The sequence below is a fragment of the Rutidosis leptorrhynchoides genome, chromosome 11 (genome assembly GCF_046630445.1).
Source record: "Rutidosis leptorrhynchoides isolate AG116_Rl617_1_P2 chromosome 11, CSIRO_AGI_Rlap_v1, whole genome shotgun sequence".
Classification (NCBI taxonomy): domain Eukaryota; kingdom Viridiplantae; phylum Streptophyta; class Magnoliopsida; order Asterales; family Asteraceae; genus Rutidosis; species Rutidosis leptorrhynchoides.
The window spans coordinates 293,339,796-293,411,884 of record NC_092343.1 but is presented as its reverse complement, the minus strand read 5'-3'; the positions used below and the strand labels follow the sequence as shown (position 1 = coordinate 293,411,884).

Genomic DNA, 72,089 nt, shown 5'->3' with positions numbered 1-72,089 from the left:
GAACTAAGACTACCCAGAAAACATGGAATTGTGAAACTTCCTGGATCAGATAGTTTTTCTGGTATCTTATTCAACAGCACTGCTGAACAATTGGCATTCATAGTAACAGCCGAGAGTTCTTCCATTTTCTTTCTATTCGTGATTAGATCTTTCAAGAATTTAGCATATCTTGGCATTCCTGAAATCACATCAATGAAAGGAAGATTTACATTTATCTGTTTAAACATATCCAAGAATTTGGATTGCTCGGCTTCAAGTTTTTCTTTCTTCATTTTACTCGGGTAAGGAAGTGGTGGTTGGTATGGTTTAACATAAGGTTTATCCTTAACTGTGTTATCTTCATTAACCTTTTCAACTACCGGTTCTTTTTCCTTATCTTGATCGGGTTGTGGTTCTTGTGGAGTAGGAATAGTTTCATCAGAAGTTACAGGTATTTCAGGTGGTTTAAGTGTTGTACCACTTCTTGTGGTAATAGCTTTAGCTGTTTCATTCCGGGGGTTAGCATTTGTATCACTAGGTAAACTTCCTGGTTTTCTTTCACCTATTAACCTTGCTAGGTTACTCACTTCTTGTTCCAGATTTTGAATAGAAGCTTGTTGATTTCTAAATGCTTGAGCATTTTGTTCATTGGTTTGTTTTTGAGATGTGAAAAACTGCGTTTGAGTTTCAACTAGCTTCGTCATCATTTCTTCTAAATTCGGCTTTTTATCATCGGTTTGTTGTGGTGGTTTGTTTTGAAAATTTGGTCTTTGCTGATTGTAAGTATTATTGGATACTTGTTGATTGCTAGGACCTTGTTGGTTGTTGTATGGAATATTTCGGTTATAATTCTGGTTTTGATTGTAAATCGGTCTTGGCGGTTGATAATTATTCTGATAATTATTTCCAGGCCTTTGGTTTATGTATGAAATATTCTCTCTTTGTTCCATTGTTAATTCAATACTGAGACAATCTTTTGTCAAATGTGGTCCTCCACACTGCTCACAACTAATTCGTATTGAGTGAATATCCTTAGTCATCTTTTCCATTCGTCTCTCGAAAGCATCTATCTTTGCTGAAATGGAATCTAAGTCATGGCTAGAATCGGCTCTAGCTGCTTTAGATGATCTAATGATATCTTTTTCTTGGTGCCACTCATGTGAGTGGGAAGCAGTGTTATCAATAATTTTGTAAGCATCAGTTTCGGTTTTCTTCATAATAGAACCACCAGCTGCTATATCTATGTCTTTCCTTGTAGTGATGTCGCATCCTCGGTAGAATATTTGTACTATTTGACAGGTGTCTAAACCATGTTGCGGACATCCTCTTAACAACTTTCCATATCTTGTCCACGCCTCATATAGAGTTTCATTTGGCTTCTGTGTGAACGTAACAATTTCTGCTTGAAGTCTTACGGCTTTAGATGCAGGAAAGAATTGTTTAAGAAATTTATCAATTAAAACGTCCCATGTATCGATCGCCCCTTCAGGTAACGATTCCAACTAATCTTTGGCTTCTCCCTTCAAAGTCCAGGGAAATAACATGAGATATATCTGTTCATCCTCCACTTCTCGGATTTTAAATAGTGTGCAGATCCTATTAAAGGTACGTAGATGTTCATTTGGATCTTCCTTCGGCGCACCACTAAATTGGCATTGATTAGTCACCATGTGTAGAATTTGTCCCTTGATTTCATAATCTGGCGCATTAATGTCTGGATGAGTAATTGTGTGACCTTGGCCAGTGCGTTTAGCTCTCATTCGGTCTTCCATACTTAAAGGTTCCAGATTCTCCATAATTGAATTTGTTGAATCGGTATCACTAGATGATTCTGATTTAATAGTTCGTTCCTCAACAATCTCTGTTTGAATGATTGGTGGTTCCGGAGGAAAGTTTAATGGTTCAGGATCTATGAACCGTTCCTGAATATTTTCTGGATTCTCAATTGTGAGGTTGGGTTCAAAAAATGGATTATCGGAAATTTGAACTGAAGTACTTGGTCGACTGGATGACGATTCTAAAGAAAAATCAACGGCGGTTATATTTGTTAAACGATGTCTTGATCGAGTTACAGGTGGTGAACGTACAAAAGGTGATGAACGTCTTGCTCGGTGCATTCACTGAATATCCTATTAGTTTTTAAAAGGAAAGAAAAATTATAATAAGTTATCCAATCAATAGACTTTTCTGATTTTGCCCACGTTTCGAATAGCCAAAAGATGCAGCAGAGGGGCAGGATTCGTTTGGTCTCAATATAATTGAGGACTGTTTGGCTCCAATAACCCGGTCCACGTACAAATCCAACTATTACTACGAACCAGAAAATTTTGATGTCTATCAATTTAACCACTTAAAATAAATTTTCGTAATTTTAAGAAATTTAGATAAGAAGTAGAAAAAATTCTAAGTCCTAAAAACTAGAATGGCGAGAAATAAGAGAGAAAAAGAGTTCGTCGAAAAAGGTTGAAAAAGAAAAAAAATGGTTGAAAAATAAAAGGTGACGGAAAAATAAAAGAAACTTATAAAAACTTAAAAATACTTTACTAACCTAACCTTATTACTACAACTAACTTAAAATTATAATCACAAATTGAAATTACTAATTGGAATGATAATTGATACATAGTAAAAGGTCTAAAAATATTAAAGCTTACAAGGAAAAACTAAATCCCAAATGAAAATAACTTAAAAAGAAACTAAAACTTAAAAAGGCGTCGCAAAATTCTAAAGCACCTAAATCTTAGTCTAAAGAAAAAGCACTTAAGGAATTTTACGGCAAAGCCTAAAAATCTAGGAGTAAAAATAACTATAGCAAAAACTAAGTTTAAAATTAAATTTGAGCTAAAAATATAAATATTACGCTACAACGATTAAAAAGGGACAAAATATTAAAAGAAATAAAAAGTGATAAAAAAATACAATTTTTATTAAAATATTATTTTTATATTAATTATATTAAAGTATTAAGTTTTAAATATAATAAAACTAATTAAAAGTAATTAATTAAACTAAAAACTTAATTAATAATAATAAATCAAATTAGGGTTTAATAATAATAATATTATATTAACCGTAATAAGTGCGAAATTAGGGTTTGGATGTGGCCCTGTCAGACCCCTCATGCGACTCGCATGGGGTTTAGTAGAAATATCATGCGACTCGCATGGTGTTCGGATCCAGGCCAAAAGTTGGGCTGCTACAGTACCTTGGCCCGATTACTTTTTTTTTTTTTTTTTTTTTTTGTTTTAAATTTAAATAAAATATATATATATAATTAAAATAAAAACTTAAAAATAACTTAAAATACTTTATAATTTTGTAAAAATAAAAGAAAAACTTAAAAATATACTTAAAATATTTTTTTTTTTTGATTTTAAAAGCTTTTTTTTTTTTTTTTTTTTATATTTAAACAAAAATATAAATTTTACAAAAACTAATTATAACTTAAAAATTAAAAATATGGCGTTTCGCTTCGGCATTCGATCCCCGGCAGCGGCGCCAAAAACTTGATGTTGTAGCGTGAGGGTACGAAATAGTATTATTTTTAATACAAAATACTACAAAATATGACACAAGTTTTATTAATTTACGGATGGGATATACCTAAACCTTGCTACAACACTTATAGGCAGTGTACCTAATCGTACAGTAGTGTAGTTTTTAGTAAGTCCGGTTCGTTCCACAGGGAAATCTTTAAACAAAGCTCAACGCTATATTAGTTTACTTTCATAAAAATACAAATATATATATAAGTGATATTATTATTATAAAGGGGGGTTTTTACCGTTTAATGACCGGTTTGTCGATTTTAAAACTTTAGTCGCAGTTAAAACCTAATGTAAAATATAAAATAAATACAAGACTTTAAATTAAAGCGTAAAGTAAATAACGATAATGAAATTGCGAATAATAAAAATGCGATAAAATTAAATTGCGATAATTAAAAGTACGATAATTAAAAGTGCGATTAAATAAAATAACAATAAATAAAAGTGCGATAATTAGAAGTGCAATTAAATATAAAATAAAGGAAATTAAATATGAAATAAAAGAATTATGCTTATTTAAACTTCCGTAATCATGATGTTTGACGTGTTGATTTTAGTTTTATGCCCATGGGTTAATTGTCCTTTGTCCTGAATTATTCAATATGTCCGTCTGGTTTTTGTCCATAACAGTCCATCAGTCATAAATATAAATTGCAAGTGTCCTTGACAAATTATTATTATACCCGAAGTTAAATATTCCAACTAATTGGGGATTCGAATTGTAACAAGGTTTTAATACTTTGTTTAATGAATACACCAGGTTATCGACTGCGTGTAAACCAAGGTTTTACTACTTTGTTAACAATTACACCAATTACCCTTGAATGTAATTTCACCCCTGTTTTAATTATTCTAGTGGCTATTAATCCATTCCCGTGTCCAGTTAAATGAACGATTATTCGTACATATAAATACCCCGCCCATCGTGTCCGATCGAGTGTATATGGTAAATTATAGGGACGCCCAATTGTAAATCTTTATATTAACATTAACAAACTTTCATTTAGTTAAACAAATATAAAGCCCATTAATAGCCCATAGTCTAGTTTCCACAAGTGTCGTTCTTTTATCCAAACCCCAATTATGGTACAAGCCCAATTACCCAATTTTAGTAATTAGCCCAACATCATGATTACTTCGTTTTAAATAAGCATAATATTAACTTAGCTACGAGACATTAATGTAAAAAGGTTGAACATAACTTACAATGATTAAAAATAGCGTAGCGTTACACGGACAGAATTTCGACTTACACCCTTACAACATTCGCTAACATACCCTTATTATTAGAATTATAATTAAAATTAAAATATAAATTATAAATATAATTATATTTACGTATGAAGAGGAAGAGAAAAAGGATGATTAAAACTCGGCAGAAAACTGGCTTTTTATAGGACCTGACCAGCAATCTCACACCATGCGACTCGCATGGATTTGTGCTTCTGGCCATGCGAGTCGCATGGCCACCCTGGATCCAGCCAACTACTTTGTTTTCTTCTTGCCGACGTAATATAATAATAATAATATATATAATATATAATTATATATAATTATATATATATTATATTATATTCTTGTGCATAGTAGACTAGATATTTTTGGTCCGTTGCGTCGGGCGTTTCTTCTTGGCTCAGGTCCCGGTTCCGGATTTTCGGACGTCCTCGCGTATTATTTTAAATCGCGTACTTTGCGTCTTGTAACTTGTACTCTTGTCATTTTGAGACGTTCCTCATCAATATTTTGAACCTTTTTAATTGTATCTTGTACTTTTTAGCTCTTTGGACCTTTTTGTCTTCAATTTGTCGAATCTGCTTTTTATCTTCTCTTTTTAAATTTAAACGAATATCGCTTGTAAATCGAACAATACCAACTAAAATCTTGTCTTTCTTGAGGAATAATGCTATGAAATATATGTTCATTTTTAGCATTATCACCAAGTAAGTCTACAAGGTGAGTTTACTCTATTAGAATGTATACCAGTTTCTATTTACCTTTATTGCTTGGGCCGAAAGCATTAGTAGGTCATTCAGGTATCCAAAGGGGGTGTTATGAGTTTGACGGGTTGAAAAGTGCAGTTCTGTATCACATATATTTATCGATTTGAGAATGTGTCAACAATCAAAGTAGACTACTTCAACACCAAAGGTTATGGTTGCAGTGTGATTCATCTTCAATAAATAAGTGGTGCATCATCATCAAAGTTGTAATTTTTATTTTATTTTGTGTTTATCTTCATTTATGTTTGCAAAAAGCTAAAGTGTAACATCAGAAAATCTAAAAAAAATAAAAATAAAAAAAAGGATTCTGTTCTATTTTATTCATGTATATATGTAATTGTGTATTTCAATAAAGATGATGTGCCACATCAATAACAAAGAATAAAGGGTATCAGTTATGGTTCAAATGTCTATTCATCCAATGTATTCTATATTTGAATGAGAAAGGTGATCAAACAATGTTCTGATCAGAACGATTTAAGTTATCTACATCCGAGGGGGAGAAGTGTCAGAGTTTCAGATCTAGAAAACTAAAATCATTTCGTCCTTGAAGTCATCATTTAGCAGAACTTTGCTTCTATTGTCTGTGATATGGGTTGTGCCGATTGATCTAGATAGTTGGGGACATCTTCTGGAGGGTATTCTGACTTACCATCACCCCCAAATATATCATATCATTCCATCATTATTATAAGCTTTTCGCTCAAGCATGGCGTTTATAGCGACTGGTATTTGAGTTCTTTCGGAGTATGCAATAAAATTGAGACAAACAAAGCCTTTTGAATCGAAAGGTATAAGTCTAAGGTAGAAGCTCATGCCTTCCAGGGTTGCTATAAACATCGTGAGAACCTTCCTGTTCGATTAAATCGAAAGTACATTGAGGTGATAGCGGACAGCTTCAATACTTTGTGCTCAATTGACTACCTAAAAAATTCGTGCGATGTCAAGTGATAACTGAGTCTAAGATTTAAGCAGACATAGAAATATGTTCAAGTAATTAAATGCTAAAGTGATCTTCAAAAATTCTGGAAGGAAAATCTGATAGGTTTATTGATTTTCAAAGACTAAAAGTGTAGGTACTTGAAATTCAAATCAAAATTATTGTTCTTAATAAAAGGAATTAACGATGTGAAATGTCCGCAACTAATCCATCCAGACGAAGTCTTCAACAGTTGGTCCCATTGCGATGGTCGACTCCAAATAATATCTTTAATATGAGCTAATGCACAGCGGAAGACTTACTTCGTACCTGAGAATAACATGCTTTAAAACGTCAACATAAAGTTGGTGAGATAAAGGTTTGATGCTAGCGGCGTTATGACTATGGACCACAAGATTTCATATATTTAAACATAGTACACTCGCAAGTGTATGAAAGACATTCTAAGTTTGTTGAGCACCTGGTAACCAAACTTTACAAGAATTAATACAGCACATATTCCCTTTATATATAATCGCACTACACCGTACCAAGTGTAGCCACCTAAACGAAGTACTGTGCAACCGTTGAAAACTGGTCGTCCAGCCCGGTTGGGGATGTCAGCCCGATAGATCTATCAACAAGATTCGCGTTTACACTGGCCCATGCAATTAATAGTTACCAAGTTATAGGGAGATATGCAGTGGTACAACTCAACGTAGAACGTAATTTTTGTCACTTGTGTCCATAACGTAAATCATTTATAAAAGTAGCGCATGTATTCTCAGCCCAAAAAAATTTAGAGTTTAAAAGGGGACTATATACTCACCATACTGTATTTTGTAGTAAAAATACATATAACATCATTTAACACGTATAAGGTTGGCCTCGGATTCACGAACCTATATCATTCATATATGTATTAAAACATATTCTTGTACTCGAATAAATTTATATATTGTTATTAGTGATGTAATTGCTATATTTATTAATTTTATAAATTCCATTATTTATTTATATATTTTCATTTTGTACATAACAATATTAATTTAGTTAAGTTGTGTATATTAAATATATCTTTATATAAAATCTTCCATTTGTATACTTATAATCTTAACTATGTCTTTTAAACTTGTATTTTTTATAATTACAATTATTTTAATAATAATAATAATATAAATTTTACTGATAATAATAGAAATGATAATTTTTAAGGATTACTAAAAAAATAATTTTAGTAAAAATAATATTATTGATAATAACTTTTAATAGTAACAATATAATAGTGAAAATTCATATTATGATAATATTTATTATATTAATACTTATTTTAGTAATAAAACGATAAGGATGATAATTCTAATAATGATGCTTAGTAATATTAATAATAATGATGATACTTATATTAATACTTATAATGATGATACTAATACTAATATTAATGAAATAATAATAATTTTATTATTTTATGAATAGTGATAATAGTAATAATAATAATAATAATAATAATAATAATAATAATAATAATAATAATAATAATAATAATAATAATAATAATAATAATAATAATAATAATAATAGGATAAAGAAGTATACCCCTTGTAAAGGCTGCTCAAAAAAATATATACCCCAACAGGTCTCGAACCCGAGACCCCTCGCTACATCATCACTTCCCTTAACCATTGATCTGACACTGCTTTTCTGTTATTAAACGGATTCCCTTTATAATTAAACTGTATCTTTCTGTTTCCCATTTATCCCTTTTCTTCTTCAATTTATACCCGATTATTAGCTTTTGTGATTTGTAACATCATTAAAATTATGAAGAACACGATATAACTCATTCATCAATTTCAAAATTTTGGACGTTTTAGATCATGATTATTACATGAAAGAGGTGTTAAATCTTTATTAGAAACTCTCTGTAACCTTAATTGAACTTTAAACATAACACTGATTTCGAATTTTGGAATGAACACATTGTTTGACTTTTAGAAACAAAACTTTGACTCATAAATTCACACTTGATAAGAAAAATTGAGATTCGAAACTTTACAGAGAGTTTGAGTGAAATATTTCTAGCAACCTTGCATTTCCAGTTTTTGAAATTCGATAATAAATTGAGCTATTTGAAAATAGGAGTAAAAACAGAGGTAGTCGCCATTTTTCTTGAGTTTCTTTGTTAAATTCAATTTGATTAGAAGCTGTAAATGATTCTTGTGAGTTTTAATGGATATTTTGCAATCGTATGATACCCAATAACAGCTGGAAAAGAATTACTTATAGCAAAACTAAATTCGGAAATTTTGTCAATCAGAAACAGGAACTTAATAGTTGATAGTGAAATCGAACCGATTTTGTCTGGCTCTTGGAATCGAATATTGATGGTACAATTTTTCAACACAAAACAAAATTAATTAAAGGTGGATTGTGATGTAAAACTGAACCTCTTTGGCGTCGAGAGAAAAAAAATAAATAAAAGATAATGATACAGATATGATACGGATTCGATTATATCTGTTTTCTTTTTATTTATTTATTTTTTTTTAAATAGACATTAATATATATTAATAATAATAATACTAATTAATAATAATTATTATTACTAAGATACTTATAATAATAAACTAAATAATAGTGTGATGACATTATTAATAACCAAAAATGATAACTTTAATAAGTTTATTAATAATAATTAATAAGAATAATAATAATAATTTTATTAATGATATACATAATAAATTGTATTATTTTCTAAGAATGTTTATAAAAATGATGATTTTAATGATAATGGTAGTTACAAAAAATAATAATCTTAAATCAAAATCTTACTCCTCATCATAATATAATAGTGGTATTAACAATGATAACAATAATAATCATAAAATTTATAGTTCTTAATAATAATTACACTAACAATAATTATAATACTAGTACTTAATAATATCAATTATAATAACTGATATTACTTAAATTACAATTATAATATATTCAATAAACTAATATTAGTATTGACATTAGTATTGTATTAGTAATTAATATTGAAAGTTATTAGGATAACTATATTCTTATCTTGTATTTACTTTTATATTCACATATTTATTTACACACAATTGTTCGTGAATCGTCGGGAATGGTCAAAAGGTAACTGATTATCCAAATATAGATTTCAAACTTTCTAGACTCAACATTACAGATTTTGCTTATCGTGTCGGAAACATATAAAGATTAAGGTTTAAATTTGGTCAGAAATTTCTGGGTCATTACACGATGTTAAAACTGCAAATGATAGTTCACTTCTGATCCCAAGAAAAATTTGATTAATTCATCTTCTCACAAAAATATATGTTTATGCTTCTCACAAAAATATATGTTTATGCTTCGATAGCTGTAGTATATGTTCTTGATTGTGTAAGATAAATAGAGAGTTAATTAGTTCTCAAATTCATGGTTGTGATGTTTGCTATGCGGTTAGTTTAGTGTGTTAACTCACCATGTTGTATATGTTTGCATTTACTTTTAATAGATTGCATCTTAAAGTGAAAAAGACAAAAAGATTTAGTATGTTTTTAGCATTTTTGCATGTTTCATATTGTACAGTATTGCATAACATTTGGTGGTTACTTCATAAACCCCGTATGTGTGGACCAGGGGGAGTAAGCAAGTGTGAAAGATCTATATAAGTGAAAAGGATAATAAGTCGGGTATTAGGTTATTAGACTTATTCTAAATTGAAATGGGATCTTGAGAAATTGATAAGTTTGAGAGTACTTGTATTTAAGTTGGTTTGATTTTGTCTGAAAAGTTGAATTTGACAAGAAACGAAAGCTAGAAATGGCGGGACTTAAAAGTTAAATTTTTATTTCTGGATTATGCACCCGGACGGTTACATAATGCAACCGCACGGTTACACCATGTAACCGCCCGGATACAAGTAAATAAAGGGTTGTTGGACTTTAAGTGCATCCGTACGGGTACACCTTGCACCCGCACAGTTGCATAAAAAGTGGCCGGTTACACTCCTGCAACCGCACGGTTGCAGGATGGGTATAAATACCCAAACTCAGAACCGTGAAACACTTGTGCTTTCAAAATACATCAAGTAAAATTCGTCAAAAATTAACAAGTGTAGAAACGAGTTTTGGCTGTTATCTTGCTAATCCCATTTGAGTTTCTGATCATTTTCATAACTACATGTAACAGATTCATGCTCGATTTATCAAGTTTTGATTAGTTTATTTGTTTTAAATAAGTGAGATCAATAGAAGTTGATTCAGGTTGTTTTGATTGAAATTGTTTGTTAGTTTATGTTAGTCGGAGGTCTATAGGGCTAATAGAACAGGTTTTTCGATGATCAAAACATATTTAAGTGAATTTTGGGTGATGAAAACCCTAATAGAAACGATGAATACAACCGTACAGTTGCACCCTGCAACCGCACGGTTGGACATGCAACCGGGTTAATTTCAGTGCAACCGCATGGTTACACTGCAGATTCAAATTTTGAATCTGCAATTGTGCATCCGTGTGGATTGACCCTGCACCTGTACGGTTACACTTGCAACCGGGTTACATCATCATGCAACCGTACGGATGCACATCAGAAACCCTAATTTTGAATTTTGATTATTAACAATTATGTTTGTGATATTTTGCATGTTTTTCTCAGATTAGCTATGTCTGGAACTCCAGTTTCTAATGCTCCTACTGGTGAGGGTGCCAGCTCTGGTTCTGGTCTCCTCGTGCTGATAAGAAGTCAAAGCCAAGGCGTGTTACCAATTGTAGGTCAAAGAAGGCCACTGAGCACAACAATGAGCTTTAGGTGGGCCCTAACAACAACATGCTAGCTAATCTAAACAAGATAGAGTATTTGATTGACTACCATGGTATTTTGGAGTTTCTGGAGAGATCTCGCATCTTCAAGGCAATCTCTCATGATGTGCCTACTTATATCTCACATCAACGTGAGTTCTGGAAGAACGTTACTTTGTCTAAGACGATGGATGGTGATTGTCGGGTTGATGTTTTAAACAGCACAGTTTAAGGGAGGCCAATTGTAGTTACTGAGGGGCATATCAGAAGGCCGTGGAACTTCAGTGACTCAGCTGAGATGGAAACTAGATTGAATGTGGGACTGGTCAAAGGCTGTCTTCAGAGGTGCAAATATACTGGAGATTTGACTAAGTCGAAGGTGATTAAATCGGGTTTCTGTCCGACTTTTCGCTATTTGGCTCACGTTATCGTTTACCGTTTGAGTTCAAGGAGGGAATGACATGATGAATTAAACTCTGCTATGCAATCAATGATGGTTACTTTGATTCTGAATTTACCGTTCAACTTTTCTGGAGTGTTCTTCAACTACATGATTTAGAACAACAAATTCAAGTCAGATATCTGTTATATCCACGATTTCTTCAGCTCATTATTGATTCTCAGCATAATGAGCTTGTCAAGGAGGATTCGGATCCTATTAAGCTGAACATCATGACCGATGAGGTTGTGAGACGAATGATCTTCTATCGGGGTAAGCCGGCTCCACCGAACCGTCCGTTATTTGGACATTTAAAGAAAGTTGATTATGTGGCTCATAATTCGAGAATGTGGAGATACGAGGATAGTGATTCGGGCAAAGATGATATTGCTCATGTTCTTACTGAGTCGGAAGATGAGGAGAAGTTCTAGAGGCTGGTTCTCAGTCAGCCCGAACTGGTAAAAATTTGGGTAACTATAGTTTGGAGGAAGAGGAAGATGTAACTAAAGGTGGCGATATTTTGTTATCTTTGAAACAGAAAGAGGTTCCGGAGAATGAACCTTTAAGGAGGCCGAAGAGGAAGAGGGTGCGTTGAAGGAATATTGCTTTTTCGTCTAGTGCTGCTGCTGCTTCTCAAACCGCAACACCAAGACCTTAGGTCCCTCCAACTCAACAATCTCAGGCACCTCCTGTGCCACCAACTTAACCAGATCAACAAGTTCCACCAACACCAGTTGGTTCAATACAGGCTGGAAGCTCGTTGGCTCTTTCGACTACCGATCCTACTTTTGTGAGCGTTCAGGCTACTGTGCTTGGCCTGGTGAATAAGTTTGATTAGATGAAGGCTAAAAACAAGGAGAAGAAAAAGGCGGTTGGTGAGTTAGAAGCTAAAGTGGCTTCGTTGACCACTGAACTTGAGAAATCTAAGAAAGAGGCTGCTGAACTTAGAAAGCTTACTGAAAAACAGGCTAAGAGGATCAGACGGCTGGATCGTCGAGATCGCAGATTTAAGGAGAAGTTAGAAGCTGATTCCCAAGATGGGACTATTTGTTTGAAGATGGAACATATTGATGATGATCTTTTGTTTACCGATGGTGAATTCTCCCCGGAGTCGTCATCTGAGGGAACTGAGAATGTAAGTCAAATTCAGGAGGTACATTTCCCTAAATCTCAGTTTGTTGATATTCATAAGTTAACATATTTTTTGGACAATCAAGGTACAATGATTAGCTCGCTAAACTATGATGTGGAGGAGGGGGGAAATTGTACATACAATGACTGATGAGGAGGTAGCTAGGATGTTTGGTATAGAAGTTGAACCGTTGATTGCCGCAGAGAAAACACCAAATACGGCTGGTACACGTGAAAACAGACATGCTGGTGATGACAGTGCTGAAGAAGTTATCATTGAAGATGCTTCTGATGATGAAGATACTTTCGATAGTGTTGATGAAGAAGACTTACCAGAGTTTGCTAATATATTTAGACAACAAAATGATGAGGTTTTGAATCGAAAGGTTGATGAGAAGCGAACTGCTAAAGAGGGTGAGTCTTCTGAGGTGAATAAAGATGGTGAGAATATTGAGATGGTAAATAAACAGTAAAATCAGGAATGGAGAGAATATCAGAAATCCTGTACAAAGACTTGGTTTAGAAAGATACCGTTGGAACCGAAATACAAGTTGTATTATGATAGAACGGGCAAGGTTACAAGTGGAAAGATTCTCGGTTCAGCATATTTTAAAGATCTGAATTGTTTTGCTGTGAGAAGAGAGAATAGAGTGGATTATTTTAAACATGTTGTTCGGACATGAAAACACTCCCTTATTTTGAGATGATGGAACTGGCTAGACTGCCGCTGCTCTATCATGAGTCTGATAGATGGGGTCAGTGGATGCAGTTCAAGATTAGAAAAGAGTTTAAGTATGGTTGGTCTGTGTTAGAACCTCAGTTCCCGAAAAAGCCGTATTGTATTGATCAAGAAACGGGGAACATGGTTAGAGTTGTTAAGTACAAGCGTGTGAAGACGATGAAGTTGGCTCTTGTTCGTAAATTGTCACAGAACTTCGGTAAGCGTTTTAAGTGGTGGTATTATGATGGACGAACAGAAGAAGCGGTGATTCTGTTGGAGTCTGGTGATACGTTGGACCAGATTAGGATAATTGATCCGAGGTGGATCAGGAATCTGTGCAAGGAAGATATCAAGGTGTTGCGACGACACCCGATTTTCCACGAGTTGCAAAACACGGAACACGCCATTCAGTTCAACAGGGTTGTTCGCACGTGTTATGCATATGATCTTCATACTTAATGTCTATTTTTAGATCATAATCTATTGAACTTTGAACTTGAACGTTTATTTTTATTTTTGTTTCGATATGGTTGTAATAACGTGACTTGAACGTATTAACTATTTGTTATATGAATCGTTTGGTTGTGTGTTTGTTTGTCTAAATTGCAGGTGAAAGTCTATTTTATTGGTTTTAAATTAATGAACTGGGTCCTAGGGGGAGTTTGTTGGTGCATTATAGTCCTCGAGTTCATTACGACCAAGTATATGTGCTTTAATGTTTAACTTTCACTGTTGGAATGCAACCGCACGGTTGCAGGTATGCAACCGTACGGGTACACTGGGCAACCGCACGGTTGCAAGATGCAACCGCACGGTTGCACGAGCTGTGAGTATATTATGGGAATTTCGGGTTCATTGTTAGGGTTACATATCCTAAACATCCCTAAGTGTCTAATCCGATTCTCTGGTTCTCTAGCATTGGTTTTGGTCGATCTTATTCGTTCTAAAGTCGTTTAACAAGTTAAGATCAAAGGTTTATTGATTGTTTTGGATATAAAACCCAATATCGAGTTTTTCCGCACTCGATATTAAAGATTAGATCGTATAATCCTGTTTACACGATCCTACACCATACTTAAGAAGATGCTAGTTACATATTTCTAGCACACCAAAGTACATTTGCATTTATGAAACATGCTAAACATGCTAAACATACAACATATGTTACTTGTATAAATCGTTTATTTGATCTTTATATAATTCCATAAGTTGGTTCCTTCTGATCTTCATGGTTGCTGTCATCAAACCACTCTCAATCTGAAAGGGTTAACATGATTTGGAAGTAATTAGTTGAGATTTAAAGCAATTGGTAGAAGTCACTTCTAAAACTATATAAACAAAATATGATGTAACAGTTTTGACTCATTTTACGAATCGACAAGGTTGGGACTTAAAACGACCTCGGAAGAATTTTTATAGGGATGAAGTGGGTTGACCCGAAACACGTTGTCCAAGATTTATAGATTATCTAATAGATAGTTAGTGTGTCGAATATGATAAAAGATTATGCTATTTCGGTACAGAGTAGTACTAAACAAACTTTTTTTTTTTTTAAGTACTAAACAAACTTTATGAGTAAACTAAGCAAGTTTTGGCATAAAGATTACACTTTGAGGTATTGGTTTAAAATTTTCTTTATTTACCCATTTGACTGGCTAAAGATTTGACATACCCCAAGTCGTGCCACTTTTAAGTAAACGGGTCACATTTGCTACCCGCACTAAAGAGCTTAGATGTGCTAGGCTAGGCTAAATGAAAAATTAAGGGAAAAAGGGGAATTAAATCATAAACAAAAGAGAACGGTTTATGTACATTACCGTAAAAGGCTCTTCAATTACAAGAATAGGTCCAATTTGGAACGAGCATTCAGAAGTCCTGTATAGAGAAAATGACATAACGATATACACTTGCAACAAAAATTATCACTAATATTTAGGCAATGTTAGACCAAACCAATTTTTAAAATCCTATTATCCTATTTATAAGTTGACGAAGGAAGATCTAATCGTAGGCTCCTATTTACCTAAGAATAGAAATGGATAGGACCCCGTTACCGTTACGTAGACGATAAGTAAAGACACAAAAAATGTGAAGAAAAAAGATAAAAGGATTTTTCTGACGACAAACCTATGCATACAACCCTATGCATAAACTACCTGTAAAGAGCAGTAAATTAAGTGTTGACTTTAATGAGTTGTTTTAATTTGTACAAGCAATTGATGCATGTTAACGACAGACTTAAGTGTCGTCGTTAGAAGAATCCAAGATAAAAGTAAGTAGTTTGATATACTACTTCAACAAGAGTCCTCAAGAGCTAGATATCATGCTCAAAATATCTAACTATTTGAAACTCTACAATATTTTGAGATGAAGTTTATGTTACCATTTCTGTAGCTCTTTGGATAACAAACCAGCTATTTTCTCCTTGTTAAGTTGAGCAGCACCAGAAACCGAAGTAGATAGATTTTTTGATGCCGACATAATTTCTTCCTTGTTTGGAACAATGATAGCTCCAAGACGACGTTGATCCTAGTTTTCATTTTTGTTATAATGTATGAAAATTACTATCACCAAAATCATGCAATATCTATAGTAGACGTGACAACGTTGACCTATTTTCTAATGAATGTGTCAAATTGGGTAATCAATTAAAAAGTAGCTAAAACTTTTAAAATGAAATCGGTCAAAACTCTGTCAAAGTGTAACGTTGAGTCGTGAATCATACTTTTTCTTAATACATATCATTATATGAATCTAGTTTAAAACTTTTAAAAAACATTTCGGTAATTATCAATATTAAATCCATTTTGTTATAAAAGCGTAAAAAATAAAAAATAAAAATGTGTTAGTGGGTCGGAATTACCCGACCCAACCCGAATTGTTATGGCCCGTATTCGACCCGCCTGATTAATCCATGTTCCCACTTGTATTTAAGATTGATGAAAAAATCTGATGATGAAAGGAGATGATGAATTAGGTTTTTTTTTTTGTAACACCTGGCCAATAACAACTATTTGCTGAATTAAACTACTTCTCATGGCAGCTTCTTCTAGTTGTTCCGGTTCAACGTTTTCCCCTAGTAACCATTAAAAAAATGTTATCAAGTCATATATTATATATATATTCTAATTCTAATTATAATAGATAAAATGTAAAGTTACTGTTCGTACAACTTTGGCCCAATTTCGGCCCAATTTTTTTTTTTTTCGGGCAAACAAAACAAATATATTATTTCTTGGAAAAAAGGACTAGGACATACCCAAAGCCCAAATACAAAAGGAAAAAGCCCAAAAACAACAGAAAAATAAAACGAAATACAACACAATTATTCAAGCCTATAACCCTGGTCTGTATAAACTAAGTTCCATAGATGAGCCACTTTTAAAAATGCAGCAGACTTCCTTACCTTCAATGTAACCAGCTTGAATCTAACATGATCAAAAATAGCATCATACAAATCACTTGCAGCTCTCTTTTTATGCTTAAAAATCCTGCCATTTCTTTCATTCCATATATAGTACACACAAGCAGCAAATACAACTCGATTTACAACACTCCAGATATTATTAGAGAATGGATATCTTGCCAAATCATTATCAGGCCTCTAAACAGAATTTTAGCCTTAAATTTCTTCGAGATACCATCACTATAATCACATTTGAAGAACAAGTGATTGATAGAATCATGAACCTTGCCACGAAAACAACAAGACAGAAACTGGTTTTGCATCCATTTATAAATCCTATCTTGAGTGTTCAACCTATTTAAAACAGCAAGCCAAAGGATAAATGCATGCTTAGGATTAAAACCCTTAAACCAAATAACATGGCTCCACGAAACTTTGCTTTTATTAACCCTCAAATCACTCCAAACCTGGGATGTTGAATACACCACTTTCCTACCATCATTAGTAATCCAAGAGTAACTGCCATTCTCTTCAAAAGTGTGAGGATGAATTCTGTCCCTTAACTCCAAAAGACACTTTCACCCCCAACTATCATTATAATTCAATTTGATATCCCAAATACTAACTCCTTTTAATTTAATCAGGTTAACCCATTTGCTCCACAGTGATTCCTTTTGGGTAAAACACCTCCACAAATTCTTAATCATTAAAATATCATTCCATTCCCTCAAAGGTTTGATCCCTAAACCACCTTGATCCTTTGGAAAACAAATATCTTTCCAAGCTACTTTGGCTTTACCATTTGACTTATCTCTTTGACTCCATAAAAACCCCTTTAAGATTTTATCTATCTCATCAGTTACACCACATGGAAGTTTATAAACAGAATCCCAATATAAATGTAAAGCAGAAAGCACATAAGTGATTAATTGCAGTCTACCTGCATATGAAAGTTTTTTATTTCTCTAATTGTTAACCTTGTTCCTGACCTTGTCAATTAAACTCTTGCAATCATTGAAACTAATCTTCTTTGCCAACAAAGGAACACCCAAATATTTTAAAGGAAAGCTACCAATGGGGAAGGGTAGAACCTGATCTTGCATTGATCTTCAATAGGAACACTGCCAAAAAACACAATACTCTTGTTTAGGTTAGGCAGAAGGCCAGAAACCTTTGCGAAATCATCTAACCCTTTCTTAATCACACCTATGGACTTTTCATCACCATGACTGAACACTAACAAATCATCTGCAAAACAAATATGGGATGGCTTCATAGGTTTACACTTGTAGTGATATTTGAACTCAGGTTCCTTTTGAATGTTGTGCTTCAATATGAGAGAGAACACTTCCATAACCAAAGTGAAAAGGTATAGAGATATTGGATCTCCTTGTCTTAAACCTCTACTACCTTTAAAGTACCCCTTAATTTCACCATTGATGCAGATTGAAAAGTGAGTATGAGTAACACAAGCCATAATCCAATTAATCATCTTGTCATGGAAACCAAAGCAATGCAAAATCTCTCCTAGGAACTTCCAATTGACAGTATCATATGCTTTTTGGATATCAATTTTCATAATACACTTCTTTGCTCCTTTAACCCTATTATAACCTTTTAAAACTTCTTGAGCCACCAAAATGTTATCATGAATGGATCTACTAGGAATGAATGCAACTCTGGCTACAATCAACAATCTTGCTTAAGCCACTTTTAATTCTGTTGGTCAACACCTTGCTTATGCACTTGTAAATTACATTGCAGCAAGCTATTGGTCTATATTCAGAGACCTTCTGAGGAGAATCCACTGTAGGAATCAAAGCAATAAGAGTAGCATTAATTTCTCCCAACAATTTACCATTATGAAAGAACTCCTTTATAGCAGAACATATGTCATCACCTATGATTCCCCATGCTTTTTTGAAAAATAAAGATGAGTATCCATCTGGCCCTGAAGCCTTGTTGTCATTAATATCAAACATGGCTGCTTTTATTTCATCACTAGTAACAGGATCAATCATTTTAACAGCATCCTCCCTTGACAACTTAGTTTTAAAAATGTCACCTAGAGTAGTAACACTGTTGCATGTAGTATCTACCCCAAGAAAATTTTTAAAGTGATTAACAAACTGGTCAGCTACTTGATCACCTTCATATCTAACACCATGGTCATCACAGATACTATCAATTCTACACCTTATCTTTCTACTTTTCAGAATACTATGGAAGAATTTAGTATTTTTGTCTCCCTCAGTTAACCATTGGATCTTAGCTTTTTGTTGTAAGAGAATGACTTCATCCTTTTTTGCTAACTCATAGTCAAAAGATGCCTGTGTAGCTAGCTTCTTGATTAGAGGATCATGAGGATGTTGATCAACTGCAGCTTGACAGTTTCTCAGATTCTTCCTCATCATGTCAACCTTTTTAAACACATTGCCATTCTCCCAATTAAGCTTATTAAGATCCTTTTTAAGGTTCTTTAACTTTGAGACAATTTGGAACATTTTATAGCCCTCAACTTGCAGCTTCCATCCATTCTCAACAACACTTAAAAACTTATCTTTATGAGCAATATGATTCATAAACCTAAAAGCCCTTTTCTTTTTCACTAAACCATTTGGAATATGAAGGACAGTAGGACTGTGGTCTGACACCAAATAAGGAAGGAAATTACCATAAGCTAGAGGGTAAGTAGCTTCAAACTCTTCATTGCACATGATCCTATCTAGCTTCTTTAAAGTACCACATAATGGATTCTTAAGGGATTTAGTCCAAGTAAAATGGAAACCACTACTCCTTATATCCTCAACCTCAATATCATTGATACAGTTACAAAACTCCTTCATATCTTCAGTCAAATGAGAACCACCTGCACTGTGCTCACTGATATATCTAGTGGTGTTAAAATCCCCCATTAATATCCATGGATGCCCAGTAACAACAGAGGCATGAGCTTTTAAATCTTTCCAGAATGCTTGTCTGATTTTACCATTATTACCATCATAGACCAAACTACAAAAATATTTTATCTTTTTATCCAAGGATTCAACTAAACACAGTATAGTCTGCCTTGCCATATGCAAAATCATTACATTAACAAGGCTACTATTCCATCCCACAGTAATTCTACAACTATTGGTACTTAAGCTACTATTAGTCTGCCATAACCAATTACCATAAATCTTTGAACATACAACATCAATATTGGAAGGCTTAAGATGAGTTTCTATTATTGAACATAAACACACCTTTTCCTCTCTTATAAACTTTATAACCTCATTCTGCTTATCAATGTTACACATACCCTAATGTTCCAAATGGCTGCTTTAAAATCCATTGGAAATCAATACTTTTCATCCAGAATGCCTGGACACAATCCATTGGACGGCCCAATTTCAGACTAATTTCGTCTCAACTTTTTATATAATCAATTCAAATGAAAAAAAAATGTAAAGTTACTTGGCCCAGTTTCGGCCCAATTCAGCCTAATTTCGTCACCTTTTAATAGAATCAAATATGAAGAAAGTGTTTTCAAATTTTGATGCTTGTTTACCTGTTGAAAGGACGATAGTGTCCTTGGCACGTCCTTCAAGAACAATAACACCACCAGCATTACGATTTCGACCTATCGGATATGAAGGTGAAATCCATCCGATATCTCCTGTATATAACCACCCGTCCTTATCCAACGCTTGCTTTGTTGCTATTGGATTCTAATTATAAATAGATAAATGTCATTAGCAATCTAATAAACTGCATCAGTTTCGTTTTCAGTTTTCTCGGTTTATTTGGTTCAATTATAAAAAATTTGGAGATTAAACTGAAACCATATTCCACTTCAAAATGGAAACCAGGCCGAAATTATTGATGTACCTTATAATAACCTTTCATGACCTGTGGGCCCTTGACTTTGATAATTCCTTTTGAACCAGGAGGAAGATCTTCACCTGTTTCTTCATTTACAACCTTTATTTCTGTATATGGTATCGGACGCCCAACTGAGCCAAGAACCTTCAAATGTCACATATATGAACTTGATATAAAGCTCTACAATAAGTAAGCAATTATGTCACATATATGAACTTGATATAAAGCTCTACAATAAGTAAGCAATTATGAGAGATGATATATTCAATATTCAAATTACTACATCCACCATCATTTGATGTTACTTTTCCAATATATCTCTCAAAAACTTTAACAAGAAAGTTGTGTAAGGCATCATTTAAAGATAGTATAGGAAATTTAGGTGGAACTATCAAAACCAGTGTTGGATATATCACTGGAAAAATGCGCGAGTTGGGATTTGAGAAACAAGTCAAAATATGTATAGTACTTGTTTAGAATGGGTTGTAACAATACTTATTCTTATTTTCTATATTGAAAAACATTGTTTATAACTTTGCCTTTAAGATAAAGGGTTAATTATAATCCAATTTCTAAAATAATACTCACTCAGACCCAATTTAATAATCCACAGATAAAAGGGTACAGAGTTTAATAGATGTTTTTATCACAATACTTTAATTTTATTCACTTTACATTATTAGCTCATGCTTTTTACATACATTTTTCTTTTAAATGCATAAAGTGAGGGTACAAAAGAACTTTACCTCATTATTCTTATTCACTTATAAAAGTGGATTATTAATTTGAAACGTAAAAAGGAAAACAAGATTATTGAATTGAGACGGATGGAGTTATGTTCAAATAGTTTTATGCATTATGAATACACTTTGTGACTTTCGACCCATTTCTCCGGTTTTAATTTTATAAAATTTTCCACATATTAGAAAATATGACCAACTATAATTGTGAAAAGTCAGATCGAGATTGGTATGTTACGTTACAATCTAATCCTCGACCAGCTAGTGTTGGAGATGACTCTGTTAGTCCATAACCAGCTAGAATTTTGATGCCAATTGCCTGTGAATACAAAAACTTTAGCGTCCTATTTACTTTTTTCTTTTGATGAAAACATTATAAATCATACAAATATAATCAACTTTGTATTAAATATAATACAGTTACTCCAACCTCAAAGAATTTGTCAACATGCAAAGGCAAGCTACCACCTCCACACATTCCTGCCTGTGTATGTTTGGTTGCTTAATATAATCTTTATTTTGCCAAAAAAAAAAAAAAAAAAAAAAAAAAAAAAAAAAAAAAAAAAAAAAAATACACAACCCACATAACAAATATTTGTATTAGATGTGGCAAAATGTGAGAGGTGAGAGGGTTGGATAACGGGTCAAGCTGTGGAATCTGACGGGTCGAATTGGCTCATCTCAATTTTTGTGCATATTTTGTACAGTTTTTATATATATAACGAGTGCGTAAAATATATTTTTATAAAAACGTAAGTAGTAACAAAATAAAATGATTTAAAAGGTTTTATCCATTAACAGAAAATTAATACACTTTGTTGTATTTTTAGAGCCTAAACCCAAGGGGTGGGGCCGTTGGACTTTCTTATTACTCCCGAAAGGAAAAAAATAATATTTTTTTTGTGACTTTCCTGCCCGACTTGTTTGGCCCATTTCCGTTTATAGTCATTTTTAATTTTTGATTTGTCCTGGTTGACCGTTATAGATAAAACATAACCTTGCGTCACATTCATAAGTATATGGGTCGAAAGTATAGGTTGTTTATAAATCATACCCTAGAGATCCCAATTGACGAGTGGATTTTATTATACATAACTTTTTTTGCTAATAAATGCAATGGAAGCAAGATTGCAGCAACAACCCGTGCGTATAACCATTCCAACATCGCAACAACGTAAGACGGTTGCTTCTGGTTTTTTGGTAAAATATTACCCTACAAGGAAAGAACAACAACAATATCAAATTATCAAATTCAAATTTTATCATCATACAAAAAATAGAAGTTAAGAAGAGCGATAAAGGTTGAACCTCGTATATGTTTTTGAAATGCATGTATGACATACTGATCTTTAAGAATGATAGTGAAATCAACTTACGAATAGAAGAACTCGAATATATCTGTTTCATTATCCCACTGCATAACATGATACACACTACTCACAAATCCGCAATCAGATCTATAATAATTTCAAACAAAGAGAGTCTGCAATTAACCTCGTCAAACGTTTCGGATCTTCTAACTCAGTTTCACACAAATCCGCAACAAAGAACAAGCCAACACCGATTGATTCATCTAGAATTACATCCTATCTCTTCCATAACTTTCCTGAAAATTGGTGTTCTATTGACTTCTGGGATGTTTTCAAAAAGTACGGTAATATTCACGAGGTTTACATACCCAAGAAGACACTAAAAAGCGGAAGAAAATTCGGTTTCGTTAGGTTCTTAGATGTACCGGAATTTCATAAGGAGTCCCTTGCTAGGAGACTTAGCCTCATCGTAGCAGGAGACAACCTTCTTAAAGTCTACAAAGCACATGATATAGTAGAGAAGAAGCAAGCTGCACAAAATAACAACTCGACTTCTAGCCATACAAACAAGGTTAATGCAGCCTTCTCTTCACATGTGGATGAAAGGAAATTCAAAGACGTGATCCTCAACAAACCGGCATCAAACAACTCTACCCCTACGATCAAGGTAAATTCTAACGATGAACTTATTCAAATCCTCGGTCAAGCGGTAATTGCTAAGGTCAAAGACCTTGAATACCTCGAATATTTTAGTGAAATTTGCGAAAGTGAAAATCTTAGTGGGTTCACTATCAAATATTTAGGCGGACATGATTTAATGCTTATTTTTGAGGAATCCGATCCGGCCCTTGATTTGATTAACAACTCGGACCACCCACTATGGAAATGGCTTGAGGACATTAACCCCTGGGACCCCGAAGTCTATAAAACCTCTGGTAGACTCGCTTATGTTAACATACTTGGGGTTCCTATTACGTGTTGGCTTGAGTCTACTTTCATAGACATTGCAAAAAATTGGGGTGAGGTGATTGAAACATTTAATTGCTCTATAACTAATGAAAACAATCAAGACCTCTCTCATGGCTCGGTTATTATCAAAACTAATAATTTTGCACCTATAAACGGCCAAGCATCTGTTAATCCGGGTGACATCAATCAAGCTAGAGTTTATATCTACGAAGTCCAAAACTTTTCCATGTTTAACCCTTTTGGTGATATCGATAACACTTCTAATTGGGATGACGAAAGTCTCTCGGATGGTCATATCTCGGATGAAGAATCTCACTTAGATTGTGAAAATCGGGTTGAAGGTAACGATGAAAAGATCACTGATAGCAATTGTCACATACCCGTCCAACCAAATGTGACTAATTCACCCATAAAACAAACTGCAACCAATTCCTCCAAACGTTTGGATACTTTACTTTTCGATAATAACTCTTGTAATCGAACTCATCAACCATCCAATACTTCGGGTTATAACAACTGCAACGATACCTCCTGTACTCCTACACCTAACCTATCCAGTTCCAACATCGAAGCCACAAATTGTAACTCAGAAAAAATACCTGACTCACCACAGAATAGTTCACCACCCCCCATACCCGATTTTAACACTCCTAAAATTAATACCAAAAGTCCAACTCCCTCCAACGATGACTCAGCGCAAAAACCCATTGAGAATAATACACCAAAAACACAAAGTAATGATTCTGTGGTATCGACATCCCATAAGAATTCCCAGCCCACCACCGATGACCCTAGCCCAATGGATTCAAGGCCCAACTCAGACACAATTGAACCGAATACCCCTTACTGTAATTCAACAAACCTTGAACTTAATTCACCAATTTGTGAAACCTTGGAAAATGACAAAGTCCTCGGCTCTGATCAGCAAAATAATATCGATACCTCACCTCAAAACTTCCAATCTAAATCACCATTACACTTTATGCCCGCCCCAAACGTCACGCGTCAATCAAACTCCGATCCTTTCAACCTTGAACCTTTAATTGTTAAAGAAAATACAATCAATAAAAAGAGGAAAATCAACAATACCACCGCCTACCCTATCCCTATCCCAAAAAACACACCGCACATTCCCGATATAAAAAGGCCTAGATCTAATATGCTCTATTTCAAACACCTTGCAAGAAGTGGCCAAAAACTCAGAATTACACAATTAGCTAAACGATGCAAACCCTCATCTAATGGTGGTGGTAACACATCCGGTTATTCGAAGGGGTCTCACATGGACATGGTACGTAACAAAAAGAATAACAAGACATGCTCCACCACTAGCAACAGTATGGACACAAACGAAGTAGGGAAGCGTATCGGGATCCGTCGTAATAAGCAATAAATCCAATTTCCGCCGCATCGTTATTTGTAAGTTTTTTATCATGTGTACGATTTCTCTAAATATTCGGGGTATTGGGCAAACGGGTAAAATAAGCTGGCTTAAACGTATTTGTAATAAAGAAAAACCAACAATATTAGGTTTACAAGAAACTAAATGTGGACAAACGCATGATAACACCATTGAATCATTCTGGGGTAATTCCGATTTTAAATTCGTCCAAAAGGACTCGGTTGGTGCTTCCGGAGGTATCTTAACTATTTGGGATACCAATATCCTCTCTGTTAACTATGCTATCGAAGGCGAATTCTTTTTAGCAATAAGAGGGTCATGGGCGGGATATGACTCTGAAATTGCTTTCATTAATGTTTATGGCCCTCATATCAACTCGAAAAAACAAAGACTCTGGAAAGAACTCTCATCCCTCACAAACTCTCTTACGATACCATACATTGTCTTCGGTGACTTCAACGAAGTAAGAAACAAAACGGAACGTATGAATACTGAATATAATCAACTTTGGGCGGATAACTTTAATAATTTCATTAACAACTCAGGACTAATTGATCTCCCCTTAGGCGGTAAAAGATTCACACGAATATGCGAAAAAACAATGAAATTTAGTAAGCTAGACCGATTTCTTGTCTCTGACGGTATCTTTACTATCTGGCCCAACACATCATCCAAAACCCTTGATCGTGACCTCTCTGACCATTGCCCTATCATCCTAAGAAATAATCACATCGATTCTGGTCCGAAGCCCATACGTGTGTTTGACACATGGCTCGACCTAAAAGATGCAGACACTGTTATAGAAAGAGCTTGGTCGATCCCAACTAACGGAAATAGACCTGATTGCATTTTCCGTAATAAACTTAAGAACGTCAAAATGGAACTTAAAAAACATAGTAACCAACTCGATAACATAGATACACAAATCCGAGATCACTTAACCGAATGTAATAACTGGGAACATACCGCCGAAACCAGACCATTATCCGAAACAGAAAAGCAAAAATGGCTTGATGAAAAAATGCAACATATCGTAAAAGAAAAGAAGAAAATTAATATGCTTAAACAAAAATCCAGAATTAAATGGGCATTAGAGGGTGATGAAAATTCAAAGTATTTTCACAATTATATTAAAAGAAGAACGAGCAAAAATAATATCCATGGTTTGTCAATTAACGGTAGATGGTCCGAAGATCCTAATCAAATAAAACAAGAAGCATACTCATACTTCAATAACGTTTTCCAATCCAAACACCTCTGTCACGAATGCCCTTTTGACAATGTTTCACATCTCGACCACATCACCACGATGGATAACCAACTCTTAGAAGCCAAATTTAACGAAAATGAAGTATGGGAAGCCATATGCAACTGCGACAGCTCCAAAGCCCCTGGCCCGGATGGTTTTAATATGAAATTCTTTAAAAAACACTGGAAATTGATAAAACAAGACCTCATGAATGCCCTTGATTGGTTCTGGGTCAACTCAGAAATCTCCAATGGCTGCAATGCATCTTTCTTCACTTTAATCCCGAAAAAACCTAATCCAATCGGTTTAAACGAATATCGCCCAATCTGCCTAATAGGTAGCTACTATAAAATCCTCACCAAAATACTTTCCAACCGCCTTGCCAAGGTCATCCAAAAAGTTATTGGTACTGAACAAACCGCATTCCTCAAAGGAAGAAATATTCTTGATAGTGTCTTAATTGCAAATGAATTAATCGACGAATTAAAGCGTAAAAAACGTAAGGGACTAATCTTTAAAGTAGACTTTGAAAAGGCATTCGATTGCATTGAATGGGACTTTCTATTTAAAACCATGCAATCCATGGGCTTCGGTTTAAAATGGATTAGCTTCATTCGTGCATGTCTTTCTTCTTCATCTATCTCCGTACTAATCAATGGTTCGCCCACTAAAGAATTCACGCCCGGAAGGGGAATTCGACAAGGTGACCCCATATCACCGTTTCTATTCATTATTGTCGCTGAAGGTCTTAACATACTTGTAAAAAGAGCATTAGCTAATGATCTTCTACAAGGAGTAAAAATTGGGCATGATAACCTCATCATTACACATCTCCAATATGCGGACGACACAATCTTCTTCGGCGAATGGAATAAAAGAAGCGCCAAATTTATCTCCAAAATCCTAAAATGTTTTGAAAATATATCGGGACTCAAAGTTAATTTCCGCAAAAGCAAGCTCTATGGTATCGGCACATCTACGGCCGAAACAGAGCAAATGGCTAGTTACATTAACTGCTCAGCGGGTTCTACTCCATTTACTTATCTTGGCCTACCTATTGGGGTCCCCACTTCCCACGCCTCCTCTTGGCAACCAATCATCGAAAAATTTGACAGAAGACTAACGGATTGGGCTGCCAAATCAATTTCTTTCGGGGGCCGCCTTACGATCATCAAATCCATTCTAAGTAGTATCCCATTATATTACTTCTCCCTATTTCATGCACCTTCCGCTACCCTTAAGGTCCTCGAATCTAAAAGACGGAAATTCTTTTGGGGTGGTTCTTCAAATGATAATAAAATTAACTGGATTAAATGGGATCAAATAATTTTACCATATGAAAGTGGAGGTTTAAACGTGGGTTCTTTGTTTGCTAAAAACATAGCACTTTTGTGTAAATGGTGGTGGCGCTTTAAAAATGAAGATAATGCACTATGGGTAAAAATAATCAAAAGTATATATGGGCCGGGGGGGGGGTTAGATTCTAACATTTTATGCAGGAACATTTCAGGTCGTACCATTTGGAAAGAGATTATTAAAGCAGGAAAAGTCGCAGACAACTTAGGAACATCTTTCACTTCCTCAATCTCAAAACGCATTGGCAATGGTACATCGATTAGCTTTTGGCATGACATATGGATCGGATCAGAGAATTTAAAATCAGTATTCCATAGACTCTACATGTTAGAATCTCATAAAGAAGCAACTGCTGCCGATAGAATTCTAAACGTTCATTCCAATTCGATTGGAAATTGGGATTGGTCTCGGGCTCCTAGTGGTCGTGCAACGAACGAACTTACGGAACTCAATAATCTATTATCTACAGTAAGCACCTCAGATCGCCCTGATTCATGGAAATTTTCCCTTGACGCATCCGGCATTTTCACTACATCAACGATGTCAAACCTAATCAATACACTAAAATATGGCATCAATTCAAGAAATCTTTCATTACCCCGCAACAAATACGTCCCACAAAAGGTCTTCATATTCTCATGGAGGGTCATCCAATTAAAAATCCCGGTCAGGTATGAACTAGATAAGAAAGGGACTGACCTTCACACCATCTTATGTCCACTATGCGACCAACATATCGAAACCGTTGACCATGCGTTGATAAATTGTCAAAAAGTGGCTTCAATTTGGATGCAATTACTCGGCTGGTGGAATCAAAATAGCTATACAATTTCTAATATCAATGAGGCCATCATCTCCGACCAGGGCTTCTCGCATAACTCCACTGGGCAATCCTTATGGCAAGCTACTAAATGGATTACGTGCTACATCTTATGGAAACATAGAAATTTAAAAGTTTTTTCAGGAAAAATCTGGAATCCTGCAATGATAATTTCCGAGATCCAAACTCAAAGTTTTAGTTGGATCTCAAACCGTTCGAGAAAAAAAACATCAATCGCATGGCATCAATGGCTCCTCAACCCATCTTTCTACGTGGCACCTCCTCCAAATCGATCGGGTGTCGGTTAATACGGCATTTTAATAATCAGATAGTGATCGTTTGTCTTATTTGGCCTATGTGGGTTAGATTAAATGGGCAGGTTGTTCGTCATCTTTGTCGCCGCTTGATCGGCACGGCTGTCTCTTCCTGCCCCGCTTGTGTTTCACAAGTTCATCCCTCATCAGGTTATTTAGCCTACGGCACTTCCGATTAACTTTTTATGTTTTAAATCCAATCTTTTTCCGATTGTTTCGACTGTTAACATCATTGTATAGAAGAGTATAGGGACATGTATTGTATTGTTATAATCTGGTTAATAATAATAATACTTTTGCTTTTCAAAAAAAAAAAAACACTACTCACATATACTGTACTAATTATGGTTGAATAGTTATTGTTCAGAGGGTAAACTAGTAATTTTCTATTTTCCAGTTTTTCCTTTATACCCATTGTTGATGTCATCATGATAACATTCCAACGAATTGGGCTATTCAATTTTTAGCACCATAAAGTCCACAAATAAATCGGGTCAAAAGGTAAAACTTTTAAACATGGAAATGTACCTGTATAAATTTTGGTATACAAGAGGCACCGAAAGGATATAATGCGGCTGATAGTGCCTCAAATCATCCTACAACAAATTAATTAAATACTTATTACTTATCAAGGTGAAAAAGTGTGTAATAAGAAAATATATTATTATATTTATATAGAACAGACCTTCAAGTGTTTGATCGTTGTGTACATTTGCTCAACTCCATGAAAAAGAGCATGATACCCAGAAGAACGTTCATACGCATGCCAAGGTGGAAGCATACTTAGATATCTATCTTCGGGCCCAACAGAGAACAACTCCCACAAATTTCTAACCTGGAAAAATATGAACATAAACCCAATCATTACAACATAATATACTAGCATTAAGCTAACTTTTCTCGTACATAATATACTCTCGTGCGACAGACCTTACTATCGCATGACACTCTGATACGACATGACAGACTATTACATCGCACGACACTCACCTACGACCAGTGTTGTAAATCTCGTTATTTCTTCCCGAGATCTCATTTTTGGATGGCAATCGAGACGAGATGTCCATCTCCTGAGATTTCTCGGTTAACAGGGTCAAACTTGGTCAAAGCCACGAAAATCCTACAAATATTTAATGATCAAATTAATCAAGTAGGTCACGTGAACCAATTCGGGTGTTCAAGCGTGAAATGGTGCTTGCATTGCATGGTTAGAAACGAAACAATGTATCAGACCAAAAACTTTAGGGCTTTCCTGCACTATTTCTCCTAACAAGAATGGTGTATGCGCGCGCCCACTTTACCCAAAATGTAAGTATGTTACTGCTACGCTGCCACAACGCTCAGAGATAAATTCTATAAATTTACTACGATAACTTGAGGAGAAATCATATTACCCAATACATCACTTGAATTATAATTCGAGTGTTAACAATTGTTCTTGCTCCTCGCTTTCTTTTTCACCCAGAAAGTTTGTTTACGAGCAAGATTATTGGCTTGTGTCATTGTCCAATACCAGGACTAGCAGTGGTTGACACAATACACAATACACAAATCACAGACTCCTTTATATTTCTAATCCTATCCTAGGTCACAAGGATAGTTATGTTAGAGACTAATAATTGCACAATGTCGCAATCTAAAATACAAGGATGAGTTGTGGTTGGCACATTCTCATTTTCAAATTAATATCTTTACTTGTTCTTGCAGCTACATTTGTTTATCAACAACTTGTTTTTGAGGCCTTCGTTACACAAACACATCATGAAGGGAGAGAAAAAGATTTAAATGATACTATTCCATAACGAAAAACTGCAACTCAACATCTCAAACACAACATACACCAAGCCCACTACAACAAGCTTCCGCACCACATCTCAAAGCTTGTGCACTCAAATTTTAACGTCATGAAAACAACCAATATCCAATTGAGGAGAGCAATATATGGCATTAATCAAGGGGGAGCAAGAAAACTCATCACTCGAGGGGGAGCAAGAACTATGATTATTCAATGAAATTCAATATTAGATCTACGTTTTTATGATTTACAAGGTGTGATTAGAAATTATTAATACACCAATCGTTTGGGAGGTTGTAACCTACTTACTATAAAACTGCACTTACTTGTTTGAAACATTTACTTTTAAGAATACTCTTTAAATTACCTAATTAATCCCTAGAGAAAAAGACAAAACTAAAATCGATCCATTCATAAATAAATGAATCAAAACTTCCGCCTCTTAATTATAGAAAGTTCGGTCTTACGAGTAACTAACGCCTTGTTGGTGGACCATCGCCCTTTCTCGAACCAAAAATTGATGAGTTGTTTAACCCGAAGGGGGGTTCTTGTTAATCAAGTCCGAAAATGGGGTAGTTTCGGTTTTGTGGTCACGTGTGCGTATGTTTCTAACCTGGAACAGTTATGTGGTGAACATCCTTGCGAGGATGGGTTGAACATTATCACTCCGTTTTCCTCTCCTGCCGATTGTTTCCTCCGCTTTACTTGGATTGAAATTTCACGTATCCTGGCTAATTTCTTTTCGAAAGAAAATATAGAGAAATTGGCTGCAAACTTTGGTAAAGCTATTTTTATACCTCGTTCTTCTTCCGAATTGAAACAAATTGGGGTGGCTTATGTGTTCATCGAATTGGCGAGTTCATCATTGATTATTGACGCGGTCAAAGAGGTTAAAAACAATTTGGGCCGGGATTCGGTTTGCATCCGTGTTAGTGAATTATCTCTGGTCGATTTAGATCGTGTCCTCAATGACGAATTTCCTTCTTTTGATTTGGCTTCTTCTAATCGAGCTGTTTGTGAGGGTGATATTATCACAACGGGTGTTAGAGATCGGGTTTTTATTGCTGAAGATCAAGAGGGCAAAATGGGATTCGGGTTGTGTCATCATAATAATTTGAATGAGGTCTCTGTTAAGGTGAAGAAACATATGGTTGTTGCTTTTGTTGAGCCTGATTGCAATAATGATGATGTTATGGAGACTGATGTGGTTGAGCATCTTAAGTCTCCTAATGTCGTCTCTGTTCCGAGTATAATTTTTGGTTCCATTCAGTCAGATTGTGTTGGTACATCTTCTCTCGGTGCCTCTTCGATTTGCCCTTGTCTTGGTCATCCTTGTGCGAAGAATTGCGAAAAAGCTTGGAAATTTTGTCAAAGGAATAACGTAGCGTTTGAATGCTTGTCACGTAAGCCTATCGATCGAGGAAATTGTAGTGCTTCGTTTGTTCCTCCTGTTTCGTTTTCGGCTACAAATTCTTTACCGATTAATGAGCTTTTCGTTGGAAGTGTTCCTATTTCTCCTGCTGGTGTCGGGTCGTTCTCTCCACTTTTTAAACGTTCTAAGGGTGTTGCGATAGAAGCTATTCTCCCGACTTTTGATTTTGTTGATCAACTCGTAACTGTTGATATCGATCCTGGTTTGGTTTCTAGTTAACGGTACAAATCCCGTGTTTGTTTGGGTTCTGATAATCGTTCACAGGGTGCAAGTTTAATTGATACTGGGCCGAGTCCTATTGTTTCTTCTTCGGGCTCAATTATTGTGGAGCCCTTTAATGGTGTTGAATCTGGTCCGGTTAATTTTGAGCCCAAGAGTCCTATACGTTTTAATGACATTGCTTCAAAGTTTGATAAATCGGCCAGCAAAAAACCTATTTAGTCGGTGACGAGCCGTAGACCCGATAGTGACTCTTTAACGGCTTTCATTGCGGTGATGGATAATATGGAGGGTGTTCAAAAGGGCACCGTTAGTAATTCTAAAGTACCATTGTCAGAATCGGTTCAAGGTAAAAGGCCGAGAAAAGAAAACTAAAAAGAAGATGACTTATGAAGAGGAGATGGATGCGTTTGGCGACTTTATCAAAGACGCTTGAGCATTTATGGTTCGTGTGTTGGCGGTTGTCTTTTTTGGTCTTTAGATGATTGGTAATCTCCCGGTTCCCGATTAGATTGGCCTTCATCTTTTTTGCTTTGTTGTGTCGTGTTAATTGCGCTTCCTAGGTTCTTTTGTTAGAAGTTGGCGGTTACGAGCTTTGTTTTAGGTTTTGTTTTGTCTTGCTCGAGTTTCTCGGTTTTTTAGTTGTAGGGAGGCTTCATTTATTGATGAACCTTTTTTTGTTGAATATAAGTTTATCCGTTTTTTCGTTGAAAAAAACAAATTTAACCAACTCACGGACGAATAAAGTTAATTCTATTGTTTTTAACTTAGACACAAGATACCATTAACCACCCTCAACTACAGTTTCCGGTCTTCCCCTTCATCAATCATCAACCTATATCTTTCCCTTCCATACATATTAATGTCTCACTCTCCTAACAATAACCAACCCCAAACCCCATTTTCTTTTCCCCCTCCCCCTCTGCTTTCCAAAAATCCGATCCCGGCTGCCGGAAACTCTTCCCCGTTTAATGGTCGAACACACGCCTCCACTTGTCTGCCGTTGTCGTCCTCCTTTTGTTTCGGTAACGGTGTGGCGAGCCAGGGTCAGATTCCATCTGCTGCTGCCGGAACTCACACTGCTGGAAGTGACAAGCCTGAACATTCTTCTCCAGCGGGACAAAAATATCTCAAGGCACATGATCGAATCCACTTTCGGCAAAATTGGTACTTTAACGGAGATCAAATTTTGGCCTAGTAGAAGGTATTGCTTTGTTACTTTCTCTGACCTTAATTCTGCCGATGTTACTGTGAAAACTATGAACGGGTCACGTGCTTTCGGTCACCCCATTTTTGTGGGTTGGCCGGTCCGGCGAGCTAACCGAGTCTCTCGTTCCTCATTTGAACGTAATAGGTTTGCTTCTCCTGTTAAACTTCGAAGTAAAATCGGTTTAAACCATCTTGTGATGAATCGTTTAGATTATAGCATTTTGATTGTCGATTCGGTTCCTTTGGTTGATTTGAAGTTACAAGCCTTCTTGATTAAGAACAAGGCAACTATTTGTAAGATCTCCAAAGTGGGTAACTTCGGGGCCATTGTTGTTTGTGATAATGCAGCTGGTTTTGAAGGTATTTTGAATGCTAACTCGGATGAGTTTGCCCTTGTCGTCCCTTTGAAAGAAATGGCTAGAAAATACTTTCGATTCTCTTGGTTGGAAATCAAAGGTATCCCGATTGCTTATGCTTCGGCCGAAAGTGCCATATCGATTGCAAGCCTCTTCGGTGTCGTGTTGAAGATTGCGGACGTTTCAAATAACTTGGGAAACGTTGGGTCGTTTTTTGCATTCGTTAAAACTGAGAACCCGAAACATATACATGATTTGGTTGAGGTGGACCTTGAAGATGACGTGTTCTCGGGATGCAACGTTTGGGTTAACGAGATTGGTGTATCGACGGGGTTTGAATTGAATGAGTTGTAGGTTTTTCATATGCCCGAGAGACATATTGAATTAATGTGGCTAACATGTTATGATCCAAGTCGGGTCATACCCAATAACAAGCTTACCGACACCTTATACGTATTTAAACTTAACGATTGGTTCGTTAAATAAATACGCGACACTTGGATTTTAGAAAATCGGGTTTCTGAAATATTATCACTTGGGATAAATTATTTGGATAATTTATATTTAATTATTTATTGGTTAAATAATTAAGTTGTGTTATAATTTATAAAATGGTTTATAAAATAAAAGAAACTTATCAAATGCATTATATTTATAAAGTTTTATATAACTTTGAACAAGTTTTATAAATTTATTATATACACATAAGTAATGTGCAGTTTTTTGGGGACTCCAAGGACTGTTGGAAACTAAACTTGATTGTGGGCTATTTGTTTTGGATTTGGGCTTGCAAGTATACAACTATTTTGGATCAAGATTATAGCCCATTATGTAGAAACTTCTTGTAATATGTAGTAGTGAAAGTGTGTAGAATGTGTGTAGAATAATCTTGTAAAATATCTAGGTCTAGAAATACTAGGAAATATCTAGATAGTAGTAGATGATGGAGTGATCTAGACTACTCCATTGAGTAGTATAAATAGAGGGCTTCACCCCTCATTTGTAATCAAGCAACAAAGCAATTCAATAAGCAATAAACAAAGCCTTCAAGATCAATCAAACTTCTAAATTATCAATCCTCTCTTCCATAAATAATATACACATAACCTCCTATTTCTAACAAAATGGTATCAAGAGCTTGGTTCGACAAGATGATGGCCAACAATGTCATCACATTTCCTCGCCTCACAAAGGATAATTATGATCGATGGAGCATCCAAATGAAGACCTTCCTAGGTGGACAAGACTTATGGGAGATTGTGGAGGAAGGCTATGAGGAACCTGCAGAAAAAGGTCCTCTCGGCAAGGAGAAAAAATTAATGAAGACGAACGATCAAAAGGCTCTTTCCATCATCCAACAAAGTGTAGATGATGGAGCTTTTGAGAAAATTGCAAGTGCAACCACCGCCAAGAAAGCATGGGAGATCTTGGAGAATTCTCACAAGGGAGTTGAAAAGGTGAAAAAGGTTCGACTACAAACACTACGAGGTGAGTTCGAATCCTTAAATAAGAAAGACTCAGAATCAATTTCCGATTATTTTACAAGAGTCTTGGCGATTGTCAATCAATTAAAGAGGAATGGTGAAACTCTAAGTGATGTAAGAGTCATTGAGAAGATTCTTAGATCATTAGATTCAAAATTCGACTATATAGTCGTAGCCATCGAAGAATCTAAAGATATAGAATCAATGACTATCGATGAACTCATGGGTTCACTACAAGCCCATGAAGAGAGGTTCAATAAGAATAATAAGGAGCCATTGGAGCAAGCTTTACAAGCAAAACTGTCTTTCAAGGAAGAGAGCAGTGAAAAGACTCATCAAACGAGTCAACGAGATCGTGGTCAAGTACGTAGCCGAGGACGAGGACAAGGATATATCAAACGTGGAGGTTATAGTTCTTACAGAAATGAAGAAAGAAGTCAAAATTTTCACCCGACAAGAGGTCGCGGGAGAGGCTACACAAGTAGAAGGCCAAGGTATGACAATTCTCAAACCAAATGCTATAATTGTCATAAATTTGGCCACTATGCTTCGGAATGCGAGAAGTCAAACAATTACTTGCAAGAAAGAGCAAATTTAGTGCAAGAAGATACCGAAGCCGTGAAAAACACTTTGTTACTAGCATGCAAAGGTGAAGATAACGGAGAATCAAATTTGTGGTATCTCGACACGGGTGCAAGCAACCATATGTGCGGTGACAAAAACATGTTTGTGGAGTTAGACGAGGTAATTAGTGGAAATATCACCTTCGGAGATTCCTCTAAAGTCCCGGTTAAAGGCAAAGGTAAGATTCTCATCCGCTTGAAAAATGAAAGGCATCAATTTATCTCTAACGTGTATTATGTGCCCAATATGAAGACGAATATACTGAGTATTGGACAACTCTTGGAGAAAGGCTATGATATTCACATGATAAATCATACCCTTTCTTTAAGAGACCAAAAAGGAGGTTTGATTGCTAAGGTGCCAATGTCAACGAATAGGATGTTCATGCTAAATATTCAACATGACATTCCAAGATGTTTAAAAGCATGTTTCAAAGATAATTCTTGGCTTTGGCACATGAGATACGGGCACTTAAATTTTGGAGGCTTAAAATTATTATCAAGTAAAGGAATGGTGAAGGGTTTGCCTCCAATTAATCATCCGAATCAAATATGTGAGGGATGCCTTCTGGGAAAGCACTTCCGAAACAGTTTTCCAATAGAGGCTTCTAGTAGAGCGAAGAAACCTCTAGAACTTATTCACACGGATGTGTGTGGACCCATCAGTCCACCGTCTTTCGGTAAAAATAGATATTTTATTCTATTCATTGATGATTTTAGTCGAAAGACATGGGTCTATTTTCTAAAAGAGAAGTCGGAAGTTTTTGGAATGTTCAAGAAGTTTAAAGCATTTGTGGAGAATCAAAGTGGTCTCACCATAAAGGCGTTGAGATCCGATCGTGGAGGAGAGTTCACATCCAAGGAATTCAAGAAATTTTGCGACAACAATGGGTTACGACGTCCTCTAACTCTTCCGTATTCACCTCAACAAAATGGTGTTGCGGAAAGAAAAAATAGGACCATTCTTGATATGGCCCGGAGTATGTTAAAGAGCAAAATGATGCCTAAGGAGTTTTGGGCTGAGGCAGTGGACTGTGCGATCTATCTATCAAATCGCTCGCCCACTAGAAGTGTCAAGAACAAAACGCCCATTGAAGCTTGGAGTGGAAGGAAGCTCGGCATCTCACACCTTCGAGTGTTCGGAAGTGTGGCATATGCTCATGTGCCAGATCAGAAGAGGACGAAGCTCGATGATAAAAGCGAGAAACTCATATTCGTGGGTTATGACTCAAGTTCGAAGGGTTACAAGCTATATAATCCCAAGAATGGTAAAGTAATCTCAAGTCGAGACGTGGTGTTCGATGAAGAAGCAACATGGGATTGGAATGTTCCCGAAGAGGAGAACTACGACTTTCTCCCTTATCCATTCGAGAGTACTGCAAAGAACGAAGAATATCTAGAAGTTCAAGAACCTTCTAGTACACCATCTCCGCACTCTCCACATACTCCAACCACTACACCTAATGAAGTGACACCAACATCAGGAGGAGAATCAAGTAGGCTACAACATCACACAAGGAGCATTGAGGAGTTGTACGAGGTAACACAGCCTATGGAGGATCTATCATTGTTCTGCCTTCTTGCCGATTGTGAGCCAATAAGCTATGAAGACGCAACAAAAAGCCAAAAGTGGAAATGTGCTATGAACGAAGAGATTCAAGCAATCGAGAAGAATAATACGTGGGATCTTGCCACACTACCAAAGGGACATAAGGCTATTGGTGTAAAATGGGTGTACAAGGCCAAGAAGAATTCCAAAGGTGAAGTTGAAAGATATAAGGCAAGGTTGGTGGCGAAGGGATATAGTCAACGAGCCGACATAGACTATGACGAGGTATTTGCTCCCGTCGCTCGTCTAGAAACTATAAGATTGATAATCTCACTTGCGGCTCAACATAATTGGAAGATTTATCAAATGGATGTCAAATCCGCGTTCCTTAATGGCCACTTAGAAGAAGAAGTCTATATAGAACAACCTTTGGGATACATCGTGAAAGGCCAAGAGAATAAGGTGCTAAAATTGAAAAAGGCCTTATTCGGGTTGAAGCAAGCGCCTCGGGCATGGAATAGCAGGATAGACAAGTATTTCCAGCAGAATGGCTTTACGAAATACCCCCATGAGCATGCCCTCTACACCAAAGTTAGCAATGATGGAGATGTTATGATTGTGTGCCTATACGTGGATGACTTGATATTCACCGGTAGTAATCCTAAAATGTTTGAGGAGTTCAAGAAAGCAATGGTTCGGGAGTTCGAGATGACCGACATTGGACTTATGGCTTACTATCTTGGGATCGAGGTAAAACAAAAGAAAGAAGGAATATTCATATCCCAAGAAGGTTATGCGAATGAGGTGCTCAAGAAGTTTAAGATGAATGACTGCAAGTCAATGAATACACCGGTGGATTGCAATCTCAAATTGTCAAAAGATGATGAAGGATACTTGGTGGACCCAACAAAATACAAGAGTTTGGTTGGAAGTCTGAGGTACCTAACCTGCACGAGGCCAGATATTCTCTACGGAGTTGGACTAGTAAGTCGATACATGGAAGCACCTACAATAAATCACTTGAAGGCGGCCAAGAGGATACTTCGCTACATCAAAGGTACGATTGACTATGGCCTGTTTTATTCGCCTTCTGAGCACTTCAAGCTAGTTGGATACAGTGATAGTGATTGGGCTGGAGACATAGATGATCGTAAGAGTACGAGTGGTTTTGTGTTCTATATGGGAGATACGGCGTTCACATGGAGCTCGAAGAAGCAACCCATTGTGACTCTGTCAACGTGTGAAGCCGAGTTTGTAGCAGCAACATCGTGCACCTGTCATGCAATATGGCTCAGGAAGTTACTAAATGAGCTTAAGTTTTTTCAAAAGGAAGCTACAGAGATATATGTGGATAACATGTCTGCGATTGCTCTAGCAAAGAATCCAGTCTTCCATGATCGAAGCAAGCACATCGATACGAAATACCATTACATCAGGGAGTGTGTTACAAATAAAGAGGTGCAGATAAAGTACGCGAAGTCACTTGACCAAGTTGCTGATATTTTCACAAAGCCTCTAAAACACGAGACGTTTCAGAGATTACGGAATATGCTCGGAGTAACGAAATCAAGTTTAAGGGGGGCTGTTGGAAACTAAACTTGATTGTGGGCTATTTGTTTTGGATTTGGGCTTGCAAGTATACAACTATTTTGGATCAAGATTATAGCCCATTATGTAGAAACTTCTTGTAATATGTAGTAGTGAAAGTGTGTAGAATGTGTGTAGAATAATCTTGTAAAATATCTAGGTCTAGAAATACTAGGAAATATCTAGATAGTAGTAGATGATGGAGTGATCTAGACTACTCCATTGAGTAGTATAAATAGAGGGCTTCACCCCTCATTTGTAATCAAGCAACAAAGCAATTCAATAAGCAATAAAAGAAGAGTTTTCAAGATCAATCAAACTTCTAAATTATCAATCCTCTCTTCCATAAATAATATACACATAACCTCCTATTTCTAACAAGGACTTCACCCATGCTTATTCTTTGATGCTTTCAATAACACAATCCCATAGGTGCATGCCATATACTTGTACCAAGGCTTGACCACTTCCTTCCAAGTGAAAATATAGATGCAATAGCTTAAAAAAAAACTGCTCAAAACAGTCCCCAATTGCTTGCTGCTGGCCGTGGCATTTTCAGCTCAAAGGGGAGCTCAAATTTTGTTTTTGCAAGCTTACATCTAGTGTCAATTAAATCCTAACTAATTACAAAGGTGTTGGGGTTATTGCTTGGGGTATTACACACTTGAGGCTTCAAGTTAGAAGCTATAAACTCTTCAATATCATCAAACATTCTGCTCATATTTGGGAGCTGTTGTTCGAATTTTTCAAAGGCAGAAAGGTGGGTTTTCAAGCTAGATTAACAAGGGTGTTGAGGTTATAAAGTATAGCTAACTTAAGGGTGGTGTTGGAGGATCAAAGGCTTGAAGTTCTACACTTTTGTTCATCATCTTACTACCATTTTGGACAGCCCTTAAACTCGTTTTAAGGAGGTATAAACACTATCCTTTCTTGTTAATTAGTAAGTATTGTTTCACAACTTGATCCATGGGATTTACATTTAATTGGTTTAAAGATTAACATGTTCTAAAATAGTAATTACATGCTTCCGCTTTATCTTAATTACTAAATGGTTTTAGAAATAGTGGAACTTGTTAAATCCCAACATGAGTTTCCTCACGAGTTGATTGCAACTACAAACCGCATAATTCTTGCGGGTCATCCTATTTATGGTAATCATACCGAGATCGTGTCCGATGCTTTGACCGCTAATTGCGTTATTGGGTCTCAAGGAGGTGAGGATGTTCATGCTCATCAAGAATGTAGGGAAGAAGTTGTTGTTGATGTTCTAAAAGATGATGTTGTGGTTGAAGACGTGGTTGTTGGTGATATTCGATTTGGCTCTTTAGGTGACTTGGATGACACTGATGTGGTTTCTGCTTCGAAATCGAGTGGGGTGGATAATACGGATTGTTTTAATTTGAACTCGTTACCGGTTTTAGAAGTAGACCCTCCTATTCCACACTCATCGAATGTTGACGTTCCTGGATTGGGTATTCTAGCAAATGAGTCTGTGGCTAATAATCATATTAATGATTTGCCTTCCACTGTTGGTATTGTAGATGATCATGTTGTCATTTGTGACTCTTCACGTTTAAAGAATAAAAAAGGTAAGTCCAAATTGCATGGTTCCAAGGATGATGCTTCGGTACGTAACGAGCAAGTGACGGGTTCATCGGGTCCTAATAATAAAGGTTTTTTTTCAAGATTTAGCGGACCGGGGAATAATTCCCCAATCTTCGGGCGTTCTTATAAGCGACAAGTCCTCCAACGTTTTAACATATTCCTTTCCAAATCGCAACGGCAAAGGAGTTCGCATTGATAAGATTGATGGAATGACGTCACGACCGGATGAGAGAAAACAAAAGGGCGGAGCCAAGGCTGGTTAATTTGGTTTGGTTAAATTGGTTATTTTGGTTGCTTAAGTTTTATGTAGTTGTGTTAGTGGTTGTTTTGTTTACTTTTTATGTGTTTGCTCATCATATCTTGCTCTTTCGTTTTGAATTGTTTGTGTTTTGGTGTATAAGTTGAATATGTTGTGGCTCGGTTAGAGTTAGCTAGGTCTAGATATCGTTTGTAGTTCTAGCAAGTTTACTTTCAGCGAGCCGTTTTGTATCGGACTGGTTGTATAGGTTTATTGGTTCCTTCATTTATTGATGAAGGTTTCCAAATTTTAATAGTATTCGTTATTTTGCCAAAAAAAAAAAAAAAAAAAAAAAACAAGATTCTTTAAAAAGAAAAAGTGATCAAAATGAAAAAATGGTGCAAAAGATAGAAATTTGTACCAGGAATAAAAAATTATTGTGTGTAAGCATTACTCCTTTTGGGCTGCCAGTAGTTCCACTTGTATAAATAAGAGTGGCAACATCATCAGACTTGATAGGTTCATAAATGTATTTTTCACCTAAAATTCACGAAGTCGGTTAATTATTAAGGAAAAGGTCAAACAACACAAATATTTTAAATAAATAGTAGAAAAATGAACGAGTCGGTTACTGTATAAAACATGTTTAAGAATCAGAAGTTTTTTTATGTAATGAAATGATTGAGCAGGTTGTATACTTGTGTGTAAAATAAAAACACTTTTAACGAATTTTAAACCATGACAGATATTTAGGGCATGTTTGGCACAATTCTTTTTCAAGCTTTTAGGATCTTTTAACTTATACCTTTTATAAAAAAAACTTATATTTAATAAAAAAAAATTGCATTTGGTTAAAAGAGTTTAAAATTTTTAGACGGATGAAAAAAGCTAAAAGCTAATAGAATCAGCGTTTGAGAAAAAACTCCTAGCCTTATCTCATTTTACTCTACCAAACACCTAAATACATATAAAATATAAAAAGTTTACAGCTACAAGTTAAAACCTACCAGTTACCAGCTACTTTTGCCAAACATACCTTTAATTAACAAGTTCCATATTAAACATTCTTTTATCGGTGATATCTTTTTCTAACATTGGAGATGAGACGTAGTGCTAACTGAACCATCCCACTAGTAAATGGGTCAAAATTGACACTTCTACCTCTAAAAGATGTCCCTACACCAACCGACTCTATCCGGACCACTGCCTGAATGGATGTGTTCCCCGGGTACCGTCGATCGATTCGGGTTTTCGCCCGAACGTGTGTGTTACGTGCAAATGATGAGGGTCGTTGAAATAAATGATCTACTGATGCAAAAAAAATCGCCGTTCAAAAAAAAATCCAACCGACTCTACAGATTCATTATGTAAGCCTATATATTATTTATACTGTTCATCACATCATGCACTTATTAATATTTTTTTGTTGATGCCTTCTTATTTTTAATGCGTCGCTAACATCATTAATTCATTATGACGTTATCACATTTCTTTTCTTTTTTTTCCTGTCTCTTTTTCAGGCTTTTTGGCCCAACGAAGTGGGCCTCTAGGCCTCTAGTTTACTAGTTGAAGATAAAAAGAATTAAATGTGACTAATAAACATTGAACTTTTTAATTTTTTAATTTTTACTATATTTTTAAAGCAGAATAAACATTGTAAATTGACTTACAAACATCATATGAATCAAGCAAAAACGCACGATGTTCACGACCAATATCCATGATATCCTTGTAACTATAAACAGAAACTCCCTCCATTATATGACTACTGATGGATGATGTTTCGCCCCATAATAAGATGATAAATCTAATTTTCACCTCAGAATTAAAAGCCTCTGCTATCTGGTTATAGAATTCAGGATTGTCTATTGCAAGTGCAACACTATTATGAAAAAAAGAAGAAGGGTTTATATCGTTAAAAAAAGATGAATATAATACGTTTAATGCACACAACCAAACGAAATCATTCTCAGTAACCTTTCAGAATGTTTATAGATGAGTAACAACTCTTCCACAGATGACCTGCATCCTCTCACAACATTTATTGCTCCTGTGGCCATAATACCTATAGCCAAACTTATTAACAACACTATATATATAATAATTATTATTATCTGAAATTAGCTATACCATAGAATACAGGGATGCATATTTATAAATGTATTCAACAGTCCAAAGTTTATGCTATTTGGAAATTGTATGGTATCCAAATAGTACGATTCACACCAAAAAAATCATACAATAACAATCATTGACATCACACCAAGGGCGATTCTAGCTATTAACCAGCAGGTCTTGTGAGAATTCTAGTTTGAAATTTATTTTACAAAGTACGATTCAAATTAGGACATCACTAAATTTGACTACCCTATATATTTTTAAGATTTATAGTTTTTTGAAGGTAACACCCACTAAATTACCCTTCATAAATAATTAACTTTGAAAAAAAATCGAGTCTCCTTTGAGTTTTAATCCTAGATTCGCCATTGATAGAAAAACAGTAAAGATGGTTTAAGTTTGATCTATACAATACATTTTGAACTAAAGCTAAATACTTTTTTCAAGATGTGTAAAGAACAAATATTCATGCATTTTATAGTAAGATTATTATATTATATACCTTGATCAGCAACGATCCATCGACAAGAATTCTCAGCAAAAAGTGCTATCTTTTCACTTGGTTTAAGTCCAATAACTCTTAAACCTTCAGAAAAATCCAAGATGTTCTGTTCCAACTGCAAATTCCAAAACTCAACTCAATTGTGCAATTTACAATTAAATTGTTTTGTAGTTAAAACTTATAAAGTGGAAAAAAATATATAAATGTGGAACATACCTGTTTATAAGTGATTGTTGTAGGAGGGTCATGATGTGGATCTACCAATGCAACCTTATCACCAAACTTTTCGGCTGAGTATCTCAAAATGTCAGGAATTGTTGTTACTTCGGTACTTGACACATTGTTTTGTAATAGTAATGAACTCTCGAGGAGAGGTGCGTACTTTCGAACTTGCCTTTTTTCATTCTGAAAATGAGCAGTATGTAGAGATAGGTAATGAATTAATAGAACAATTAGTCATGTAACAGATTATCTATGACTAGTGTTTCTTTGTCAGTTTCCTAAATTTGAATATTTAGTTAAAACGAATTACTCATTTTACTCAGAACATCAAAACCTGCACTCATGTTTATTTGTATTAATATTACACCGCCCAACCCTCATTGTTCTTACAAACAACACCTTAACTTGCACTCATCATTCAAATTAAAAACTCAAACTAAGCATCTCAATAATCAAACTAATGAGTACAGAAACCTTTAATATAAGATGAAGGTTTAACTTTACTCAAATTAATCAAAGAGAATGAAAGCTAGAAAAAGCTGCCATGATTTTATTTCCTTAAATTCATCCAATATTCCAATGTACGTCTCATTTCACGATTCTCTTTTAGTAAATCACTTAGTTATGTGCTCATCCTCGAATACATTCATGTGCTTTAAATTCGAGAAACCTTTTTAATCACTTCATCGAATCCCTCAGATTTTTGTTTATTCACCCTCAATTACGGTAACTGCTTTTCATAATCGGATGGAATACATACACCCATCGTAAATTCACCTTCACGGGCTATATCACTGGTAATCGGTATCGGGCACCATCAAAATCCTAGAAAAATCGAGTATATTTTCCCGCCATCGAGGTTGTTCATGTTAGGGTTACAAGAAAGAGTTAATGTAATGGATTTACGAGCGAAAGCGATCCTAACCTCGGTTTGAAATGAACCGAGATATTAGGGTTAGGTTAAGGTTCTGAGGTGAAATCGAGAAAATAGCGGAGATTATCAGAGGGAAATTATTCAATTGATTGTTGTGCTGGACTGTGAATGTGTTGGGAAAGGGAAGAAAATAGGGAAGAAGAAGAGTAACAGGCAAGTGCTAGAAAGAAAAATAAATGAATAATAGATTAATACGAAATGACAATTTTGTCCTCACTAACATGTTGTGAAATTAGAAAACAAAAAAATAAATAATAAAAAAAAATTCTAATGAACGTTATTGACGTGACCACCGAAGTTACAAGTCAAAATATAAATCCGGCTCTTTTTCGGTTCGAACACCCTCGAATACACAACCTGTTAATACACAGTTATGGTGGATCACAATTCTGCACCTCATTTTGAGGTCACATTATATTTTTTTTTACCCTCATCATTTGCAAGTATCTCAAATATATATCACCATTATTGGTGTTCAATTAATTTAAAGAAATTAATGTCATCCGTAAAGGATCGAACTCATGACATTTCCCTATCTCATGATACAAAGTGAATGGGGGAACCGTTGGGCTAAGCCCGCAAGGTACTTCAATTGTGATTATAATTTTATTTTATCTATTCAATTAAAATATTTTTAAACCATATAAACTTATAAACTTGATGAAATATTTAATTAACTTCAGTCATATTGGAAAATGAAATCACTTGAAAGAGTTACTCTGAAGTAAATAATCCATAATACTCTCTCCGTCTCAAATCTATTGTCTCCAGACAAAAAATACACAGTTTTAGGAAATCTCATTAACTTTATTTCACCACCAATAAAATAATTTCTCTCTCCACTATAACCCCTTTTGATTGGCTGAAAAGAAATCTGGACAATTAATTTGGGACGTTCCAAAATGAAATAATGAACAATAAATTTGGGACGGGGTAGTAATAATTTAGTACAAAATTATCCCGTACATTATATTATTCCCTTTTATATCAATTCTTGGTCTAGTAAAAAGTTATTTTATTTGTAATATTAGAATAAGTTTACGAAAGAAATTCAATCTTCTTTAAAAATTAAAAATGTCATTAGAAACGTGTTGTCATCAACTCATTATTTAAGTTATATTTACTTGTAGTATATCAACTTGAAATTATTACACTTTATTTAACGTGGGAGATTGAGTGATCAATTCCAGACTCTTTATGTAATACCTTGAATTCCAGACTCTTTATGTAATACCTTGAAATAATTTAAATACCTTGAATTCAGCACAAACTTGGATTCCATGACAACGATTTACATGATAACGAGTGCCTTTTTTGCTATTAAATAACACATTGCCCGTGTTTAAGTTGTTCCGGTAGAGATAGCAAATTGGATGTGCACGTTGGATATATGACAACATTGATATGATGTTGTTAGGAGATGTATTTACAATGGACATTGGGTCAGATATTGAATAAACTTGATTCAACAAACTTCTATACATTGTCATGTTGTGTGTGTGAATAAGATTGATTTTTGTACAACTATATTCCTTCAATAAATACGCCAATAGTTATACTTAATAACATTCCGTGTTACAAATGATAAGCATTGCGTAAAATTTTATTATTGACTATCAAATTATATGCGACGACTTAACTGTGTTTTATAATTTCTAAACTAAAAAACTTGTTGGAAATTTTGGATAAAATAAATGGTTTTTACCAAACTTTGGACACATATTAATATATGATAATGTAATACATATTAGTAACTATTTAGTGGATTTTGTAGTCCTTGACGAGGACTTTAAAACGAGCTAAAGTGTGTCCAAAACGAATAGAATGTGAATGAGATATCGAGTCTCAATGTTGTGTGTTTGATACAAAAATATGGAAATCTAGTAGGATGCATCTTGTCCCACATAGGAGTGGAGATAAACTTATGAGAGGTATATAAGTTCTTATCTCCAAACCTATGTCAAGACCTTATGCCATATTTTACTCTAGCACCTACTCTCGCGCAGGGGGGGGGTGCAAAACTGTGATCCAATGGGCGTGCCCGCACGACCTGCGGACACGAATGCAGCTCCGAAAATCCGGGCCCGTGCGAGGCCGGTTTTTGTACTACGTTTTTGTCACTTGGTTATGGAGTAATTGCAGATACACATGTTTTCCAACTTGGTTTCCACTGTTGACTTTGTGAGTCAGATCCACTTCATACTGATGTGGATACCAACAGTAAGGCTGCAACTTTGTGCTATAAAATTGGAAACTAGCCTGCAGAAAAAACACACAACAGAAACCTGCAATCCGAACCCGTTTTCATCTCAGCTTCACGTTCCGACTTCTTTTCAGGCAAGTGTTAAGTCCGGCAGTACGCTGCTTCGAACCGGTGTACCCTGGGAACAGACGTCGAATCTGTTTAAGGGAATTGTGTCAAACACAAGCCCGGTTCAACCCGTCACCTCGGTTTGATCGTATTTATATTCAGTTTTACGTTTCAGCTTATTGTTAAGTTTATAGTTATATTGCAATGCATTTATACGTTTACAGTTCCATACAGACATAATTGCTAACAATCTTAAACAGATCCGATTTCACGAAAAATAAATAATTGTTCTTGTGAAACTCAAACTGCTGCTATGATATCGCATCTGTACTGCTGCTATAATATATTCTGCTATGACCAACCTATGATATCATATCTGTACTACTGCATATGTTTTAAAGTTTCGTTTTAAAATATGTATTGCTTGTGGCCAAACATATAAGTCGACTCCTATATATTAAATGATGTGATATACACAGACATTCATGATATTTATTTATAACAATCATTTACATCAGACCTTTAAAATATATTTAAATATCTATTTGTCATCTATCTTTGAATTATATTCTTCCATAAATATTAGTTACCACTTGCTGAATATATAATTATGAATCGTATCTGCTATTTCATGTCTAAACTTAACATGCTTCTATATGCATGCGTGTGAAATTTATAAAATTGGTTGTTTTTTTTTTTATTGATGTATGCTGTATTCTACTATTGGTAATACACATCGTCGAACTTTGAATTTATTAATATTGGTAATTATGTGAAGTTTTGAAGGATACAAAGTTGTGTGGAAATAAAATTACTTTCATTCGTGATTATTAATTTTGTTTCCGACTTCTTTTCAGAATGAATACTCAGTCGAACCCGGATTCCACTACCGTTGCTGCTACAAATACTGGTGCGACAGTATCGATCCCGAGCTCCTCCACTGTTAACGCTACTGTTGCGACAGTTGCACCACTACCGAATGCGGTAGTTTCTCATGCTGAGAAACCTGAAAAGTTCACTGGTGTGGATTTTAAACGTTGGCAGCAAAAGATGCTCTTTTATCTGACAACGTTGAACCTTGCGAGGGTCTTAACTGAAACCGCTCCCCAACTTGTTGCTGGGGATGTTCAAACTGTGAGCGCGGTTGAGGCATGGAAACATTTGGATTACCTGTGTCGGAACTATGTCTTGAATAGTTTGGAGAATTCTCTCTATAACGTGTACTGCACAATAAAGCCTGCCAAAGAATTATGGGAGTCTTTAGAGCGAAAGTACAGGACTGAAGATGCTGGTACCAAGAAATGGGTAGTAGCTAAATTCTTGGACTTTAAGATGGTTGACTCAAAGACTGTTATGAGTCAAATCCAAGAATTACAAGTCATTATTCATGACATATATGCGGAAAAAATGATAATCAGTGAAAGTTTCCAAGTTGCAGCTATGATTGAGAAACTGCCACCAAGCTGGGTTGATTTCAAAAATTATTTGAAACATAAGCGAAAGGAAATGACCGTTGAAGACCTTGTGGTCCGTCTTCGTATTGAGGAAGACAACAAAGTTGCTCTTAAAAGGAGCATTACCCCTGTTTCAGCAAAGGTTAATATTGTTGAACACGGTCAATCCTCAAAAGGTAGCAACCGCAAATGGAAGACTGAGAAGAGTAACAAGGGAAAAGGGTTCAAGTTTGGACCTAAAGGAGGTGTTGCCAAGAAGAAAAAGTTCTCTGGAAAATGCTTTAATTGTGACCAGCCAGGTCATCGTGCTGATCAGTGCACTAAGCCAAAGAAATATACTTCTAAACAAGCTAACATGGTTGATGATGCTGACAACCTGGTTGCTATGATTTCTGACCTCAGTATTATGATTTCCGAGGTTAATCTGGTTGGTTCTAATACCAGAGAGTGGTGGGTTGATACTGGGGCTACCCGTCATGTGTGTGCTGATAAGAGCCTCTTTAACACTTTCAAAGAGGTTACTAGTGAAGATAAGCTGTTTATGGGAAACTCGGCTACTGCTGATATCAAGGGTGAAGGAAATGTGATCCTGAAAATGACCTCTGGAAAAGAACTTACTTTGACTAATGTGTTGTATGTTCCTGAGATTCGTAAGAATCTTGTGTCTGGGTGGTTATTGAATAAGTTTGGCTTTAGACTAGTGTTTGAGTCTGATAAGGTCGTGTTGACCAAAAGTGGTGTTTATGTTGGTAAGGGTTATGCCCTTAATGGCATGTTTAAGCTAAATGCAATGGTTATTAACACTGAAGCTAATAAAACAAGTACTACTTCTGTTTATTTGCTTGAGTCTTCTAATGTGTGGCATGGTAGACTAGGTCATGTTAATTTTAATTCCATTCGTCGCTTAATTAAATTAAATTGCATACCAACGTTACACATTGACTCAAACTATAAATGTAAAACATGTGTAGAAGCCAAATTAACAAGATCGTCCTTCAAATCGGTTGAACGAATAACCGAACCCCTTGATATGATTCACACTGATGTGTGTGATTTAAAATCCATTCCAACAAGGAATGGTAACAAGTACTTCATTACATTTATCGATGATAGCACGAAGTATTGTTATGTTTACTTATTGAAAAGTAAAGATGAAGCAATTGAGAAATTTATTGCTTATAAAAATGAAGTTGAGAATCAACTTGAACGGAAAATCAAGGTTGTCCGCAGTGATAGAGGTGGCGAATATGTTGCACCTTTTGCTGAATTTTGTGCGCAAAATGGCATTAGACATGAATTCACTGCACCTTACTCACCCCAATCAAATGGCACTGCTGAAAGAAAGAATAGAACCTTGAAAGAAATGGTGAATGCCATGTTGGTGAGTTCAGGTATAAGCCAGTCAATGTGGGGGGATGCCATCCTATCGGCAAACTATCTTTTAAATAAGATACCCCAAAAGAAAAGGAATGAAACCCCATACGAGTTATGGTGGAAAAGAAAACCATCATATGAGTATCTCAAAGTGTGGGGGTGCCTAGCAAAGGTAGTTGCTCCACTACCTAAGGCACAAAGGATAGGGTCAAAGACTGTTGACTGCATATTTATTGGATATGCTGAACACAGTACGGCTTATCGGTTCCTTGTGCATGAATCCAAGATTTCGGATATACATAAAGGTTCGATCATGGAATCGAGAAATGCTTCGTTCTTTGAAAATGTATTTCCGTGCATTGCGAATGAACATGTTGAAGTTGAGACACCTCATAAAAAAGTTCATGAGGAACTAGTAGAATCTGAGGAAGAAGAGCTTGAGCTGAGACGAAGCAAAAGAGCAAGGACAGAAAAATCATTCGGTCCTGATTTTCACACTTACATGGTTGAAAATGAACCTACAACTTACCGTGAAGCGGTGTCTTCCTCTGAAGGACCTCAATGGAAGGAGGCCATTAAAAGTGAAATAGATTCTATTTTACAAAACCATACTTGGGAGTTAGTGGATCTTCCTCCGGGATGCAAGCCACTAGGTTATCGATGGATCTTCAAGAAGAAGTTGAAGCCAGATGGTACCATTGATAAGTATAAGGCAAGGTTGGTGATCAAAGGTTATAGACAACGAGAAGGTCTAGATTACTTTGATACATATTCGCCGGTAACGCGAATAACCTCAATCAGGTTGGTACTTGCCATTGCCGCCATTAGAAACTTGGAAGTACATCAAATGGATGTGAAAACCGCTTTCCTAAATGGAAATCTCGAAGAAGAGATTTACATGGAACAACCCGCGGGGTTTAAAGCGCCTGGACAAGAAAGGAAAGTTTGTAAACTCGTTAAGTCCTTGTATGGACTAAAACAAGCTCCCAAACAATGGCACCAGAAGTTTGATCATGTCATGCTTGATTTAGGATTTAAGATCAATGAATGTGACAAGTGTGTTTATGTGAAAGACACACCAGATGGATATGTTATCCTTTGTCTATATGTAGATGATATGCTCATTGCTGGTAGTAATGAGAAGATGATTAAATCTACAAAAGACATGTTAAAATCGAAGTTTGACATGAAAGACATGGGTTTGGCAGATGTGATATTGGGGATAAAAATCACACGAACCCATAGTGGACTTGTTCTAAGTCAAACCCATTATGTGGATAAAATTCTTGAGAAGTTCAATGCAAATGACTCTAATGTAGCTAGAACTCCCATTGACACGAGTCAACATCTAGCTAAGAACAGAGGAGAACCTGTTAACCAATTAGAGTACTCAAGAATTGTTGGCAGCTTAATGTATCTAATGAGTTGTACTCGACCCGACTTAGCATATGCTGTAAGCAAGCTAAGTAGATACACGAGTAATCCAAGTACGTCTCACTGGAGGTGTATGACAAGGTTACTTCGGTACTTAAGATACACTAGGGATTACGGGCTGCATTATAACAGATATCCTGCAGTGATTGAAGGTCATTGTGATGCAAACTGGATATCTGATACAAATGATTCCAGAGCGACAAGTGGATATGTATTCACACTTGGAGGTGCTGCTATATCGTGGAAATCGTCTAAACAAACGGTTATTGCTAGATCCACGATGGAATCAGAATTCATCGCTTTAGATAAAGCTGGTGAAGAAGCAGAATGGCTACGTCAATTCGTTGAAGATATACCAAGATGGCCTAAGCCGGTGTCGGCCATAAGTATACATTGTGATAGCCAATCGGCGATTGGTAGAGCTCATAGCACAATGTATAATGGTAAGAATAGACATATACGACGTAGACATAATACAGTACGACAACTAATCTCTACAGGAATTATCACTATTGACTATGTGAGGTCAAAGGATAATATTGCGGATCCGCTGACAAAAGGCTTAAGTAGAGAGTTAGTGTATAAGTCGTGCGTGGGAATGGGACTAAAGCCCATGAAAGGCTAAGTTTATATGAAGGAAAACCTAACTCAGTTGACTGGAGATCCCAAGATCTGAGTTCAATAGGACAACCTACTTGTATGAACTAGCGAAGTCACTGTGGGGGAGTTAATTACTAAACTAGCAACCCCTACACCTTTTAAAGGGAGTTTACTAATTAAGAGTAGACTTCCTAGTCCATTCCTAAAAGTGACAAGTAAGAGGATAAGCATATGGCTTTTAATGATTCAACTGAAATAACCATGCGTGGTTAATCAGTAGCCACACTGTGGTGAATCACCTATGTGAGAGAGAAGTGGGGTCGCTTCGAAGGGTATTGTTGGGGCACAATATTTGATAAGCTCTCGCAGAACCAGGCGAATGTTCATGACCATAACGAACATAACTATGAGGACTTGACTTTGTCAGGGAGAATCTTGTGTGAAGCGTATTGTCGCCTACACAAACGGCAGACGAGTTCAAAGACATCGCCGTCTACTCTGAGCCAGTAGACTAAGTGCGTTTCATAAGCGAAGGTTCAAAGGGTAACACCTATCTATCGTATGCAAGATTCAACTGCTGAAATTTAATCGGAAAATTGTTGTTTCTGAGATCGATCTCCATTCATGTGGGGGATTGTTGGAAATTTTGGATAAAATAAATGGTTTTTACCAAACTTTGGACACATATTAATATATGATAATGTAATACATATTAGTAACTATTTAGTGGATTTTGTAGTCCTTGACGAGGACTTTAAAACGAGCTAAAGTGTGTCCAAAACGAATAGAATGTGAATGAGATATCGAGTCTCAATGTTGTGTGTTTGATACAAAAATATGGAAATCTAGTAGGATGCATCTTGTCCCACATAGGAGTGGAGATAAACTTATGAGAGGTATATAAGTTCTTATCTCCAAACCTATGTCAAGACCTTATGCCATATTTTACTCTAGCACCTACTCTCGCGCAGGGGGGGGGGGGTGCAAAACTGTGATCCAATGGGCGTGCCCGCACGACCTGCGGACACGAATGCAGCTCCGAAAATCCGGGCCCGTGCGAGGCCGGTTTTTGTACTACGTTTTTGTCACTTGGTTATGGAGTAATTGCAGATACACATGTTTTCCAACTTGGTTTCCACTGTTGACTTTGTGAGTCAGATCCACTTCATACTGAGTCAGATCCACTTCATACTGATGTGGATACCAACAGTAAGGCTGCAACTTTGTGCTATAAAATTGGAAACTAGCCTGCAGAAAAAACACACAACAGAAACCTGCAATCCGAACCCGTTTTCATCTCAGCTTCACGTTCCGACTTCTTTTCAGGCAAGTGTTAAGTCCGGCAGTACGCTGCTTCGAACCGGTGTACCCTGGGAACAGACGTCGAATCTGTTTAAGGGAATTGTGTCAAACACAAGCCCGGTTCAACCCGTCACCTCGGTTTGATCGTATTTATATTCAGTTTTACGTTTCAGCTTATTGTTAAGTTTATAGTTATATTGCAATGCATTTATACGTTTACAGTTCCATACAGACATAATTGCTAACAAAACTTACACGTGCGATGAACCCATATAGATATTTATTTAATTCAATTATATGAGTTTATGAGTTGGTTTATGTGAGTTTATCAATATTCATAATTTGTACTTGAACACTTAGTGATCTAGACACTTACATGTGATGTAGGTGGTAATTGGATAAATATCGTGATAACACAATTGTGTAAATTGTTTTGAGTGATCTTAATAATCTAAGTTTTACGTGAGTTTAACCAAAAGATAGTCTCATTAATTAAACAGTGTAAAATTAGAACTTCTGAAAGGTGTTAATGTGAGTTAACTAATTTCATTATGCCTATAGCATATCGATTTCGTGAGACTGACATAAACTGTTTACCTAGATCTTAGTAACGGGTTTAATAACAAAAGAACAATCCTCAACATTTATTGAGCATTAAACTGGACATTGTTTCTCCTTATCTAATCTGATTATTTGTTTATTTACTTTGCTTTTATTATAGTTTAATATTAAAACAAAAATTCCCCCTTTCAACATTAAGATAATAATTAGTTTTTAAAATCTTGATTAACTGCTCTATGTGGAACGAACTTGTATTTCCTAAATCTTTACTGCATTGATCAGGAATATATAGTTGCTTGCATTTGTGTGTTGAATTGATTTAGTTTATTCTAATAAAAGTAGGTGTAGAAACCACACATCAGTATCATACTTATGCATATGCTAGTTACATATTACAAGCACAATAATGTACATTTGCATTTATGTAATAAGCTGAATTAAACATGCAACATATATTACTTGTATAAATCATTTATTTGCTCTTTATATAATTCCATAACTTGGTTCCTTCTGATCTTCATGGTTGCTGTCATCAAACCACTCTCAATCTGAAAGGGTTTTCATTAACATGATTTTTAACAAATTAAGCAATTAAGATGTACCTGATTTGACTCATATTACATATCAACTAAGGGATTACGTTTTATCTCAAAATAGTGAACTAAGAAAAAAAACTTGTGCGCACCACATTGTCTAAATAAGAAGAGAAGGTTGGGATTTAGACCTTTAAAGAAATTTTGTATGGGATGAAGTTGGTTGACTCGAAACATTTGATCAAAGATTTACAGATGATCTAACAAATAGTTAGTTGTGTCGAATATGATAAAAATGTTATGCTATTTCAATATGCAGTAGTATCAAATGAACTTTTTACTAAGCAGATTTTAAATTAATCAGTAAAAAGAAATAAAGGGAAAATGGGATTTTAATCAGTAAAAAATTTTTTTTATTGGTTTATGTACATTACCGTAAAAGGCTCTTCAATTACAAGAATTGGTCCGATCTGGAACGAGCATTCATAAGTCCTGTATGTAGAGAAATTGAATTTATGATATTTGAAAAAAAATATAACAATAACAAATATAATTATAACAATTAAAATAATAAATAATAATTTTGAGACGAAGTTTGTGTTACCATTTCCGTAGCTCGTCAGATAATATGGCGGCTATTTTCTCCTTGTTAAGTTCAGCTGCACCAAAAACTGACATAATTTCTTCTTTGTTTGGAACAATGATTGCTCCAAGACGACGTTGATCCTAGTTTTAATTATAGTATAATGTATACAAATTAGTATCACCAAAATCATGCAATATGTATAGGTAGACGTGACAATGTTGACCCATTTGATAATGAATGTGTCAAATTGGGTAATCAAATAAAAAGTAGCCAAGATTGAAATTGGTCAAAACTCAGCCAAAGTGTAACATGAAATTGTGAATACGTACTTCTTACAATTTTTTTTTATTTTTTTTTTTTATTTTTTTTTTATAAAAGCTAAAAAATAAAAGTGTAAGAAATGTGTTAGTTGGTCGAAGTGACCCGACCCAACTTTTTTGGCCCGTCTTCGATTCGCTTAATTAATCCATGTTCCCAATTGTATTTAAGATTAATGAAAAAAATCTGATGATGAATTAGATTTTTATATGTAACACCTGGCCAATTACAACTATTTGCTGAATTAAACTACTTCTCATGGCAGCTTCTTCTAGCTGTTCTGGTTCAACGTTTTCCCCTATTAATCATTCATTATTCATTATAATTATAAATATTAAATAAAACATATATGTAATAAAATACGAAATTCTTTTTTCAGAATTTTAATTTTGTTTACCTGTTGAAAGGACGATAGTGTCCTTGGCTCGTCCTTCGAGAACAATAACGCCACCAGCATTACGACTTCGACCTATCGAATATGAAGGGCAAATCCATCCGATATCTCCTGTATATAACCACCCGTCCTTATCTAACGCTTGTTTTGTTGCTATTTGATTCTATTTAAAACGTACAAAATCATCATGAGTATTTTGAACAAGTCAAAAAGTCAACTGTCATTAGTAGACGTCGGTTTTCAACCATCATTAGCAATCTAATAAAATAATCATTATTCGACTTTTGATTTTAAAATCAATTTTTTATCTTTATATCTTAATTTAGCTAAAAAATAGTTGAATTCGGTTTTCATTCGGTTTTTGGTTAAACCAAATGCGAAAAAGTAAAACTCTAAAAATCGAATTCATATTCGGTTTGGTTTTTCCGATTTTCATTCAGTTCGCTTTTCAAGTTAATTGTTTTTAGAACCAAATATTGTACCGTATAATAACCTTTCATGACCTGTGGGCCCCTGACTTTGACTATTCCCTTTGCACGGGGAGGAAGATCTTCACCTGTTTCTTCATTTACAACCTTAATTTCTGTATGCGGAATTGGACGCCCAACTGAACCAACCACCTTCAAATGTCACACATATGAACTTGTTATATTGTTTTATCTTACATAAATAAATGTTTTTTTTTTTTTTTTTTGGAACGGCGGAATACATAAATAAATGTTAGAGGTGGAAAAATGGTCGGGTTGGAAAACAAGTCAAAATATGTACTTTTTTTTATCGGGTTCAAACAATTTCATCATTTATAACCTTTTCTTATTTGGCATATTGATTTGTGTAACAGTTACTGTGTTAGCTATCATTTCAATAACTATATTATTATTAGAATTAGAATAATAGTCTAATTCCTGTAATAAAATTATTCAATAAGTTTTATCATTCTAAATATACGGGTAACTTTCGATCCATTCTACTAAGGGGCATGGGACACCTGCTCCCAGTAAATTTGTAATTTTTAATGCAAAAATTTTGAATTTTTTTCCCCAAAAGTTTCTATATTTTGCCACCGAAGCCTCCATATTTTGCCCAAAAACCTTCATATATTCCCCAAAAGCTTCCACATATTTTGGCCAAAAAAAGTTGCTACTCTTTTAAAAAATGTTCGCCCCGGTGAAAAAAATTCCTGGTTCCGCCAATGATTCCATATGTTCCAATCTAGTCAAAAACGTGACCAACTATACTTGAATGGTTCAAAAATGTGACAAAGTCTACAAAAATTAGTTAAAAAAAGGTCACATCCAGATTGTTAAATTACATAGCACCCGTTTCCTCGACCAGCTACTGTGGGAGATGACTCAGTTAATCCGTATCCAGCTTGGATCTTTATGCCAATTGCCTGTTAATACATAAACCTTAGCAACATGTTCATGTAACCTTAAACGTTATATTAAATATAATATAATACAGTTGGTCCAAACCTCATAGAATTTGTCGACATGCAAAGGCAAGCTGCCACCTCCACATATTCCGGACTGTAGATTGTGAAATAAGTTCTTCAAAATCATTTCAAGAGTAATAGTAATTTAAGTAAAAAGAATGATTTAGCAGTTTTTATCAGGTTTTGTGGTCGTTTGACATTTAAACATGCTAAATGTGTTGTCGTTTGGTGCTATTATGGTTTGGCAGATTTGTAACTTTAAACGGTATTTTTTTTATATATTTTTTCTTTGTTCTAAGTATTCTGTAGACTGTGTGGTTAGCGCTCATTAACAAAAGATTAATATACTTCACTGTGTTTAAAGAGCCTAAACAACATCCAGGTCCGTTTTTTTTTTTTTTCTAAAAAAAAAGGAAAAAAACACCATCCAGATCCATAAAGTTGGTTTATGTGGGATCATGGGACTTTCTTATTACTCTCGAAATAAAAAAAGGTTTTTGTAATTTTCAGCTTACGAGACCCGCCTGGCCCATTTCCTTTTATATTCATATGTTATTTGACTTGTGTGACCCATGGTTGATAAAACATAACCTCGCCGACCCATTCATAAGTATATGGGTCAAAAGTAGATGGTTTAAAATCTTACCTTAGATATCCCAATTGACGAATGAATTTTACTATACACAACTTTTTTTGCCAATAAATGCAATGGAAGCAACATTGCAGCAACAACCCGTGCATATAACCAATCCAACATCGCAACAATGTAAGACGGTTGCTTCTGGTTTCTTGGCAAAACATTACCCTACAAGGAAACAAGAATAACAATATTAAATTATTAAACTTAATCATCATCCCAAAAATAGAAGTCAAAATTTAATAAAAGAAAAGCGATAAAGATTGAACCTCGTATATGTTTTTGAAATGCATGTATGCCATACTGATTTTTAAGAATGAAAGTGAAATCAGCTTACGAATAGCAGAGCTCGAATATATTTGTTTCATTATCCCACTGCATAATAGGAAACACATTGGAAAAGTTACTGTTCACATGGGTAAACCAGTAATTTTGCCATTTTCCAGTTTTTTCCTTCTTTTTTCTGTCCCAAACATCATCATGACATCATCACTTTTTTTTCCTATTTTTTGGGGCTTTTTTTGCCCAAGAAGTGGGCCAAACCTAACTAGTTTCAATTATTGGCACCATAAAATACATAACATAAATAAATTAGGCAAAAAGGTAAATTTTGGACATATTAAAATTTACCTGTATAGATTTTGGTATACTAGAGGGACTGAAAGGATATAATGCGGTTGATAGTGCCTCAAATCATCCTACAACGAATTGATTGCTTATGAAGGTGAATAAGTGTGTAATCAGAAAATCTCTTATTATATTTACTTAATTATTATAATTTAAATTTATCTATATAGAATAGAAAATGAATAAAGACCTTTAAGTGTCTGATAGTTGTGTAAATTTGCTTAACTCCATGAAAAAGGACGAGATACCCAGAAGAACGTTCATACGCATGCCAGGGTGGAAGCATGCTTAGATATCTATCCTCGGGCCCCACAGGGAAAAGCTCCCACAAATTTCTGACCTGAATAAATCATGGAAAAATATCTTCATATGATCATTATGACATAACATACAATCATTAAGTTAACCTTCTCATATATAGTCTACATATATTGAATAAAACTAGAATGATAAAGAATGGGATGGAGAGAAAATGACATACATTAGAGGTGACAATATGGGTTGTATTTTTTTAGCATAGATTGAAATGGGTCGGGTTGAGTTGAGTCGCATACACCATATATTCCCTATTTATAAATAACTACTCCATGTTAGGCGTGATTAGAAATTATTATTACATCAATATATTAACCATTTGGGAGGTTGTAATGTACTTATTATAAAACTACACTTGTAGGTTATTAATTTATTCAATCAATCCGTAGGAGAAAAGATAAAACTCAAATCGACCCATTCATAAGTATATGGATCAAAAGTGCCACCTATGTATAATAGAAAGTCTAGAAAAGATAAATATTATTGTTTCTAACTTATGCTTAGACATTAGATTTAGATTCTTTAAAAATAAAAGTGATCAAAATGAAAAAGATGCAAAAGATAGACATTTGTACCAGGAACAAAAAGTTATTGTGTGTAAGCATTACTCCTTTTGGGTTGCCAGTTGTTCCACTTGTATAAATAAGAGTTGCAACATCATCAGTCTTGATGGGCTCATAAATGTACTTTTCACCTAAAACCACAAAGTCAATTATTAGAGAAAAGGTCAAATAATACATCATCATGATGTCATCGCGATGTTTTTCTTTGTTTTCCTGTCTCTTTTTTGGGCTTTTTTGCCTAACAAAGTGAGCCTCCAATTTACTAGTTCAAGCTAACAAGAATTAAATCCGACTAATAAACATTATAAATAAATTGACTTACAGAGATCATATGAATCAAGCAAAAACGCACGATGTTCACGACCGATATCCATGATATCCTTGTAACTATAACCAGAAACTCCCTCAATTATATGACTAGTAATGGATGATGTTTCGCCCCATAATAAAATGACAAATCTAATATTCGCCTCAGAATTAAAAGCCTCTGCTATCCGGTTATAGAATTCGGGATTGTCTATAACAAGTGCAACACTATTATGAAAAAAAAATGGTTTATTACTTTAAAATAAGGTGAATATATTATATATTATGTTTAATTCAAACAACCAAAATGAAATCAATCGTACTAACCTTTCAGAATGTTTATAGATGTGTAAGAGCTCTTCCACAGATGACCTACTTCCCCTCACAACATTTATTGCTCCGGTTGCCATAATACCTATAAACAATATTATACAATTATTGTTATTATTATCCAAAATTGGCTACATAAAAATAAATAGATAAATAAATAAAATAGAATGTGGACTATTTAATGGGTGTGTGTGTTTTCCGTTATATAAACCAATAATAATAAAAAAAAAATTTAGAACATTTTGCTGTTGTTGGAAACTGTATGGTATTCATGTGACACACCATATACAGATGATGTTGAATTTATATAAGTTCGAGACATACCGAATACGAGTAGCGGAAGCGAGCAGGATCGACGTTTAGATCACCGGTCGGGAAAGCAATCACAAATGGAAAGCTATCACAGTTTCACAGCCTAAATTCCTTCGACGGTTCGCAATGTTCCACTTGAACAAGTATACTCACAAAACTCTCTAATGAATATGTGTATCTCTGTATGTTATTCTTGAGTTTTTTGTTACATGTAGAAGATGATAATATATAATGGTTAACAACTCCTAAACATGTACAATGTGCCAAATGAAATAGTAGTTGGTTCAACTACTATAAAAAAGCTTTTGAACCACTCCCACTTTCATTGTTTGTGGGTGATAAACAATGTATTTCTAACATCTCCCACTCGCACACAAACAATTTTGATATACTCATATATCTTGAAAAACATACCGTGTAGTACGCAAACCATTCATACTGGGAACTAGGCTGTGCGACCGGCATACTTTGAGAGCTCAATTGCTATACATCTGTTAGGAATATATAGCATCTCAATAATCTTGGAAAGAGTAGATTTAGTATGCAATGTCCTAGATCATTAATCATATTAGTAACTCGCATGATCTCAGTTTTTCTTATAAAACCCTTTTGCATTCACAATTATCATTTATCACTAAGACTTGTCACTAAGACAAAAGATAATTGGTCGACCGGTGAATACAAGTTAATGTGAACTTCAAATGATCTTCCCTTTTCTTAGAATCCGTTAGCCTTAGGTCAACCTGCTTTTCTAAGAACGTCCAGCCAGGTTGAATCACTCATAACCCTTAAGCAACGCCTTAAGATAGCAAACATTAAACTAAGCTTCAAGAGACAAGAAAAAGTCATAAGGACATTAAATTGAGGTTACTAATACCTCAAGGGACTCACATAACATAGAAGTAGAGATCGTTTCTTCTATTTCCCTTATTGGTCGTCTTGATCACATGTGGTATGAATCACATGCTGCAACATTACTCATTTTACAATGGAGGTATGTCTTTAAATTAATGTTGCACAGATGATAGTTCAAACATACTCAATGTTCAAAACTTGAGTTCACTTATCTACTCATAAAACTCTTAAGAACTCACATCTGGATACTCATGACAGATAAGGTGAATTGTAAAAATTCACATAATATTTATACACTTATGAATGTGGCGTCTAATTATCTCAATCTCGAGCTCTCAATTGTCACAAACAATGTGCTTATTATACACCACTTTTCCATTTGTCACATGAAATGGAATTGATTACCCATGTGAGTGGGCTAATCATGTATCTGTCCGACATACTTTTCTCGATTCGCAACACAAAGAGCGAACAATAAAACAAGGATTTAAAAAGAAATTCATTGCATTGGATATAAACTTAAACTTATAAGTACATTTATTAAAATAGTACATTTATTAAAATCTACGCAATCCTAGAGACCTAACATGCTTAACAAATGCATCTCTAGGTATGGGTTTTGTCAAAGGATCTGCTACCATATCATGCGTAGATATGTACTCTATACTTACTTCTTTTCTTGCAACCTTGTCTTTCACAAAATTGTACTTTATGTCTATGTGCTTTGTCTTATAATGGAACTTGGGGTCTTTTGAATATGCAATGGCAGCCTCATTATCAGAGTATATCAATGCTCGATCAATGGTATTGCCAACAACCCCCAAATTACTCAAAAATCGATTAAGCCACACGGCTTCTTGTACAGCCGCTGAAAATGCCACAAATTCAGCTTCCATTGTAGACAATGCTATACATGATTGTTTCTTGCTACTCCAAGATATAGCACCTTTGTTTAACAGAAAAACAAAGCCAGAGGTAGATTTTCTTTCATCCATATCTCTTCCCCAATCAGCATCAGTATAGCCTCTCATTTGCAGATTATTTCCTTCGTAGCACAAAGAGTAATGACTAGTACCCTTAAGATACCTAAGAATCCTTTTCACGGCTTTCCAATGGGTTAAACCTGGATTGGATTGGTATCGGCTTACCATGCCAACAGCAAAGCAGATATCCGGTCTCGTACACATCATAGCATACATGAGACTTCCAACCGCACTAGCATAAGGAACATTTTTCATTTTATGTTTCTCTTGTGGAGTTTGCGGACACTCTCTAATGCTCAACGTATCACTAATCGCCATAGGAGTGTCTATGGGGTTAGATTTATGCATGTTAAAACGTTCAAGAATCTTGTTGATATAAGTCTCTTGCGAAAGAGCCAACAACTTCCTTGAGCGATCCCTTGAAATCTTAACTCCAAGGATATATTCAGCTTCACCCATATCCTTCATTTCAAAGTTAGATGATAACCATCTTTTAACCTCGAAAACATACTCCTTATCATTTCCAGCAATCAATATATCATCAACATATAATGACAATATGACTATTTTTCCTTTAGACCTTTTGATATAAACACAATTATCTTCATTGACCACAGTGAAGCCATGTGACGTGATCACATTGTGAAAATGTATATACCATTGTCTTGATGACTGCTTGAGGCCATATATTGATTTAAGCAATCTACAAACCTTATGTTCGTGGCCTTCTTTAATGAAACCCGTCGGTTGTTCCATATAAATTTCTTCATCTAAATTTCCATTGAGGAAAGCAGTCTTTACATCCATTTGATGTAATTCAAGGTTCATACTTGCTACTATTGCTAGAATCAAACGAATTGATGTGAGTCTTACAACAGGTGAAAACGTTTCCTCATAGTCAATCCCTTCCTGTTGATTGTAGCCTTTTGCCACAAGTCGAGCTTTGTATCTTTCAATACTATCATCAGCTTTACGCTTTATTTTGAGAATCCACTTACTCCCAATGGCTTTTCTTTCTTTTGGAAGATCAACCAATTCCCAAACGTTGTTGGATCTCATAGACTCCATCTCTTCTTCCATTGCTTTGAACCATTCATCCTTTGCAGGACAAGTGAGAGCTTCATTTATATCTCTTGGTTCATCCTCTTCTAGTTGAACCATAAAAGTATATCCATCTTCGATCTCATACCGAAGTGGAGGTTTACTTTGACGACTACTTCGTCGTGGTTGGTTATCCAGTGAAACAGATTCTTGGTTTACCAAATTGCTCCCACTTGGATCAGAATTATGCTCGGTAGCAACGGGTTGAGGTTCTTCTGAAACATGTTCTTGGTTTGCCATATTGCTCCCACTCGGATAAGAATTATCTTCATTCGCAATAGGTTGAGGAGTTGTATCCAGAGAAACAAATTCTTCGTCTTCACTCCTCAAATCTCTCCCACTCGAATGAGGTAATTCTGTAGTCTCAAATAAAGACCAATCTTTATCAAGGTCTCCTTGTTTTGGAAACTCATTTTCCAAGAATGTAACATCTCGAGATTCAAATTCAGTTATGCTCCCACTTTCGTGTTCACCTAAAAACACATAATCTTTTGATTGTTCAGAGTATCTAATGAAAACACATTTCTTTCCTCTTGGACCTAATTTTCCATATTTGTGCGAGGAATCCAAAGTATACGCTGCACAACCCCAAGGTCTTAACACATTCAAGTCAGGTTTGCGACCTGTCCATAACTCATATGGTGTGGAAGTTACTGATTTTGAAGGCACACGATTAAGTACAAATGTGGCAGTTAATAAAGCATCACCCCAAAAAGTGATAGGTAAATTTGCTTGTGCCATCATTGACCTAACCATTTCAAGAAGCGTTCTATTCCGCCTTTCTGCAACACCATTTTGTTGCGGAGTCCTGGGAGTAGTTAATTGACGTTGAATACCTTTAGCATCACATAGAGCTTTGAACGAATCAGATAGGTATTCACGTCCTCGATCGGTTCTTAATGCTTTAATCTTACGTTCTAATTGATTCTCAACAAAATTCATATAACTTTGAAAACAATCCAATGCTTCGGATTTGTGAGAGATCAAGTAGACGTAACCGAATCGAGAATAATCATCAATGAATGTGATGAAATAATACGCTCCATGCCTTGCTCGAACATTCATAGGACCACATATATCCGAATGTATTAGTTGCAATGGATAATCGGCACGAGTTCCTTTTCCAAATGGTTTTCTCGCAGTTTTTCCTGCCAGACAGTGCTCACAAGTAGACAATTCCACTTTATCAATATTAGCTAGTAAACCATCTCTAGCTAATCTATTCATTCTTTGTTGGCCAATATGACCAAGTCTAGCATGCCAGTTGTTTACATCATTATCAAATTTATTAGAAGATGCAACTAAGGAAAAACATGGTTTATTATTAAGATAATCAACATCCATCACGATAAAACCGTTAAGAACATAACCAAAACCATAAGAGTTTGTTCCCAAAGACAACTCAACAACATTATCACGAAAGTACAAATGAAAACCAAGTCTTAACAAAACCAAAACAGAAATCAAATTTCGACGAATTTGAGGAGCATATAAAACATCATGTAGGATTAGGGTTCGTCCTTCACGCATGACTAACTTGCATGACCCGATCCCTTCAACTGGAACTCTTGAGTTGTTTCCCACATAAATCCACATAGCTCCATGAGAAACTCGTCGAAATTCTACAAAGGCGTCTTTGTCCTTAGCTACATGGTCTGTTGCTCCTGAGTCTACAATCCACAAAGGTTGAGATTCAGTTAAGAAAACAGAACTAGCAACACAAAGTTTGCTAACATAAGCATCGTAAGAGTATACCTTTTTAGGCTCAGGACAATCACGAGCAAAATGCCCTTTATTGCTACAATTGTAGCATTTTACCTTTGCAATGTTTACTTTCTTGGAGGGACGTGTTCCCTTGCCACGATGATTGGTGTTTGGCCTTTTGTTGGACTTATAAGTTTCTTTACCCTTATGGTGATAAAACTTGCGCTTATGCCCAAAAGCATTTTTAGAGCTTGTCGCCATATTCACCTCAGTGATTGACTTACCGGCCTCAATCCGATCTTCTTCTAGCTCTAAATGGCGTGCACAGTCCTCAAAAGTCGTGATATTCTCATTGTGTGTGAGATGCATTTTCATTTGCTCCCAACTTTGAGGCAAGGAACGGATCATAGCTTGAACCTGTTGTTCATCAGTAAGAACATGACCTGCGTTTCTCAATTCACTTATCATGTTTGACATTTGTCTGACATGCTTTTTCATGGTATGATCAGACTTCTTTTTATATTGGTCAAACTTGATAGTGAGAGATCTCAGTTTGGTCACCGAGGTTGCACCAAACTTGTCAGCCAATGCTTTCCACATATCTTTTGCTAGTTCATACTTGCAAAAATCACGCATGATGTCATCATCCATGCTGCTCAGCAACGTAATGCGAGCAATGGTGTTCTTACGTTTCCAAGTGATGTACACTTCAGCATCCCTTTTATGTTGTTCCGTATCACCCACCTCAGGTACTTCCATTGATTGAGTAAGAGCAACAAGAGCCTCTTGCTCTTCCAACACATATTCGAGTTTCATGCTCCATATTTCATAGTTGTCACCATTCAACTTAACACCTTTGTTAAGTTCAGCAACAATGTTCTTTGATGCGGAAGCCATGATTGAACAAAAAATTCTATATGAAAGACAATAATGCAAGATTAGTTATATCCATCAAAATATGCAATCATCTTGCAACTATATTATTTTATTAATAATAGGTCATCATAGGCTATAGAGAAAAAGGTCACTATGTTTCCAATTATCATCTATAAAACCTATTATGAAACTATTATTAACACAATAATATACAAGATTATAATTCTTATAAATCCGAATTGGCACGACTTTTCGGTACCATATTTCAAACTTTGAAAACATATCAATTCATATAAGTGTTTTCATAAACAATGATCTATGCAATAAATGATACATACTCATTCACATAGATATATTTATGTACATATAAAAAGTGTACTACAAGGTACTCATGTTATAGTGATCATTATTATCTAAGACATGCTTAATGTAATGTTACTAAAAAAAATCACTAGTAATATGAAGTTTTAATTAATCAAGTATCAAAAGATAAACTTGTAAGTATGCATAATAGACATCTCGAAACAAAAACTTGTTAGTTGCATAAAAGTTGAAAATATTAATATCTCAACTATTTTCTCATCTTTTGCTTAAAACACGTGGCACTAGTTGGGCTTTCAACGTAACCAATTATGGTGTTTGTCCGATTTTCTTTTTTTTTTTTTTTTTTTTTTTTTTTTTAGCTTGCGTAAGACTTTTTCTAGAAAGGCTATACATCTTTACCCCTTAATTTTCATTATTTAGGTGAATTCATACAAGTAAAGTATTGTCAACCGTCACTTTTTTATTGGTTTACCTTTTTGTTATGACACATGTAATAAAAGCTACCACGTATTGTTTAAAAAGTGATGACATCTGTCACTCTTAGATGAAAATCATGATGACTTTAACTTTTATCTCCATTATATTCATACTCTTTCCAAGTATTTTTACTATCACACTTTTTGAAAGATCAATTAATTCCCAAATTTTTACTATCACACTTTTCAGGTATTTATAAAAAATTGGTTGTTCATATTTTTATTTTTATTTTTTTTACTTCGAATCTAATAGTTATGTTTTTATATCTTTAGGGTTAACTATTTGCAGGTGTTCTTCTATACGATTGCACTTTTTATATTAATTTATATATATATTATAAATTAATATGTTAAAGCCAATTCTTTCTAGCAAAACAAGCGAAGTAACTACAAACCGAATAGCAAAGGTCTAATTATGAATAAGGCTGAACACAATTAACTAGCTAGGAAAAGATACCGTCAAGACTTCATCTTTGTTAACTTGTATTTCAAAAAGCCTCTTTTATGAAATTTTATCATTTAGTATGTTTATGCAACATCAAGTACCATGAAAGGAAACTTAGCATGTTAACCGGAAAATAAACTTAGATAGCTCTTGATGCCAATGTTGAATTTATATAAGTTCGAGACATACCGAATACGAGTAGCGGAAGCGAGCAGGATCGACGTTTAGATCACCGGTCGGGAAAGCAATCACAAATGGAAAGCTATCACAGTTTCACAGCCTAAATTCCTTCGACGGTTCGCAATGTTCCACTTGAACAAGTATACTCACAAAACTCTCTAATGAATATGTGTATCTCTGTATGTTATTCTTGAGTTTTTTGTTACATGTAGAAGATGATAATATATAATGGTTAACAACTCCTAAACATGTACAATGTGCCAAATGAAATAGTAGTTGGTTCAACTACTATAAAAAAGCTTTTGAACCACTCCCACTTTCATTGTTTGTGGGTGATAAACAATGTATTTCTAACAGATGACACACCAACAAAACAACAGTAAAAATCATACAATAACAATCATTTAGATTGGATACACACATTAAAGATGGTGGTGTGAGTTTGATACATACAATAGATTTTAAAGTTAAGTTAATTACGTTTTCAACTTGTTTTAGAACAAATATTCATGCATTGTGTACTATGAATATTATTTACCTTGATCAGCAACGATCCATCGACACGAATTGTCAGCAAAAAGTGCTATCTTTTCACTTGGTTCAAGTCCAATAACTCTTAAACCTTCAGAAAAATCCAAAATGTTCTGTTCCAACTGCAAATTTCAAAACTCAATTGTGCAATTTTCAATTAAATTGTTTTGTAGTTAGAACTTAAAAGGTGAAAAAAAAAAAGTGGAAAATACCTGTTTATAAGTGATTGTTGTAGGCGGCTCATGATGTGGATCCACTAATGCAACCTTATCACCAAACTTTTCGGCTGAGTATCTAAAAATGTCGGGAATTGTTGTTACTTTTGTCGTTGATGCGTTGTTCTGTAATAGTAATGAACTCTCGAGGAGAGGTGCGTACTTTCGAACTTGCCTATTTCCATTCTGCAAATAAGAGTATGCTTAAAAAGATCATTATCTTCTATCAGTGGTTCAAATTGTGATGTAACAGATTATTTATGATGAGAAATCATTAGTGTTAGAGCTTAGAAGTAACATGGATATGTGAAATGAAACATGTTTATTTTTTTTATAAGAACTAATTGTTGTTCTCTTTATTTACTTTGATGATCCCTATCGTTTTCACGTGTAACCCGGTAGTCCGTATCACTCACGGTCATTAAGAATAAGAATTCCGTTAACTTATAGCATATTAGCATGTAACAAGCACGTGAGGGTAAAATAGTGAATTTTCTCCCCGTAATCAAACAGACTGCATACAGAAACCTTTGATTAAAGAAGAAAGTTGAATTTTACCCAAATTGATCAAATTTCACGATTCTGCATTTGTAAATCGATAAGTTCTGTACTCATCTCAAGCTCGTTTAAATTTGCATTCTCTTCAATCAGATCATCGAATCGCTCGAATTTTATTTTATTCACTCTCAAATACGGTAACTGCTTTTCGTACGCATCGTAAATTCACCTTCACCCGCTTTGTCACCGACAATTCTGAATCAGCCACCATCAAAATCGAGTCTATTTGACTACCATTGAGCTTCATGTTAGGGTTAGAAGAAACAGTTTATGTAATGGATTTACGATACGAAAACGATCCAAACCTCGTTTTAAAACGGATCGAGAAATTAGGGTTAGGGTTAGGGTTAGGGTTAGGGTTAAGGTTAAAGTTCTGATGTGAAAATGAAAAGTTAGCGGAGAATATCAGAGGGGAATTGTTGAGATGGAACGGAAATAAGAGTAACAGGGTGTGTGAATGGTAAAGAAATGAAAATTATGAAATGGCAATTTTGCCCTCACATATTTGGGATGCTGTTTGCAATGAAATTTGGTAAAAAATGTAACCGAACATTAATGACATACAGTTTTACAAGTGAAAATCACAAAAAACATCCAAATAACCAATTGGGGCATGCTTAAGCAGAACTCCTACTAAGCTGAAGGTGTCAGGTTCGATCATTGACACCGTAAAACGTCCCCGGCATTCTCTTGAACCTAATTAGGGATCTCTAGTTGAAAGTACTTTACCTAGCATTAGGGTGACGTCTTGGTTCCCGATGTCCGAGATTTACCAGCTATGGCGGAATCATCGTATTCGTTCATAGTAGGTTGCTCGTAAAAAAATCTAAATAAAAAAGTACATGAACTATACTAATAATCTTTTACAAACTACATAAACAATTTTCGCATATGTTTATGCCAAACTGAATCTTGCTAGTTAAACAAAATCAGCTCAAAATAGAGTTACTTTGGTGACACGAAATCCAACTTTAAGATTGTAAAAGTCGCTAATTGGAGACTAAGCTAGTTAGTCGGGACTTTGTAAGGACTATGCGAAGTTGATTTTTTGACAAGTTTCACGAAATAAATTGGCAAAGTTGAAGACTTGACTTGTCAGGGACTAGTCGAACTGCATCAAAATCCTGACATAGGGGCTTAGTCGGACTGCAATAAAAATGACTAATTGGCATAGCCGGGACTAGTAGGCGTATTACTACAAGTGTAATATATATACTACATCCGCAGTGTCTTTTAACCTTTACAGTTTGCTTTGTGTGAGCTTCTTTTCTAGAAAACTAAAAGGCTAGTTTGATGAAATGAAAATCATCAGTTTAGGGAACAAAAGAAAAATCATATTCAACTCATCACATAGGAATTGCCTCCCACAATATTGGTTATCTAGCCAGTAGCATATATAGGATTTTTTTCGATGGGTGCAAAATGTTAGCATAGAACAAAAAAATGGAGGCAAAATGTTGAAATTTAACAAAAATATACACTAAACGTCAAACTTTAACATGTAATCACACTAAAAATTTGGTCGTCTGCGTGGCTGACTTCGGTTTTCCAATAATAGATCCTCCCCTGTATCCAGCCAATTCGAAACTACCACCAACGTTTATTTTAACAATAGTTTCAAGTCATTTTGGCATGTTCACAACAAATTCTTACTAAAAAAAACATACATATACAACTTCAATATATTAATAGAAAACCAACTATATATTAATAAACGTAATAGTCATTCAAACCTTGAATTCAGCACAAACACGAATTTCATGACGATGACTAACATGATCACGAGTGTGCTTTTGGCGAAGAAGTAACACATTGCTCGTGTTTACACTGTTGTACCAGTAGTGATAAAAATTCGAATGCCCACGTTGGATACATAACAACGGCGATAAAATGTTGTTCGTTGAAGTATTAGGAAGGGACATTGGGTTAGACATTGAAGATACTTGATTCAACAAACCTCTATGCATTGTCATGTTGTGTGTGTGAATAAGATTGAAATTTTAATAAGGTATGCCATAAAATAAAAATACAACAATAGTTATATACTTATATTCATAATATACCGTGTCACAAATGATGATCATCGGGCCGGTTAAGATTTAATTATTGACTATAAATCAAATCACATGCGATAAGTTAATTTGTTTACAAGAGAAATATCGAATTACACGTATATGATCTTTACAAGTAGTTGTGTAGTACAAATGGTGTATGTTGTTACCAAATTGGCCCATTAGTTGAACTAGTGACATTTCTAACCATGAAATCAAATTATGTGTTAAGTTCATTGAGATCGAGTCAAAATAATGACATATTACGAAATGTTTATTAATTGCTTTAACTTTAACGATTTAAAGATGATTAGCATAAGGGGGGAGTTTTTAAGGGGTTATGTAGTTACGATAGTAACTCCAATAAGTAATGAAATTTGCAATAATTAATGAAATGTATGATCTTTTACGGATCAACAATTTACTAACAAGGTTTATAACATTCAAATTTCGGTGATAGTATAATTCGTGCTTGGAAAAAAGAGTGTGAGCCCTGGGATTTGACGGCGGACTTAAAAATCACCTACAGAAGCTTTACGCCCAATCATTCAGGATAACGTTTGCATCCTCTGTATTACCGCGGCCGCTGACACAGAGTTAGCCGATGCTTATTCCTAAGATACCTTCATTGCTTCTTCTCCAGGAAAAGAAGTTCATGACCCGTGGGCCGTCTACCTCCACGCGACATTGCTCCTTCAGGCTTTCGCCTATTGCAGAAAATTTCTCACTGCTACCTCCCGTAGGAGTCTGAGCCGTGTGTCAGTCCCAGTGTGGCTGATCATACACAAGATCTTTAATCTTTTTTTCTTTAGATTTCAAATACTCGTCATCTATGTTCTAACGGTTGTAAGTTATAAACACAAAAACTGAAAATACGTTACTTACATTCATATTTCATAATATTGTAAAAAATAGTACGTACACATATTATGACGAAACGAAAAGTAGATCTACATGTTGGAAAATTACAACAACAACAACAACAACAAAACTCAATACCACATGCGTGGTGTATGGGGGAGGTGAGATGTAGACAATCCTTCTCATATCCGAAAATAAAAACAAGTCATTTCTCCACCCAGAGTGAAACACTCTCAAAAGTAGAGAAAGTCATCCTATTCGACGGATAAAGAGATTGCTTTCGAGTGGACCTCCGGCCAGTAAGTAAGAAAGTTTTTTAAAAACATTAGTAAAATAAAATTGAGACACCGTGAAATGGTAAGAATCAAATTTCTAGGGGTTTTAAATCCTGCTTGGAATTCAAATAAAAATAAAACATGTTGGAAAATTACGACCTCGCTAATTCCCACCACCCAACTCAATGATAAACAGTAAAGAAATAAGAATAATTCACAACACAAGATTTAACATGAAAACTCCAAAACAAGAGAAAAATCACATGCCTCCAAAGATAGAAAACTCGCTATATCACAACTTTGTATAGTGACACAGACCCGATAGCTAACTATATCACAAATTGTTGAAGGCATGACCACCTTTTATAATCAACTCCAACTTGGTCACCAAGTATTACTTGGTCACC

General features: G+C 35.2%; 2 protein-coding genes across 2 annotated transcripts; both read right to left on the bottom strand.

Annotated features, from left to right (window-relative positions):
* Positions 1-14,713: 14,713 nt before the first annotated feature.
* On the bottom strand, positions 14,714-46,345 carry LOC139876806 (probable acyl-activating enzyme 16, chloroplastic). The gene is made up of 18 exons (XM_071864174.1): positions 46,109-46,345; positions 43,916-44,104; positions 43,700-43,814; positions 43,057-43,144; positions 42,750-42,961; positions 41,501-41,619; positions 29,668-29,817; positions 29,511-29,578; positions 22,871-22,976; positions 22,617-22,775; positions 21,993-22,046; positions 21,801-21,881; positions 20,829-20,966; positions 20,509-20,668; positions 16,546-16,625; positions 15,933-16,078; positions 15,367-15,424; positions 14,714-14,806 (listed from the first exon to the last, which is right to left on the bottom strand). The coding sequence occupies exons 1-18, from the start codon at positions 46,343-46,345 to the stop codon at positions 14,714-14,716; spliced, it is 2,253 nt and encodes a 750-aa protein (XP_071720275.1).
* A 7,969-nt stretch (positions 46,346-54,314) lies between these two features.
* Positions 54,315-70,468, bottom strand: LOC139875579 (probable acyl-activating enzyme 16, chloroplastic). The gene is made up of 18 exons (XM_071862908.1): positions 70,229-70,468; positions 67,935-68,123; positions 67,730-67,844; positions 59,933-60,020; positions 59,622-59,833; positions 59,312-59,430; positions 58,612-58,761; positions 58,425-58,492; positions 58,064-58,169; positions 57,804-57,962; positions 57,198-57,251; positions 57,035-57,115; positions 56,205-56,342; positions 55,726-55,885; positions 55,547-55,626; positions 55,029-55,150; positions 54,859-54,916; positions 54,315-54,439 (listed from the first exon to the last, which is right to left on the bottom strand). Exons 1-18 carry the CDS (start codon positions 70,466-70,468, stop codon positions 54,347-54,349), a joined length of 2,232 nt encoding a protein of 743 aa, XP_071719009.1. The 3' UTR covers positions 54,315-54,346.
* Between the last annotated feature and the right edge of the window lie 1,621 nt (positions 70,469-72,089).

Bases quoted from the DNA above. Each gene is read 5' to 3' on its own strand.
- LOC139876806 (XM_071864174.1), bottom strand. From the start codon at position 46,345: ATGACAATGTATAGAAGTTTGTTGAATCAAGTTTATTCAATATCTGAC. The intron at 43,815-43,915 runs GTATGTTCCACA...TGGAATTTGCAG, and splicing joins CAACAATCACTTATAAACAG to TTGGAACAGAACATCTTGGA. The intron at 20,967-21,800 runs GTAACATACCAA...TGACATTTGAAG, and splicing joins GTCGAGGATTAGATTGTAAC to GTTCTTGGCTCAGTTGGGCG.
- LOC139875579 (XM_071862908.1), bottom strand. From the start codon at position 70,468: ATGACAATGCATAGAGGTTTGTTGAATCAAGTATCTTCAATGTCTAAC. The intron at 59,834-59,932 runs GTTAGTACGATT...TTTTCATAATAG, and splicing joins ATCTATAAACATTCTGAAAG to TGTTGCACTTGTTATAGACA. The intron at 55,151-55,546 runs GTGTTACATATA...AATTAAAACTAG, and splicing joins AAATAGTTGTAATTGGCCAG to GATCAACGTCGTCTTGGAGC.